Source organism: Mytilus californianus, unplaced genomic scaffold (assembly GCF_021869535.1).
Source record: "Mytilus californianus isolate M0D057914Y unplaced genomic scaffold, xbMytCali1.0.p SCAF_10, whole genome shotgun sequence".
Taxonomy (NCBI): Eukaryota; Metazoa; Mollusca; class Bivalvia; order Mytilida; family Mytilidae; genus Mytilus; species Mytilus californianus.
The window spans coordinates 74,997,723-75,069,811 of NW_026262582.1; the positions used below are offsets into that span (position 1 = coordinate 74,997,723).

The 72,089-nt window shown below is 32.8% G+C and overlaps 1 long non-coding RNA gene across 1 annotated transcript; it reads right to left on the reverse strand.

Moving 5' to 3' along the window:
• Window positions 1-3,366: 3,366 nt before the first annotated feature.
• LOC127718539 (uncharacterized) lies at window positions 3,367-53,515 on the reverse strand. Its single transcript, XR_007989888.1, has 2 exons — window positions 53,423-53,515; window positions 3,367-3,562 (listed from the first exon to the last, which is right to left on the reverse strand). It is a non-coding gene; the product is annotated as an uncharacterized LOC127718539 (long non-coding RNA).
• Between the last annotated feature and the right edge of the window lie 18,574 nt (window positions 53,516-72,089).

Genomic DNA, 72,089 nt, shown 5'->3' on the forward strand with positions numbered 1-72,089 from the left:
GTGCGTACCTTGCAAGGTCCTCATCCCCGTCAGACAGTTTTCACTTGACCTCGACCTCATTTCATGGATCAGTGAACAAGGTTAAGTTTTCGTGGTCAAGTCCATATCTCAGATACTATAAGCAATAGGTCTAGTATATTCGGTGTATGGAAGGACTGTAAGGTGTACATGTCCAACTGGCAGGTGTCATCTGACCTTGACCTCATTTTCATGGTTCAGTGGTTATAGTTAAGTTTTTGTGTTTTGGTCTGTTTTTCTTATACTGTATGCAATAGGTCTACTATATTTGGTGTATGGAATGATTGTAAGGTGTACATGTCTAGCTAGCAGGTGTCATCTGACCTTGACCTCATTTTCATGGTTCAGTGGTCAAAGTTAAGTTTTTGAGTTTTGGTCTTTCTTTCTAATACTGCATGCAATAGGTCAGCTATATTTGGTGTATGGAATGATTGTAAGGTGTACATGTCTAGCTGGCAGGTGTCATCTTACCTTGACCTCATTTTCATGGTTCAGTGGTCAAAGTTAAGTTTTTGAGTTTTGGTCTTTTTTTCTAATACTATATGCAATAGTTCAACTATATTTGGTGTATGGAAATATTTTATGATCTATATGTCAGTCACGCAGGTTTTATTTGACCTTGACCTCATTTTCAAGGTTCATTGCTCAGTGTTAAGTTTTTGTGTTTTCGTTTGTTTTTCTTAAACTATAAGCAATAGGTCAACTATATTTGTTGTATGGAAGAATTGTTAGCTGTACATGCCTGCCTAGCATGGTTCATCTGACCTTGACCTCATTTTCATGGTTCATTGGTCAATGTTTAGTTTACTTGGTTAATGTTAAGTTTATGTGACAGTTGTAATAAAGCTTTATATTTAGGACTATCAACATAATATCAATGATTAGTAAAGAAGGCGAGACATTTCAGCGTGTGCACTCTTGTTATTACATTGGTATTTAATCAGTGAAGTTTTTACAAAAAATTACCAGTCTCTTTATATATACTGTGATACTAAACAAAACAACTGAAGTGAAGTCGAGGATACAGATTTGTTTTTGTGAATGATATTGGACAGTATTATACATGTATGTTTGTGTCGTTGACTTTACAGTCAGAAAAATGTAATTATATGCATAATACTGTGTGTAATTGTCTCAATAGGTACTTATATAGTCAATTGCCATTTTCAATCTCACTGTTTTACTAAAAAAAGAAAGAAATAAAACGTTTAGGTATTATCACAAATGCTACAATGTAATGTAGGTCACCAAATTCTTATTTAAGATTTGTAAACTGGTTTTCTAATTTAAAAGAAAGATAAAATTAATGTAAAAATACATAAAGATGTTCAAAACATAATTAATTCTGTTAAAGTATTGTTTTGATAAATGACAATTTCAACTTGTCCATCTCCAAGTTAAGAGCAAATGAAATCTAATCGGGTGGAAAAAAATGGCCTACAGGATATCAGGTTAACAAATGGCCTACAGAATAAATTCAAATAATCAAGTTATAGAAAAGCCCAGATTAGTTTGAAATGGAACAGTCTGTTTTCTGTCTCTCATGAAGGAAAAAAACCCTAAAGGTATAAACCCAATGATTCCTAGCTCCATTGAATCTATGCACGTTAAATCAGCAATTTCCACTATTCATAGCCATATTGTCGTAAATTAAAATAAGTCTTTGGATGTCAAAACAATAATGCCTTAGCCTGGCTTGTGCTGGAAAATACGACATAATTGCCATTATTTGCATATAACATGTATAAGAGTGCACTGGAAGTTTGGCAGTACCAACAGATACTTCTGAAGTTCTGATTTGAAAAACGTGCTAATGATGCCCTTCTTTTTCAAATTTATATAAGTGTTTTGCAAATAAAAACATTTAACAAGGGATGAATAGTGATCTAAGATCCTAAAGCTTTAATTTCATACCAAATTTACCAAAATACTTGACATATTTTGAATGTTACTGCTAAATGTGTAGGAACTATTTTGGCTCAAGCATTAGAGTAGGGATACTGAGAGTCCAACTTGCTGGTAAAAGATCTCATGATAGAATGCATAACTTTTCTACTAATCAAGATTATACACCAAAATATCTATGGTAAAATCTGCATATAGTAGTAATGCATTAAGCTCTGGGCATTTTTAGATTTTTTTGTCAAACAACAGTGTAGTATCTACAAAAATGTTGTACAGTCCAACATGTACTGAATGATTTTTATGCCCCACCTACGATAGTAGAGGGGCATTATGTTTTTCGGTTTGTGTGTCCGTTCGTCTGTCCGTTTGTCCGTCTGCCCCACTTCAGGTTAAAGTTTTTTATGAAGTTGAAGTCCAATCAACTTAAAACTCAGTACACATGTTCCTTATGATATGATCTTTCTAATTATAATGCCAAATTAGAGTTTTGACCTCAATTTCACAATCCACTGAACATTGAAAATTATAATGCCAGTGGGGCATCCATGTAGTATGGACACATTCTTGCTAGTGCTGAATTTGGGAACACTACGAAAAGTACAAGATCATTAGATAAATTTTTATGACTTGTCAGTAATATTGACCAAAAGTATAGTCTTTTATTGCCTCATCAAATTGTTTACATAATAATAGGAATGTAATTTGTTGACTTTGTTTTCATTTTCATGCAATATTTTATTGATGCATTTCTTGTGATGTACAAAACCAATGATATTTAGCACAAAAATCTGCATGTGAATGACCATGTATTGTAAATATTACATTTTTATGTGTGAATGAGTGATAAAAGTGTGTATGAATACGCTTACAAGAACATATAATGCTTTTATGGTGTATAATCTTGTATTTATTTTCATGATATGAAATAATGAAGTCGATTTCTGATTTAACTTTCTGATTATTTTATATTCAAATTTTAATTTTAATAGGTAATACAAAAGCTACAAAAAAGACTTTCCAATGACATTTTTAAACACTGTATAATAACTTAAGCCAATCAGAGCATGAGTTGACTGGAAAATAAATACAAGTTTTGCACATTTATTTGATATAAACCAAGGATTTTTTTTCTAGTCCATAATTTTGTATTTATGTAGTAGTAAGTGCTGAAAGCAAGTAGTTTTATTGTATACTATTGTAGTCAATAACAGGATTTTATTGGCTAATTTTTATTCAACCAAATTTATTTTGGTATGTGTCTATGTCTATTGCCCCAGTGATGTTGCCTGGTCAAGCATGGCATCCATCTTTTTTATTCATTTTTAAGAAGTTATGATATAGTGTTTTAATGCAGTTGAGTATTAATTGTATTGAAATTTTATCTGATTGATGTGATAAGAAATTTCATATCTGCTTGAAAAGAGGACCTTTGTTCTATTACCCTTTGTTTTTTTTTATTCACATAATTACACAAGGTAGTTTTTCAAAAAAATTGTTTGGCCTTAGTTTAATTTCTACCCAATGTCATCCATTCGAAACTGACTTATACTTTTTTTTTGCAACATCCCAGTTCTTGTATCAAAATTCATTACCAGTTATTGGTTAATTATCTGCAATAATATTGGTCCAGAATATGAAACTTTAGGTGAATTTCAAAATATGCTCAGAAAAATTCACAAAAGGTCAGTCCAGCTTAACTATTCATGCTATCATGTTACTGTTAGGCTTCTGTCCATCACATTTAAATATTGGATAATGTGACATTAAATTGTAAGTATATGTTTTTATACGACCGCAAAAAATTTTGGTATCACGTCGTCATCAGCGTAATGCGAAGACATTTGGTTTCAGGACAGTAACTTTAGTAAATGTAAATAGAAATCTATGAAATTTAAACACAAGGTTTATAATCACAAAAGGAAGTTTGGGATTGATTTTGGGGGTTATAGTCCTAACAGTTTAGGAATTGGGGGCCAAAAAGGGGCCCAAATAAGCATTTTTCTAGTTTCAAGACAATAACTTGTGGAAGGGTGTATGGATCTCTCTAAAATTATACCACAAAGGGATGGTTAGGATTGGCTTTGGGGGTTTATGGCTCAAACCGTTTAGGAATTAGGGACAAAAAAGGGGGAAAACAATGGTTTCCTGGTTAATGGACAATTAAAAAAAATGTACAATGTTACGTTTGGATTACCTCCCTACACTGCTTTTAAATTATGTATAAAGAAATGTTGTATTGTTTTGAGGTGATTAGCTTTCAATTTATTTTTAGAAGTTACTATTTAAAAATGCTGATTAAGGAATATTAATTTTAGCCATGATTATGAATGTCATTTTCTATTTTAAGACTTTTATGATGTATTTTAATGGGTAATTATGGTTGCTAACTCCATTTTTAAAAAAATGGGGGGGGGGGGGGGGGTTAAAAATGAAATTGTGAGGGGTGGGACAATTTTTTCTCATTTCAGATTTCAGAAATTAAAAAGAAAATTTCTTCAAATATTTTTTTTTGGCAAAAAAAAAGGGGGGGTTTAATTTTTTTTTTTTTTTGGTGGGGGGGGGGGGGGGGGGGGTTCAATTCAATTCGCAACAGCATAGTGTATTGCACAAAAGCAAAAAAATTGAATATAAATTCAAATCATATAACCAATTCTAAGTTCTTTGACTACAGTTATTCTGTGTCAGAAACCTATTATGTGTCAAATATTTAATAACAATCCAAATTCAGATCTGTATCAAGTGTGAATATTGTGTCCATTTTTGCCCCAACTGTTCAGGGTTGGACCTCTGCGGTCGTATCCAGCTGTGCTCAGCGAAGCAATTTATTAGAATAATGCTGCAATGGGTTCAGTAAGAATAGGATAAATTATTTAAAGTTAAGGTATGCAATTTTTCTTATGTATTTCATTTATTACCACAGACATTTTGAAGATTTTTTTTTTACTCAGTAAATTTTGAAATTAAATTTTGCATTTTGTTGTGCAATTTGTCAAAACTTGATTGAAATGGACATATTTTAACATGTTTTTGATGTTTTGAAATACATATAAGAATAAAAAGAAACAAGTAACCTTTACAAAAAATCTTTTTTTGTTTTTCAAGCCCTTCTGAATCATTGGAATAGTTGCTTGTAAGAAATTTATAAACACTTATTAGCATGTGTCAAATAGCGTATTTTAACGGTGAAAAACGAATGTCTGGTATTATTTTTTCAAGTCAACTCAGTCAAACTTTGTGACATAGAATCACAGTTATCATGTTAAAAAAGTAAACATGTGACTACCATGTTATTGCATAAGTAAAAATGCTCCACACATTTGAAAATTCAGCTTGAATAATCACAGTATACAATATACTTGACTGCTAGTTTAGGATACTGCAGCATTTGTTCAATTGAGATCCTACCACAAATAATATCTCAAGCCAAAGAGCAAGCAAGGTTGTTTATGATTTTAAATGAACAAATGATTTCAAAATTTCTAACTTTAATTTGTGCTGGATTGTCTGTGATATATAGTAACAGCAGACAATTTGAAAAAAAAAATGTATGATAAGTTAAATTATCTGTCTGGCATTCTTTGTGAGCACTCAATCCTCCCCTAACCTGGGACACTGGTGTTACAGTACAACATGAGAAAAAGCCATAAAAATCAGTTGAAAATGGCTTAACTCATTAGATTGATACAAAGCTGAAAAGCATTTAAAAAAAACACAGACATGGCAGGGTATTTATACATCCCTAACAAAAAAAAAAGACACAACGTACAGATCTGAGAGTACTCGCAGTTACGGACAGCTAGTTCAAAGCCAGTAACAACTAATAAAAGAAATCTACCCAAAACTAATATGTTAACTTGTGTTCGACTTGGATTTTGTTATTACACATATTTTTAATGGAAACCAAACTTGAACGTAGATTTTGTTATTTTCATCTTCTCACATTGATCAACTCACTTCTGCAGACTCAAATTTAATGAATTTATTTAAGACAAAGAATAGCAGACTTGTAATGGACTCTTATCTAACCCTATGACACCACCAAATTCTTAAACCATAGGTTATGTAATTTTTTAACCCTACGTTAAGCAACCAACAATCAATCAATCTAACCCTAAAACTTGACGGACTGAGATTTTGAATTTGAAACAAGTTTTCATGACAAAAAAAAGATCAGACTGTCATCGGTATAAACATCACAAACAAGGAACAACACAAAATAAAAGCTGTCTTCTAAACAAAACTAAGAGATAATCTCTGGCGACCTGAAAGGGTAAGCGATTTAGGTAAGTTTTGAGTCAGACTTAGCTTATATATCTAGATAAAACACTGATAAAAAACTGGCCTTTATGGTATAGCCAAAGTAGCTGAAGGTGGCGTTTAGCACCAATAAATAATAATAAAACAGTATCATTGTTCGCCCTTTTTCTTTTAATTGACTGGATACTTTTGCCCCAGCGCATTCTGTTAAAGTTTAATATTACATTCATAACAGAACAAATAAACCATTGATCTAATGAAAACTACTATATTCATTGCGAGAAAAGCGAGTGTATGTATAATATGGATTTCGGAAAGAGAGGCAAAAACTACCAATCGGACATTGAAACTCATAAGTCGAAAATAAACTGACAACGCTGTGACAAAAAAAAAAGACAAACACCAAAAGACAAACAACAGTATACAAAACACATAAAACAAACAAGAGTGCACATGCTGAAATATCTCGCCTTCTTTACTAACCATTGATATTATGTTGATAGTCCTAAATATAAAGCTTTACTACAACTATCAACCTTACAATCATTCAATACACTAAATATAGTTGACCTATTGCTTGTAGTTTCTAAAAATCAGACTTAACCAAGAAAACTAAACATTGACCAATGAACCATGAAAATGAGGTCAAGGTCAGATGAACCATGCCAGGCAGACATGTACACCTTACAATCAACCTATGCAATAAATATAGTTGACCTATTGCTTATAGTATCTAAGAAACAAACTTAACCATGAAAACTTAACATCGACTAATGAACCAACAAAATGAGGTCAAGGTCAGATGATACCTGCCAGACAGACATATACAGCTAACAATCCTTCTATACAAAAAATATAGTTGACATATTACTTATAGTTTAAGAAAAACAGACCAAAACACAAAACCTTAACACTGAGCAATGGACCGTGAAAATGAGGTCAAGGTCAAATAAAGCCTGCGGGACTGACATGTGCATCGTGAAATATTTCCATACACCAAATATAGTTGACCTATTGCATATAGTAATAATAGAAAAAAATACCAAAACTCAAAAACTTAACTGACTACTGAACCATGAAAATGAGGTCAAGGTCAGATGAGATGACACCTGCCAGTTGGACATGTACACCTTACAATCCTTCTATACACCAACTATACTAGACCTATTGCTTAAAGTATCTGAGATATGGACTTGACCACGAAAACTTAACCTTGTTCACTGATCCATGAAATGAGGTCGAGGTCAAGTGAAAACTGTTTGACGGGCATGAGGATCTTGCAAGGTACGCACATACCAAATATAGTTATCCCGTTTCTCATAATAAGAGAGAAATTAACATTACAAAAAATCTTAACTTTTTTTTCAAGTAGTCACTGGACCATGAAAATGAGGCCAAGGACAATGGACATGAGACAGACGGAAACTTCGTAACATAAGGCATCTATATGCAAAGTATGAAGCATCCAGGTCTTCCACCTTCCAAAATATAAAGCTTTTAAGAAGTTAGTTAACGCCGCCGCCGGATCACTATCCCTATGTCGAGCTTTCTGCGACAAAAGTCGCAGGCTCGACAAAATCTAAAAATGGAAAGTCCCTTATCAAATGGCAAAATTAAAAGCTCGAACACACCTCGAATGAAAAACAACTGTCATATCCCTGACTTGGTACAAAACGGAGGATGGGATTGTGGTTACGACGATTGGAAAATATCCGTCGTCATCTGTGAAACAGATATTCCAGTGATGGCTACCGTAAAACTTACGAAGGGATGATTTTAACTTCACCAATTGGAACTCTTTGTTTGATAGCTTCCTTGTGAGAGCAATTGTCTATCAAGGAAACAAGCTCTGGGATATAGTATCAACTAGGAGATATATACTCAAAATGGAGGCGCTGCTTAAATGTTGCTACATAGAAATGGAAAGTTCACATTTGGGAAGCTGAAATCATCTCTTTTGTCGTTAAGTTTTGTTCTCAACCGACCATCATTGTCATTTTCTAGATGCGTTTTGTACAATAATTCAGTATACATTTACAGCATTCTGTCTCGTATCTAAGCAAAATAACAGTACTGTTACCATTCTGTTAACATAAGAAAAGCTAAACAATTCAAAATTAATGAAAGGCATTGAGTCATTATATAAGATAATTAGAATTACACTTCTTGATTGATTTGACCTTGCAAAAAGTAAACTTACCAAACTCCAAGGGAAATTTAAAACGGGAAGTCCTTTATAAAATGGCACAATCAAAAGCTCAAACACATCAAACGAACGGAAAACAACTGTCATATTCCTGACTTGGTACAGGCATTTCCTAATGTAGAAAATGGTGGATTAAACCATAATTAGAAGCAGCCTTTGATCTTTAAGACAGATAAAGTATTGTAAATTCATTTATTTTCATAGGTATCAATGTTGGTGGAATATGGAAAAGTTGCATTTTCGTGAATGTTTTGAAGTTTTGATATACAAACCTAGAGAAAGTTTGTTATTTGTTGAACATTTAAATTAGTGGTTTACATGTGAACACGAATACCACGAAAATAGGTACCCAACGAATACTGTAAACCAACTTATTTTCGCGGATACTTTATTTCGCGTTTAGCTCTTTTTAGTCCATTTCGCGACGATTTTATTTCGCGATTTTCAAATTTACTTGACTTAGTAAAATAAGGAAAGATCAAAGTTTTACATATTCGCGACGATTCATATTGGCTGATATGCATAAAACCACTTAAGATATCCAATCGTAGTACTAATTTATCGTAGGACATGTAGAAAAATCCGTCCGTTCGGAACAAATCTTAACTGATGTATTTTTATGCATATCAGCCCTGGTTTCTATGTTGTGAATCCATTGACTAAAATATCAATATACCCTGTCAAACATTTTCGGGTTGGTTGAATGTGCCAACCCTTTGAAGAATACAATAATGGCATATACAAGGGAAAATATGAACATCATGGGTATTATTTATGCCATTATTTGTATGAGCTAGCAATACAAGGAACGCCTATATTTTATCAAAACGTTCACTTCTCTGTATGAAAATGACTGTTTCTTCTGGAATGAGAAACTTATCATAGATACCTGGATCACAATTGTGTCTGATATAGTACATGGTAAGCATAAGCTTTATAATGAACCGTCATATTGTTATTTATTTTATTTATCTTTAGATATGAAGCGCTTAGAGTAATTGTTTATATAATGCGCTCTATAAATATTGTATTTATTATTATTATTATTGTAAAGATTTAGTTTACCTTGTGACATTACATATATGTTACATGGAAATCATAAGCTTTATAATGACTCAACATATTGTAAAGATTAAGCTTACCATGTGACATGTCTGAGATGTTACATGGTAATCATTAGCCTTATAATGAACCGTCATATTTTAAAGATTAAGCTTACCATGTGACATGTCAGACATGTTAAATGGTAATAATAAGCTTTATAATGAATCAACATATTCTAAAGATTAAGTTTACTATATGACATGTCAGACATGTAAGATGGTAAACATAGGCTGTATAATGAACCGTCATATTCTAAAGATTAAACTTAGCATGATGTGACGTGTCTGCCATGATACATGGGAAGCATCAGCATTATAATGAACCGTCACATTGTAAAGATTAAGCTTACACTACCAGGAATTTACCTAGCGTTTACATGTACATTTAATGCCACTACATATACAGTACTGATAAAGAATATAACAAATCAGTACATTTCTTACCCTTATCTTTTCAGTACATTTAATTATATGCATGTTTTCAAAATAATGAGAAAAAGTTGTTTTCAGTACTGAAAATGTCAATCATTTTTCAGTACTGAAAATTTCAGTCATTTTCCAGTACTGAAAATTTCAGTCATTTTTCTATACTGGAAATTTTAGTCATTTTAATGTACTAAAATTTCAGTCATTTTTAAGTACTGGAAATTTCAGTCGTTTTCCAGTACTGAAAATTTCAGTCGTTTTTCTATACTGGAAATTTTAGTCATTTTAATGTACTAAAATTTCAGTCATTTTTAAGTACTGTAAATTTCAGTCGTTTTTCAGTACTGAAAATTTCAGTCGTTTTTCAGTACTGAAAATTAGTCGTTTTTCAGTACTGTAAATTTCAGTCACTTTTAAGTACTGTAAATTTCAGTCATTTTCCAGTACTGAAAATTTCAGTCAATTTTCTATACTGGAAATTTTAGTCATTTTAATGTACTAAAATTTCAGTCATTTTTAAATACTGTAAATTTCAGTCGTTTTTCAGTACTGAAAATTTCAGTCGTTTTTCAGTACTGAAAATTAGTCGTTTTTCAGTACTGTAAATTTCAGTCATTTTTAAGTACTGTAAATTTCAGTCGTTTTTCAGTACTGAAAATTTCAGTCGTTTTTCAGTACTGAAAATTTCAGTCGTTTTTAAGTACTGAAAAGTATAGTCATATTCAAGACCTAATTGAAAAGTTCTCGGTTATGCTATCACAAATATCATTAGATGGTTTTGAATAAATACAAGTATTATTTTTTAAAACGCCGTTGTTGTAATTCTTCTTTCATTTCAACCCGTTTAGGCATTGGAGATTTTTTTGATGAACTATATGGCCACATTCCGTACGTGCCCGTTAAAAACTGGACTTTTATTTTTTGATTGTCGTTGTCGTCTGGTCATAAATGGTGTTATTCAATGTTTTGACGTAGAGCAGGACGTTTTTTTTCTTAGGATTAGTTCCACTAGTTATAAAGTAGACTATTATAGCTTTCCATGCGCTATCATTTTTCCATTGTTGATGTGTGTGAAAACGGGAAAGGAGCAATGTCAAGAAGACAGCAAAATTCACTTAAGCAAAAATACAAAACTAACATACAGTCTTCAATGTTTCGCAGTCCACACCATACAATAAGCGCTGAATGGCTCTGACAAAAATAAGAAAAAGGAATACTACCCAGCTGTACAGCACAATATTATAATATTGTTTAGTAATCTAAATATATAACTACACTTAGACATAACTATGACATGCGACTAAAAATGCAGAGGCGTGAAACCGATTTTGCTGACGTCTAACGTTAAGACAGTATGGTTATACCTAGTATCCTTGTTCTGTGATTGATAGTTGGCAATCATACCACATCTCCTTGTTGTCTCGCCTTGACGGAGTCAAAAAGCGAGACATAGGAATGCTGTTTCCGGCGTCTAGTTCATGGTAAACCACTAGTGGTAGGTCAATGATATTTGGTATGCAGTTGTATTAGCGTTGGCACATCTCATTACCATGGAGATTATATGGCCCCGCCCCCTCAGTCAAGGTCTATTGACTTTGAAACTTTTCATAGTTTACATGTATTAGTTTGTGATTAGGTCAATTTATGGGGAACCACTAGTGGTAGGTCAATGATATTTGGTATGCAGTTGTATAAGCATTGGCATATCTCATTTCCATGGAGATTATTTGGCTCCGCCCCCTTAGTCATGGTCTATAAACTTTGAAAATTTTGCTAAGTTTACATGCATTAGTTTGTGATTATGTCAGTTCAAGGGGAACCATTAGTGGTAGGCCAATGTTAATTGGTGTTCAGTTGTATAAGCATTAGCACATCTCATTTCCATGGAGAATGTTTGGCCCCGCCCCCTTAGTCATGGTCTATTTACTTTGAAACTTTTGCTTAGTTTACATGTATTAGTTTGTGATTAGATCAGTTTAAGATGAACTGCTAATGTAAAGTCAATGATATTTGGTATGCAAATTTATTGGCATTTGCAAGTATCGTTTCCATGGAGATTATATAGCCCCACCCCTAATCATGGTTCATTGACTTTGAAACTTTTACATAGTTTACAAGTTAATGTTTGTGTTTAGGTTTGTTTAAAGGGAACGACTAATAATAAGTCAATGGTATTTGGTATGCAGTTGTATTAGCATTGGCACATCTCATTCCATGGAGATTGTTTTGCCATGTACCTTCAGTCATGGTTCATCGACTTTGAATATTTGCATAACTTACATGTTAAAGTATTGCTATTTTAATTTCAACATTTGTATTATCAAAATTCATAACAAAAAGGCGAGACATATCTCTGTGATAACAGTTCATTTTTATAACACAATTAAAACTATAGATTATATAAATATATGCAGCCATCAATATTAAAACTGTTGCTGTATAAGCAACAATGCGGGGTCATAACTATTTTTGACTAGATACTTTTTTGGACCACTCAATTGTAATGAAGTCTGTAATGCAGTTCACATGATTCTCCTATAGATAGAACACTTTCCTCTGATACCATGACAATTTGTAAACAAATCAAAGTAATTTTAAAGAAAATGCACAACAATCTAGAGACATTCTTAAATGAAGATAACAGATAACCTTTGCAGTGAAATTCCATGACGTACTTTCTGCAGACATTACCCAAGTTTACACAAAAACCATACAGATGTAGTTATTGTTGTTAGTGATGTATAAATACCCTGCCACGTATGATCTGTGTTTTTGTTAGATGTTTTTCTGCTTTGTATCGATCTGATGAGTTAAAACTCTAGTTGTTCTTATGTTGTGCTGTAACACCACTGTCCCAGGTTAAAGGAGGGTTGAGCGCTCACAAACTGTTTAACTCCGCCACATTCTTTATGTGCCTGTTCCAAGTCAGGAGCCTGTAGTTCAGTGGTTGTCGTTGGTTGCTGTCTATCATATTTGTTTTGTTTAAATTTAGGCCGTTAGTTTTCTCAATTGAATTCTTTTATATTTTTCATGTCTTTTATAGCAGACTATACGGTATGGGTTTTTCTCATTGTTGAAGGCCTTTCGGTTGCCTTTAATTGCTTACATCAACTTGTGGATAGTTATTTCATTGGCAAGCTTTACCACATCATTACCACATCACATTATTTTTATATTCTAATACATCAATTTTGGAGTTACAACTTCTTACAAGGTGTTATAAAGAGCATGTGTCGCTCACATTGGTCTATGTGCACATTCAACAAAGGCCACTCCCAACATTGTTGAGAATAGAACTCACGACAAAAAGCTCTGTTTTGTTGATCTTGTAATGCTGATCATTTATTTTGTTTAGTTTCTCTCTTTCTTCTAGTTTTGGCTCAAAACACAAAAGAGGGTAAAAAAATAATCTTCATATAAGGGCAATCACTCCTATATAGAGTGATTTTACTAACTAACTATTTCAGCAAACTTTGACTTGTTAGTAGATCTAGACTTGGTGATCATTTTTGTGATTTAAAGTGTCTATTTATTTATCATGCAAGGCAAAACGCCAAAAACAATAGTGAAAATCGTCATTAAAGGGCAATAACCCCAACAGGGAGTCAGGGGACGCTTTCCTCCATATTATCCTAATTGTTGTTCGTGTCTTGCTGATCGTTTTTGCTTATTTAAGATTCTATCTATCTATTATAATTTATAAGATATAAGGCAAAAACGCAAAAAATTGGTAGAAATCGTCTTCAAAAGGCAATAACTCTAATAAGGAATCGACTGACGATTTCAACTATGCAAAATTTATTTGTAGAACTTGTCTTGCTGATCATATTTGCAGTAAACAGTTCTCTTTATCTATTATAATTTTCAAGATAGTAGGCAAAAATGAAAATAAAATGATAAAACTGGTCATTTAAGGGCAATAACTCATATAAGAAGTCGTCTGACAGTTTTGACGTATATAGAAAGTTGGTAGAGCTCAACATTCTGAACGTTTCTGGCCGTGCCAGAATTTCTCTATTTATTACTGATTTAAAAAAAATAGACAAAAATTGCATTTTACCTCTACATCCTATGTTCTATTTTTAGACATGTCGGCCATCTTTGTTAGCAGGCAGGATCATCGGACACATTTTTTTAATTATATACCCTAATGATGATTATGGCCAAGTTTGGTTAAATTTGGCCCAGTAGTTTCAGAGAAGATTTGTGTAAAAGTCGGACGCCAAGTGATGAGAAAAACTGACTTGGCTCTTTGGGCCATGTGAGCTAAAAATGCAATTATAAAGCTTTAGATTACTTTGCACCTGAGATAGCTGGCTATCAGTTAAAACACGAAACCAGCAATACCAATATTGGTATTCTTTATTCAAATTGCATGCAATTAGAACCTGAATGTTGAAATGTTTCTTTCTGTTCTTCATGTGGTTTTAATATTGCATGATAATTTTGACAGCAGTAGATCTTAATTGAAGACCTTACTAATTTTTTAGGGTAGTAAGGCAGAATCCAGTTAAAATACATAATTTGAATTAAAGGAAATGTTAGTTAAATGTCCGTGAAACAGGAATCCCTTCTATTTAAGTCTATTACTAATTTGGTTTTCGTCATCTTTAACGTCACTTCTTGTACTAAGTGTGTTTAATTACCAATGAGGGTTTTTTTGCCTTGAATTAAAAAACTTCAATCCCAAGCGATTGGTATGAGAGAATTATTCAACATTCACAGATACATTTTCTACCCATGAATTTCATGTGAAAGTAAGGTGAAAGGAGCTTGCACATGAAACATTTCAAGTGGAATTAGCATGAATCAAGCTTTCACATAAATTTGACAGTAACTGAACATATTTTAGATAATGTTGATGCTCATCTAGTACTATACCTTCTCTCTTTTATAATATATATAAATTTAAAATATAGATATGTCTTCTTTTTGGTAGTGAGCATGTGTTCATACTACCATTCTACATAATTCTTTCATGTTGTTCAAATTAATTGATCCTCAACAATACTAGTCAGTCCTGTAAACTCTGACCAAAATTCTCTAAATGCAATATATAAGATGCAACACGAAATGTCTCGCTTTACTATTCATGAATTATTTCATGTTAATAGTCCTATGGATAAAGTTTTAGTACAATGTGACACATAAACTCAACATGATTACCAATAATCCATGAAAATAATGTCAATCATTACATACACCTAACATAGTTTTGCTATTGTTTATATTATACAAGAAACAGAAAAAACCATGAAAATTTAATATTGACCAACGAACCATGAAAAAATGAGGTCAAGGTCAGATGAACCCTGCCAGATAGACATGTATGACTTAAAATCGTTTCATTCCCCAAATATAGTTGAACTTAACCTTTTGCTTAAAATATAAGAAAAACTTTAACATTGACCAATGAACTGGGCAAATGAGGTCAAGGTCTGATGAAACCTACCAGCCCGACATGTATGTACCTTACAATCACTGTTCCATACACCAAATATAGTTGACCTACTGCTAAAAGTATATGAGAAATGGACCTAATCATGTAACTTTTACCTTGATCATTGATCCAGGCAATGAGGTGTAGGTTATATAATTAGGTCATATTACTAATAAGTAATAAATTCATATAACAAAACAAGAAACTTATTTTCAAGCAATCACTGAACCATGAAAATGAGGTCAAAGCCAACAGACATATGACAAACCTTCGTAATATAAGGCATCTGTACACAAGACATGAAGCTTCCATGTCAATTACCATCTAAAATATCAAGCTCAATACAAATAGTTTACGCCACAAAATTTTTATCTTTATGTTTACATGTCGCAGGTTTAGAATGTCATGTACATTGATGACTCGCATGCTGGATGGTAGTGGTATTATTCTTGATAAATTTTGAAACTGAATGGAGAATTGTGTCTATGGGCCACAGATGCCCCTGCTTGTAAAAATGCATGAGTCAACTTCCACATACAGATGCAGGATTCACGAAGTTAAGACTGTTTTGTGAACGGAAAGACAGATTTAGCAATTTTTCCATTTATAAAGGGGCATAACTCAAGAACGATAAAAGTGACACCACCCAATTTCGAACTTTATCTGTGTTTTGTGGTAATTAGCATTGTGTATAAGTTTTATAACATTTTGTAGAGGCAAACTAAAGTTAGAGAACGGAAACCAATTTTGGGGACGGACAGACGGGACGGACAGACGGGACGGACGGACATGGGTAACACTTGATGCCCCCTCCGCTACGGCGGTGCATAAAACCAAATTACCTATGGGAAAGAGTCCTACTTGCAAAAGACAGAAATGAAAGATGTTAATACTTTTATGAAAGTTTTGTTAATTTACAATAATTTAATCTTCTAAAAATAATTTACTCAAATATTCAAGTGCCTGTACCAAGCTAGGAACCGTCGCATTGGTTGTCTCATGTCAAAACTTTGTATTTAATAGAAATAAATGGGGAATGTGTCCATGGAACACAGATGATGCCCCAGCTTGCATATAACTTTATAAAGGGACATAACTCAAGAACTTTATAGTGATGCTACCCAAGTTCGTACTTGATCTGAGCTAAACCGGGGGCATAAAAATTGTTATTTGGAAAATTCTGTGTTGATATATTTTTTATATATCTTATTCACAACTTTTATAGACTCTTGAAAATTTAAAGCATGCAACATGTATGGGGTAAGGATCGACTGCATATTGCACTTTGGGGTTTTGTTTGTCGATGGGCTGCTGCTTGATTCATAGCCGAATATATGGGGTTTGGGGGGGGGGGGGAGCAAGGGCCAAGCCCCACTTATGGAGCCACAAAAATGGTTTATGCATAGACTTTTTACATGTCCCACACCATGGAATGACCTCAAAATTTGTAAAAATTCTTGTTATTTCAATTTTCTATTTCATTTTAAACTAGATTTTCCATTTCAAGACCTTATCTGTAATGCTCATACAATGATTTTAATTTGAATTGTATAATATTATGAAAGAGCTTGTGGTTGAAAAAAATATACACTCATTACAAGTTAAGTCCAGGTTCTTTTGATCTCTTGAATACACTCTGTCTGTTACATTGTAGCATTGTATATCCTTGTAAGATGTTGAATCAATGATAAAATCCTGTAATGCATTAACCGCACCAAACTCTTGGAATACTTCATACATTTGCCGTAATCTAAAAATAAAAATCAGTGTATAATTTTTGTAAAATAATCATCAAATACTACCTTACCAATCAGGGTTCTCACACTTGAAAATATATATTCTACCCCAAAATAATGAAAACGTACAATCTGGTTTTCATTTGCACTGCTTCCCAAATGTACAACGCATGTACATGCATACAATACATAAATATTGTATGTGGCAGTTGAAAAAGGGGCTTAAAATTAAAAGTCAGACTTTTGTGAAAATTATGTTTCTTCATATCATTTTTCTTTTTACTGCTCGAAACATAACAATTTGTATGTAAATTTGAGGAGAGGTATGTTGTCTAGTTTTTAAGAAAAGTATAAAAAAAGAAAAAAACAAACAAATCAACTTAGATTTTTTAAAATCAATTTTTCACTTTTGCAAGCATGGTAAATGTTACATATATATATTTGTATTGTTTAGTGATTTTTTTATTATTTTGTAGTAGTCTGACTCTCATTGTTTGGATTACATACTTATGAATATCTTATATCATAGGACCGAAGACACCCCCCCCCCCCTAATGTTTGTTATGCTATTATATTTTCATGTATTTACTTTTAATATTTCTACATAGGATTTTGAAAATAAATACACGGCAATCTCCTTTTTTTTATGAATGAATTACAACGATTATAAATGACATCATCGAACAATCAGTTTTTACTGTGATATAACAACATAAGCCTTGTGAAAAAGGAAATATATGGAAAAGTGTATGAGTTCTAAAGTTGTCCATATCCCGACCTGGCTGGTACACCGGGGGGTCTCAACCTACAAATTTGTGTACAGACGTCCGGTTGAGGGTTGGAAAACACCTCCCATTCATATATTGATTTATGTGTAAATACCTTCCCATTCATTTATCATGTATATATTTAATAAGAAAATCAAAAATTTATATATTATTCCCAGCTATCATGAAATTTGATTTCAATGAGATGTTAACCAGATGGGATCTGTGATTCATATTATGAGATAAAAAGATCAAAACACAGTTTTTACAGACATCTTAACCAGTCTTTCCGCTTAACTTTTCAAAGCACAGGCCAGAGGGGCCAATACATTCTGAAATCTACAGGCCCAAATTTTGAACAGTTGAAAAATATTTAACATGAATACAGATTGTACACAAACTGCTTCTACCTGTTTAACTTTGATGTCTATATAAGTTGCACTACAAACCAGTAAAAGTCTGAAATGGCCTATATCTGTACTCGACTGTACTGATTTTTACTTGACCAGTCTGAGTTGGTCTGAATTTTACTCGACATTACTCGACCCCAGTCTTAACCATACTCGACTGTACTGATTTGTACTTGACCCTTATCTTTGCCATTGAAAATAGTCTGAACTATTACTTGACCAGTCTGAAACAGTCTAAACCCATTCTCGACCTGTACTCGACCTATTTTTTTCAGTCTTAACCATACTCGACCAAAGGTCTGAACAATACTCGACCAGTCTGAACCATACTTGACCAAATAACCTCTACTTTTTCTAAATTTTAACTGTTAAAATAAATTTCTTTTTTACTGACATGACAACAGCCACAATAAAATATAGATATAATATAAAAACAGATTTTTACATTCTTACATGATTCTCAGATTTTTTGAATAGAGATAGTTAAATCAAATTATATTATATAGTTAAATCAAATTATCTTATATAATAATTTAATTATATCAATTTTAAAGTTTTAGAGTTTTGTTAAAAAAAGATTTTCTTTTACCAAAAAAACAAAAACCAAACACCTATACTGAGGGTAATTAAACCTTATTAAGGTGCTTCTTGTTTGGCATGTGTTTTTTTTTTTTTAATTAATTTTCTTAAATTCCTTAATAAAAACTACATAGGTTTAATGGTTACATACAAAAAATGTACAATAATTATATAATTATCTTTTTAATGAGGTAACAACAGCCAACAAAATCACTGAAATTGTTTAACCTTATTTTAGAAATATATCTATTATTATAATTTGGGATATATTATATACAATATATATCAAAAAGTGATAAAAATTAAAGAAATTAATAAAATTGTTCTTCTGATTAGTGGTGAAGTATAAAGTAATACCTCCTGCTTGGGGCAAACTCATGAAAAAGATCACACCTGGTCAGAGAGTATTAAATTCCAAATAACATTCATTCAAAATTGCAACATCCTGTGAAACTTAAATCGCAAGGCCTTTTGAATTCACTAGATAAGTAATACACGAGTTTAAGAAAAATAAGGCTTTCTTTTTACCTGTAAAACACACATGTACTGAGGTAATTAAACCTTATTAAAGTGCTTCTTGTATGCCATGTCTTTAATTTAGACAAAAATTATTTAAATTTAATTGAAATAAATTTTTACTGTAACTTTGGAACACATTTCCTTTTTTAAAAGTTTATCACAGGATTACTATGGAAGTTCTATTATCATGATAATATTAAATTCTTGGTTTAATAAAACAAAGGTGTCATTTTTAAAATTTATTAAGTTGCTTTATATGCTATTTTATATATATTTTAATAAAAAAAATGTTCACTGCATTATTATTTTAACTCGACTGACACCATAAATCTATACGAGGTTTAAGTTAATGGTGAAAATTGTCCAGTAACCATAAAATATATCTGAAACATTCAAAAAATTTTGAATAACATTGAAAATATTAGTCACAATTCAGTTTTGAGATTATTTGATCAGCTTGTTTTATTTTTATTTTAAAGGTGATATATATATATGCAAGTGTTGATGAATATGGTGATGAAGTTATATTATGTTTATTGTGAAATTTTGGTTTCAATGCTATATTGAATACATTTTTAATTTCAAATTTTGTTCAAATTTCTAGCCAGGGGAAATAGCTGTTGTTAAAAACAGTTCCTAAATTGATGAAATACAATAGATAGATACAAAAAATAGGTCTAGGTTGGTTAAGACTTGGTCGAGTATGGTTCAGACTAGGTCGAGTATGGTTCAGACTAGGTCGAGCATGGTTCAGACGCATATAAAATGGTTAAGTACTGGTCGAGTAAGGGTCGAGTACAAGTTCAGACTGTTAAGTATGGTTCAGACTATAGTCGAGTATTATCAAGTAAATCTCAGACCAATTCAGACTGGTCGAGTAAAAATCAGTACAGTCGAGTACAGATATAGGCCATTTCAGACTTTTACTGGTTTGTAGTGTTGGCTCCAGGTAATCAAATAAGTTTATTTTCTTCATTTTTTGTTTGTTTACTTAATTAATGTCAATTTCTATTATCTGTTAAATGCCATTTTTATATTCTGTGCATACTATAGACCCCTAGCCATCTTCTGCAGCCATGGTAACAAGTGCTAGCTAAATTTTGTAAAATATATCATCTATTTTTAAAATAAACAATGATACGCCTGTTGCCTCTTCAAAGAATAAAGTTCAATAACCTCTCAACGTCATACCAGAAATTTATAAAAAAAAAACGGAGGTTATTTTAAGATATAAACCAGTCACCAAAGTTTCATGAAAACTGCTCAAAGCACTTTAAAAAGATATTGTTGGAAAACTGGAAAAATCACCCCCTTTATATGAATAAAATCCGTTAACTAGGAAACGTAGAAAATAATATTTGTAAAAATTGAAAGGGAGCTTACGTCAATAGATATAAACAATTCATATCTTTACATATTTGATACCATAGATACATACACTAAGACCATTCTCTTTGTGCTGAATTCCGAAGCCAGAACTTAACAAAGGTTATAATGTTTGCATTAAAATCTAATTGGAATCACACTCCCGACTAATTTCATTACAAAGATGACGTACAAGCGAATTAAATATTAAATTTTGATTAAATTTTGGAACGTTATCTAAGCGATTCATCACAACTAATCTACATTTGAATGTACTAACCCTTAGATCATCCTTGTGTTGTGTTTGCTCATGAAAAATAGAGTTTTAGTATTGAATATTGATAACTTAAACATAATAATATTACACCCTTGTCTCGTGTTTCACGTTTCGTATGTAACACAGAGGAATTGAATTTCATAATTTCAATAAATTATGAAATTAATTTAAGGTGGTACCTAACACTACAGGGAGATAACTCAAGTAAAAGGGAGTAAAATCAGCTAAACGTTTTAATTACGTTGTGTTGTTAAGGGAGTATAAGCTTCTCAATGATTTAAAGTTAGTGTTTGTCAAACTGCTTTATAACCAGTCTAATTTTTCTGATAAATTGGTTGGTTCAAATTTTTTGAAATTTTTATATTTTTGTCAAAGGGTCAAAGTAAATACTTTGTCAAAATTTTATGAAAATTAAACGAGCCAAATTAATTTTAGTGAAGGTGTTAGGTACCACCTTAAATGCATCAAATAAATAGTGGGAACAGTTCGTTTTCATCAATACTTATTGATTTTACTTGAGAAAAAAAAAATTTGATGTTGGGTTATAAATTGAAAATATAGTTACTTTCCACACGATTGTGTTTGCTATAACTTTTGTTTTTTTTTAAATTTTTGTGAACCCACAAATTCTTTTTGCACTTAGGTCCGAACCGGTTGATGAGTTTCCTCTACATTATCCAAAACTCTGAGATATATTCCGAGAAATTATACAAAAACAATTTTAAGATGAGTGAAAAATGTTCGGAAAAGCGGATTTAGGGACTTTTGCAGTTATCATTTCCTAATATAATTATGAACATTTTTTTGATATACTCACAGACGTAAATTCGCCATTTTTTTTTAACACAGAAAATAATAGTTTTTTGGGGGACAGAAAATAATTATACATACATATTATGCATTTCAAAAATATTCAATACATGAAATACATGATAATGAGTACAAAGTTACGGAAATACATATAAAGTAAATACTACATTTATATATAAAAGTAGAACTACATTTAGAATAAACTTAAAACTCCATTCAGATATAAAAGTAAAACTACATTTAGATATAAAAGTAAAACTGCATTTACATATAAAAGTATTACTACATGTAGATATAAAGTTAAAAGTGCGAGATCTATGTCCTATCAACCTGAGCAAAATTTTAATAGAAGGTAGTGACGATTTGTCTGATGATGCTAATTTAGGGATGTCTGAATCTGTGTTTCGATAAACTATATTGAATATTCAAACCGGTTTTTCTCGATAGATCAATAACTTACTTGTATTATCTTTGTTTTTTCCTTATACTAAAACATATTAGGTAAGACATACTTATTCTAGAGATGGCCCGAATCAGATGTTGATACTAAAAAAGATATTTTAGAGTGCATACAATCTAAAAGAGAGGCGAAGGATACCAAAAGGACATTCAAACTCATAAGTCGGAAATAAACTGACAACGCCATGTCTAAAAAAAAAACCCAAAAAAACCCCAAAAAATCCCAAACAAACAGACAAACAAAACTACACAAATTTACATAGAAAATCAAAGACTGAGCAACACGAACCCCACAAAAATCTGGGGGTGAGTCTAAGACTCTTTCATCTTGCAATAGTATTTAAAAATTTGACTTTTCTACACTTTATACAAGTATTCCTCATTTCAAAATTCAAAATGAAAGACCAATTAAAAGAGTGTTTCATAAAAAAAAAGACTGGCCCAGATACAAGTTTCCTGACTTGGGGAGGAATAAATCGTACTTTGTAAAAAAAAATTGACTTACATCTAGAAATTGTCAATGATGTTTGGTTGAAAACAAAAAATACGACAAAGGAGATGATTTCAGATTCCCAATTGTGAACTTTCCATTTCTGTCTAGCAACATTCCAGCAGCGCCTGTATACGGAGTTTGTATCTCACTGTTGGAAAGAAATTCTAGGGATAGAGATTTGCTGCTTACAAGGAAGATATCAAACCAAGAGTTTCAAGTGGTGAAGTTGAAAACATCCTATCGTAAATTTTACGGACGACATCACGAGTTGGTTAACCGTTATGAAGTATCCGTTTCAAAGATGACAACGGATATGTTTCAATTGTCGTAACTACAATCCCGCCCCTTCCCTTCGAATGTGACCTACAGAATAAGACTCATCACCGGGGTTGTACTAACATGAGCAACAAGACGGGTGCCACTTGTGGAACAGGATATGATTACCCTTCCGGAGCTCCTGAGATCACCCCAAGTTTTTGGTGGGATTTGTGTTGCTTAGTCTTTGGTTTTCTATGTTATGTTTTGTGTACTGTTGTTTGTTTGTTTATAGACATAGGAAGATGTGGTATGAGTGCCAATGAGACAACTCTCCATCCAAGTTACAATTTATAAAAGTAAACCATTATAGGTCAAGGTACGGCCTTCAACACGGAGCATTGGCTCACACCGAACAGCAAGCTATAAAGGGCCCCAAACAATTACTAGTGTAAAACCATTCAAACGGAAAAACCAACGGTCTAATCTATATAAAAACGAGAAACGAGAAACACGTATGAACTTCATAAACAGACGACAACTACTGTAATCAGATTCCTTACTTAGGACAGGTGCAAACATTTGCGGCGGGATTAAACGTTTTAACGGTACCAAACCTTCCCCCTTTTCTGAAACAATAGTATAACATCACACTATAAAATATCAATTGGAAGGCTTAACGCAATCAAAAAACGTAAATTAACACACAATGAACGAATAAATTTGACCTTTGACACCTGAATGCAAATGCACAGTTAATAAAAAATTACAAGGAATAAATAATTAAAGTCAAAAGTAAATAAACAGGTTTAAACAAAGTTAAAGTATGATATCACTGTGAAATGTCAAACAATTTTTAGAAAATCATCACTTTTGAAGAAACCTGCGTCATATTATACACAGGTAAATGAAATAATCCGGAGTCTAAAGTCAGTAATATGAAAATAGTCTAGTATACACTCTTTTATAGAACCTATTAACCTTTCGAGTTACACATTTTCAAAAGGGCTACATTTTCATCTCTTTTTTTTTTAATTTAATACGCGTGTTTACCTTTTCTTGAAAGCGTGACTTATTTCAAGCAATGCATAATCGTAGTAGATTATTAAAAAACTATTTATTATGAATAAATGGAAAAGTTATGTATGTAAAAAAAAAAAATACAACGACCCCAAAACGTTTAGATCTGACATTAGACACCATTATAAAGGATCATGACTTAAGACAGGCACATGAAGATGTGACGGTTGTTACGCTATATTTTTGAGATCTTAAACCTCTCATTTTATAGATTGAATTCGAAGTACATTGGCAGTTTAGAGACCTCAGTCAAATAGTCGATATTTGTAGAACCAAATATAGCACCACAACCAATGAGAAATGTCACTTCTCAGTCATCTATGATTTTCAAGTAACTAACACATCCTAAGAGGAGGCAACACTCATATTAAGATGGGAAATAGTCCATCTTAAGAGGTGAATAACTCATTCTAAGAGGTAATTAGACTTATCACCGAATTTGTACTTACACGAACAACACGACGGGTGCCACATGTGGAACAGGATCTGCTTACCCTTCCGGAGCACCTTATATCAACCCCAGTTTTTGGTTGGGTTCGTGTTGCCCAGTCTTTGTTGTGTTTTGTGTTTTGATCATTTTCTGTTTTTGCCATAGCGTTGTCAGTTCGTCTTCGACTTATGAGTTTGAATATCGCTTTGGTATCTTCAACCTCTTTTTTCAATCTCCGGCGCAGAGCTCATATCCGTTCCGTACTTACTTCGTATCATTACACTTAATATGTCATTGTATTGTAGTGTACTGGGTATACGGAAAGGAAACGATCGCTGTACGGAGATTGCTCTTTTTTATTCCGACTTTCTGAAATGAATAAAAAGAGATACGGGATATAGGTCAATGAGACAATACCTCGACATATTAAAAATCAAAAAGAGGCCAACAAACAGTCTGGCTATACATACATTATTATGTCTAACTCTAAATAGGCCGAGTTCAGAAGCTGTGAAAATGTTGAAGAAATTTAACAAAAGTATTCACAGGTCTGCAATCAATACCAAATTCCTTGAATGACAAACGCATTAAGATACAAACAATACCGTATCCAAGAAAGATCGCAGTTAATTTGAAAGCTTAATGGATATGATGTTCAGGGAAACATAAACTTTGATAATTCATTGAAATACCATTCGCATATTATTTTTCCCATTATATTGAAATTAGAATTAACAAACTTCAAAAGAATCAATTAAAACAACTAGCAATAATCAATTCACATCAGTATTTTAATCATGCAGAAAGAAACTGATAGAAATTTAATTTGACTAATCCGCATTTCATGCATGCTTACATTTTCCGAAGGAATAGACTGTTAATAATTATTCATTTTGCATATATATGAAAATTCAATTAAAATAGAAAAAAAAAATAATTTGGTCTACCGATGATAGTTTTCTCACTTGCAAACATACCACATCTCCTTATCTTTATATGGGTTGTTAAAGCGAATGATGATGTGGCTCTTAACTTATTTACTAGTGGTACAATATGTTAGACCTGTTAACGGTAAGTGATTGATATTTGGAATTCAAAAACTATCGTAATATAGATGAGGGTGGTAAAGGATTATTTTCGTGGAACGTGATTCTCGTTTGTTATTTCACGTTCAACGTGTATTCAACGTTCATTTGTGCACGACAAAGGCCTTGTTCAACGTGTTTTTATTACTTTATTTGACGTTCAGTCGTGCAAGACAAGTGCTTTGTTCAACGTGTTTTTATCACTTTATTTGACGTTCAGTCGTGGAAGACAAGTGCCCTTTTCAACGTGTTTTTACTTTTTTGTTTGACGTTCAGTCGTTTAAGATAGATGCTCGTTCAACGTGTTTTTCATTTTGGTTTGACGTTCAGTCGTGCAAGAGAAGTGCCTTGTTCAACGTGTTTTTATTACTTTATTTGACATTCAGTCGTGCAAGACAAGTGCTTTGTTCAACGTGTTTTTATTACTTTATTTGACGTTCAGTCGTGCAAGACAAGTGACTTGTTCAACGTGTTTTTATTACTTTATTTGACGTTCAGTCGTGCAAGACAAGTGCCTTGTTCTACGTGTTTTTATTACTTTATTTGACATTCAGTCGTGCAAGACAAGTGCCTTGTTCAACGTGTTTTTATTACTTTATTTGACGTTCAGTCGTGCAAGACAAGTGCCTTGTTCAACGTGTTTTTATTACTTTATTTGACGTTCAGTCGTGCAAGACAAGTGCCTTGTTCAACGTGTTTTTATTACTTTTTTTGACGTTCAGTCGTGCAAGACAAGTGCTTTGTTCAACGTGTATTTATTACTTTATTTGACATTCAGTCGTGCAAGACAAGTGCTTTGTTCAACGTGTTTTTATTACTTTATTGACGTTCAGTCGTGCAAGACAAGTGCCTTGTTCAACGTGTTTTTATTACTTTTTTTGACGTTCAGTCGTGCAAGACAAGTGCTTTGTTCAACGTGTATTAATTACTTTATTTGACATTCAGTCGTGCAAGACAAGTGCTTTGTTCAACGTGTTTTTATTACTTTATTAACGTTCAGTCGTGCAAGACAAGTGCCTTTTTCAACGTGTTTTTACTGTTTTGTTTGACGTTCAGTCGTGTAAGACAGGTGCTCGTTCAACGTGTTTTTCATTTTGGTTTGACGTTCAGTCGTGCAAGACAGGTGCCTCGTTTAACGTGTTTTTACTTTTTTTGTTTGACGCTCAGTCGTGCAAGACAGGTGCCTAGTTCAACGTGTTTTTACTTTTTGTTTGACGCTCAGTCGAGCAAGACAGGTGCCTCATTCAACGTGTTTTAACTTTTTTTTTTGTTTAATTGCAATTTGCTGTTATGAAATTTTAGAAATCATCTTTAAATTGAGGAATGTATTTCCGTCATGCATATTTCTGATTCCTTGTCTTAACCTTTTTTTTTGCTTTGTATGCTCTTCAATGCTTATATTAGGTTTTGGATTTTCAATTATTTTGGCCTCCATCATCACTAAAGAGATATTAATTAAGAAAGTACATCCGGGAATGTAGGATCGTATTAAAGAAGAAAAAGGAAACAAAATTGACTCAGTCCTCTTTTTATAGTTTTCGGTACAGACGCTATTTGGAGACTCAAGTGAGCTTAAGGTTAGTCTATTAAAAAAACAAGTGACACTGTCAAGTATACGCCATACCACGGCACATACCTTACATCTGACACTACTTTAAGTTTAAAAAGTTGACTAAAAGAACAATTGATTTTATCTATACTGATTAAGCTCGAATACCATACACCGTTCATATACAAAATCGAGTTTACTTGGCGGCCCTCTTTTTGTTAAAATATCTAAATTTTAGATCTGCCACTGCTTGTTACAATGAAAGAAGTACTATTTCATTTTCGAAGTAGTGCGTTTGTGTATAATGCTCAGGATAAAACAGTTAAATTTCAAGACTATACAGTCCTTGATTCGTGTACACTACGCACATACACGATTTCCCAGTACACCGCACACTATTCCCCATTACGCAATACACAATTTCTCATTGTAATATACACCCTACGCTTTACACATTTCCCGTTCCCTTTATAAGTCGTAAACGATAATTCATCATTCGAAATTTGAAAAAAAACGCATTTTACTTGCAGAGAAGGAGTACAATTACAAATTTCGATATTAAAAAAAAACTTCGAAAGGTGTAACACAATTCGTCATTTATTATCGCACAATATACCATTGCTAATTATACCATGCACCCTTCCCCACTGCACTATTCCTCATTATCCAAATGCACCATAAAGCATATTGAACGATCCTCTATTCCCCGTTAGAACATGCACGAAATTTTTGGAAAAGAGAGGCGAAAGATACCAGAGGGACATTCAAACTCATAAGTCGAAAATAAACTGACAACGCCATGCCTAAAAAAAAAAAAGAAAAAGAAAAGAAAAAGACTAACAGACAAACAATAGTAGACAAAACCCAATATAGAAAACTAAAAAACTAAAGACTGAAATTGGAAGTTTACACCATTCAAGGAGTGAGAAAAAAGTATGTTTAGTCATTTATGACAACACCAGCTTCTCAGTTTACAGGAGATATGTTTGAAATTTGGAAAATGTATGTGCAACGCAAGGGTAAATTTATTGTTAGACTTTCCGAAAGGCTTTTTATACTACCAATGTTAGCCTTCATTATACTGCAACATGTAATATGAACATCTAGATTGGTTGATGGCTAGACCCTACACTAACAAAGAGACGAAAAATACCAGGGTGACATCAATACTTCTTAGGTCGAGGGAAATTGACAAAGCCATGGCAAAAAACGAAAGACGACGAAAAGACTAACAAGTTCACAAAACACTACATAGAAAACGGTGCAAAACGACCCCGCCAAAACACTAGGGGTAATCTCAGGTGCTCCGGAAGGGTAAGCAGATACTACTCCACTAGTGACACCCATCCTGTTACTCCTACAAAATATGTTGCTGAGTTATATTAAGTGATTAGGGATCACGCAATATTGGATTGGTAGTTGACTTTTATCTAATTCTAAAACATCACCAAGTTCGTACACCATCGGTCATGGAAATTGTCTGACCCTTAACCATGAAAGAAAGTGAAATTTTGAAATTAAAACACATTTGTATAACAAAGGAAATACAAGACTGATAGCGGAGGAAACAACACAGATATTGAAAATAAGTAAAAAGCACATAGTACAACACTTAAAAATAAAGTGTGAACAACCCGAATCCCTTTTAAACAACACTAGAGGTGATCTAAGGTGCTCCTGAAGAGTAAGCAAATCTTGCTCTACTAGAGGCACCCCTCGTAATATTCATAGTAAGTACAAATTCGGTGATGCCACAATCGAGGAAAAGAGGTAAGGATTGTAGTTGATAATTGAAACATATGTGTGGGCATCTTTGACACAGATATCCCATAACGGTCAACCAACTGGTGATGGCGTCCGTAAAACTTTCGAAATGATGAGTTCAAATTTACTTTATGGAACGCTTGGTCCAATAGCGTCCTTGTACGCATCAACCCTTTATCAAGGAAACCATGATAGGAAACGCAAGCTCTAGAATATCGTGTCAACTGAGAGATATATACTTCATATGTAGGCGCTACTGGGATGTTGCTACATAGGAATAGAAAGCTCACTATTGGATAGCTGAAATCATCGCTTTGTCGTAAAGTTTTGTTCTCAAAGGACCCTCATTGTCGATGTCTAGATGTAATTCAAGATCTAAAGCAGATTTAACTGTATCTGTGGTATTTTTTTTATTTCAAGTTCGATGAAATGCAACTATCAAACAAAGTCACCAAACTTATTTTTATTTAGTGAGAAGACATTATCTATATTGCAGAACGAGAAGTTAAAGGATATTGCTAGATTCTTTTCATTGTCTCTGAAAAGCTCCTATGAAGTCTGCATTATATGAATAAAGGAACAAGTCGGGAAGAAAAGGAGCACAGTTGGTTCTCATGAAAAACACGTACTCCAAACGTAACAAATATGACGTCAATAGAAAAATATCTATTTATTTGAGGAAATGTTATATCATCCATTTTTTTTCAAAAATTATGAATAAAGTTAACTGTTGTGTTTTTCAGATGATTATAGATTATTTATGTCGACATTTTATTATTGGACATTAAATGGCAGATTCAGAGATATTAGGGTTCACTTATCTCTGTATATCATTTAACCAGGTTTAAACGATCAATTTCATTCTAAAGTACCTGTACCAAGACAGTAAACATAACAGTATCTAGGGAATATCTAACTATTTTGTTTTTAAACCATGTAACTTATGTATTTGAGATACAATGGATAAGTGATAGTTCGTTAAAAAGATACCATGAGGCCAGAGTGTAAATGACATCTTTTTAACGAACTGACGTTTATTCATTTTGTCTCGTACTGAGACTATTATTGTGACGACTTTTCCAAATTACAATTATTTTCTTAATTAGACACTATTATTAGTTAGTTCAAATAACGACTTAGTTCTCTACGCATTAGATCTCTACAGTCACATTGATGATTTTGATAGTAGGCATCAATAAATACAAATTCGTATGGACCTACAGTATTAGAAATATGATTAAGAAAATTATCCATTATTGAAAAAAAAATAGCATAGTCGAAGTAATTTCTCCACGAAACATAATGTTACCAATAAATAGTTCTAATCCAATTTTCGATTTCGATTTTTTATATTTTTCGAATTTGTCATAACATGCATTAAACAGACAAAATTGCAAAAAACATCAAAATAGCAATTTTGTAATTTTCTTATAAATTTCCTGAAATGGTCGATGATTATCAAATAAAAACAAATAATGATCTCTTCTCATTGCTAACATATAAACGATAACACTAAAAATAAGAAAAAAAAACCGAAACAGTGATTCGAACTACATATATGTCTACAAGTATTACTCTTAACGTTAATTCAACGTTGCGGCTACCAACTTATGCTATAAAACATTGTTTTTTATATATAAATAAAGGCGCAAGCCCTATGTTTATATTACAGCTTATCATATTGATATATATAAAATCGACATTTTTATATTATCCAATTGGTATCAGAGAGGTTTTGTCGATGTCATGAACAGTCGCACATAATTGATTTCAAGGAGGCAGTTCGAACCCCAGTCACGACAAATAATAATTTACAAAAGCCAAAGGTAGTTTTTTGTGAACTTAATCAGTAAATTAGCCCATTCAAACTTTCTATAAAATTGTCTTACAAAATATTACAGGATTAAGAAACAACGTTGCCCTTCATGGAGAAAGCAGACAGAGTTCAACACATTACGAAAAAGGATTGCCGAGTGCTTCATCTCTTGCAAATGATGGTAACCGTCACCAAGTTTATGAAATACCACACGTTCAACTATTTTGCAGCCACACAATGTGTGGTGAAGTGAACTACTGGTGGGCAGTTGATATTGGGCGAGTGTATAATGTCAATAGTGTAACCATCTTTAACAGACAAGACTGTTGTAGTAAGTCTATATATTAAGTGTCAATCTGTCTAAGAATCAGGCAGTGGTGAAAACATGACAACAAAAGCCCACTCAACTTTACATTAATTTAAGTTCAGAATGTATAATGGTGCATGAATATAACATTCGTTTCCTTTCCCTGTTCTGGTAATTCAAGATATAATTTGGTTGAAATACACCAGAAATTAACAATTAAGGGGAGATAACTCCGTAATTTGCTATCATTGTAACCAAAATTTATCTAAATATTTCTCGAATTACCAGACACACAGAAAAGAAAGACCTACCGTTTCTAACTCAGGATGAGGGTACCTTCAAAATAGGGTGGTTAGGTCGGTGGGTATTTTTCGACCATGTTTTGAATTTTTTCTAAATTGCCTGATTCTTACAAAGACTGGCACTTGATTATATTTTTGTGATCGACGTATGAACAACTTAAAACACCAAAACGTCGAGACACTATTTTCGAGATAGTGGCTGTTTAAAACGTTGAAGTTGGAAAATTAGTACCAAAAACATTTTTTAGGCATCGGCATAGTCTTACTATTTATGAAAGTCTCACCTCTATTAAAATTATTTAAAAAAACCCAGTAAATTACTAATCAATTCATAAAAGAGCCTCTATAAATAGAGACACAACGGACTATAACAATGCATACTTTAATCTATATAGACATTCCATTGCATTTAGCACAAATCCAAGAATTAATTTGGGTGGTACGAATAAAAAGAAATATATATTATACAATTATTACTAGTGTGATAGACACTTTGTCTTTGAAAGTATTTGGCATTATAATGACAAACTGTGTTTTGAAGGCTGATCTTTAGGTCAAGATGGTAAACTCGGACATTATTCCGACTGTGGGCGAGTTGATCGAGTTTACACATTATGGGCAGTTCTCTGTAACCACCAACCATTTTATTTAGGGGGGGAGGGGAGGGTTGGCACGCATGATCACCGATTTTCCCGAAACATAGCCTAACCAAATAATCAGATAAAAAATTCGGAAAATACCCCGACAAATGTTACTAGGCCACGGTTTCCATGGCAACCAAGTCAATGGGTTTTCCCGTACATTTTGGTGAGTTTAGCAGTGGAAAAAACCAACTACTTTGTAGTAATTCTGAAGCAAAACCGGATTTTATTTAATGGTATTTGTTAATATTTTTCAGAAATATGATACTTTAGAAACAAAACAGCAATGCCATATCTAAAACATATTTTGTCTAAGGGTCAGGGATCATTTGTGATTGTATTTGTGAATGCAAATTATATATATTTTGCATGGACAATATATACTTTTTTGCATCCGCCTTTATTTAAAAAATAGTTATAAATATACAGTATCAATGTTCTTACCAATAACTAACAACAAAATGTTTGGGATTCAGGGTGCTAGGATGGTTGCTATGGGAACCAAAATTTGTTTTTCCACAGAAATTTGACCATGTTATTAAAATAACCCCAAAACAGTTATATATATTTGATGAATAGGATGTAAAAAATATTGACCCTTTAATGAACTTCAATTTGACCCAAGATTAAAACTAATTGATGATATTGACCATTGAGTATGTTAATTGGATTTTGTAAGAAAAGTTAATAGAAAGAAGCATACAATACACGAGGAAAATGTTCAGTACGATTAAAGCCACTATTTTGTCTTAAGGTTAACAGTAAGAAGTCAATGTCAGGTCAAGAGTGCTTAGCAACCACCTTTATTTGATGCAAAAATACCTAGCAACCATACATATTTTTTTTCAGGACAATTTGAACTATCACATCACACATTGTATGTACCGGATTGTTGAATTACGCCGACTTGATTGTACACATGCATAATCCGGACATAATATCATAGAAATTGATCCAATATCCACCCATTTTGGTGCAAATCATATCTCTGGCCTTACATTGATACTGTACTATGTACGCAAGGTTTCGGGTTTTTTTCGGAATTGTGTTTATTCTAGGGAAACCTTCATCAGAGACCGCCCTTTTTTGTTTGTTTTTGTTTTTCATTTATTTATGTTTTATTACTGTTTTAATTCTATAATTTTTTATTACTGTTTTAATTTTTTAATTTTTTAAATAGTTTTTTAATATTTTTTTTATTATGATTTTTTAATTTGTTAATTTGAATTCGAATTTTGATTTTTTTTTCAAACTATTTCAACCTATTTCAATAAATGTTGATTCAAGTGTTTCAGTGTTGCTGTTTCTAAGTTTACGAATACTTTCGCCTTTAATAAAAGATTTAAAGTTTGAAATGGGGTGGTTTGAGTTTTTATGAAGATATTGGAATTTTTCGGTATTCTTTGTAAAGAATTTCAGGTCTAAAACACCAGTATTTTGAAGCGTTCACCTTTGAAGATTTCAAGGTCTAGAAATTTTATGGAATGATTATTGCATTCATAAGTGAACTTTAGCAGGTCGTGTTGTTTATTTGCATTTTCAAACAGGAAATCAATTTCAGACATTTTTGCTTTTACAATCAGTAGTCCGTCATCTCTCATTAATTTATGAAGAATATTTTTTTTCCGAAATTAGAGAGTTTTCAAGGATTGAGTTTATCTGATTGTAAATGGCAATGTCACATATTGCAGGGGAAGCTGTTGCTTCAATTGATGCTCCAATAATTTGTCGATATGCATTTCCATGAAAGGTAAATTCATTATTGGAAAGGATGAGTTTTGTTATTTCAAGCAGAAATTTATTGGTAGGTTTTGTTAGTTTTGTTATAGGATATTCAATGTCTTCATGTTTATCAAGCGCACCAAAATGGGTGGATATTGGATCAATTTCTATGAAATTAAACGCTTGATAAACATGACGATAAACAAGTTAAAAAATTAGAATACAAAAAAAAAATAGAATACAAAAAAAATTATTAAAAAACTCTTTAAAAAACAATTTAAAATTAAAACAGAAATAAAAAATAAATAAATAAAAAACAAAAACATAAAAATGGGAGGTCTCTGATAAAGGTTTCCCTGGAATAAACACAATACCGAAAACCCGATACATAGCACAGTATCATTGTAAGGCCAGAGATATGATTCGCACCAAAATGGGTGGATATTAGATCAATTTCTATGAAATAGTAAATTATCTGGCAAATTCAATTTCACGGTTGAAAACAAGATAATGGTAAATTACAAATCCAAAGGCTATTTTTAAGACAGGTATTTTGATTCTACAAGATTCTAAAAGAACGACCAATTTATTTCTGTGTTGGGGTTGTACAAGCGGATTTTGCGTAGACGAAAAAAATATTTTCAACCGTTATAATGCTGGATTACTTATTTCATTTGGCTTTTACGTGCAAAAAAAAAATTGCCATTTTGTACACACCTATTTCATGCATCTGAATTTGCAAACTATTCATTTTCATCATGTCTTGGGCAATAGAGACCAAATCATTCATTTCATTCAGCATCCCTAATCGCCATTACAAAAAAAAATGGTCATTCCCTAGTTAAAAGAACTACTCAGAATCTGCTCAATTGCTATCTTTTTTTGGAGAATTTTTTCCATGACCCCCTCCTTCTTAAAAAATAAATATATTATGTGTTCTGGAACTTTTTTTCTTGTAGGTTTTATCTTGGTGTTCACATTTTCTCCCTGTCTATTAAAGTTAAAAGGTAATTAAAAGTCTCAAAATTTAGTAAAAACTGTTATTTTCGGGCAATAACTGCTAAAGAAAGTTGATTCACAATTTCAGAATGTTAACCCATTGTTAAATCTTATCGTGTTGCTCATTTGAGCTGTTCACTGTTCCCCTTTTTCTATTCTAGTTCTCAAGAACATCAAAACAATCGCATAAATTGTTACAAATGATTATTGAAAGGTAATAACACCAATAAGAAGAACAGGGAATTTTCAATTTTAAACACACCTTGAAAAGTTGTTAATCAATTTATGCAGTTACAAATAATTTCGACTTAAAAAAAAACCCTTAAATCTTCTTCATAGATATAAGAAGATGTGGTATGAGTGCCAATGAGACAACTCTCCATCCAAGTCAAAATTTATAAAAGTAAACCATCATAGGTCACAGTACGGTCTTCAACACGGAGCCTTGGCTCACACCGAACCGTAAGCTATAAAGGGCCCCAAAAATTACTAGTGTAAAACCATTCAAACGGGAAAAACCAACGGTCTAATCTATATAAAAAACGAGAAACGAGAAACACTTATGAACCACATCAACAAACGACAACTACTGAACATCAGATTCCTTTCAGCATTTATGTACTTGCCAGCGAAATATGAAGCCAAATTACAGTGTTATACCTTCACCACAAATACTTCGAAACGACAGTTAAAACATCATTCAATTAAATCTAGAGGCAATTGAAGGAACTATCTGAAAATAATTATTTTGTAAATATTTGGTTTACTTTCAATTTATATATTTTTGTTTTACTTCAACTTATTAAATAAATTGTTTATTAAACTTACCATTCAAACATATCTTACGACTGTTTGTGTTTTTTTCTGTTAACTTATATATTTTTGAGGATTTGAACTCCTTATAATACAGCACATTTATTCATCAATCAATTTATATTAACTAATTGGAGAAACTTTTAACATCAAAGTCAATCTGCTATAACTGATTGGACATAACAAAGACTAATACATTTTCTGTTTTTAACAAAAAGGCTGATCCTCTTAAAGATACTTGCATTCTTACGGAAACTAAATTGTTTTACACATTTATGTAGTCAAAAGCTTTGACATAATGTATTATGGGAGACGGTCTTATGTTTAGTTGTTAAAACTTAGCAAAAGTACGCTAATTTTTCATGAATATTAACTGTTTAAGTTCTAACTGAATGCAGTTGGATTTTATAATCTTACAACAGAATATTATGGTTTTTCTTCAATATGTTTTTGTAAGACATTTTATGAACTGTAAAATTGTAGGTACCCTTTTTCTATTCAAATACAATAACCCTTAAAAGACGTAAAGCTATATTATAGGATTCAATATATATATAAACATTGCCATTTATTCGATGGATGTACTAATTTATTATTGACTGCTTAGTATAAGCGCCTGCGACAGATATCACATGAATGTTGTATTATTCAATCGTTGAATATAATCAGGACAGATATCAACAGTAGAGACAAATTTGGGAATACTTAATTATTATGGTAGTATTAATTGATATTTAATTAAAGATCTTTTGAGAGCAAGCTCACATACACCACACCCGCATCTAAATGGCAGAGGTTTATAATGAACTGATGGCATAGTTTTTTTCTGTTTATTTTTAAAATATGATTCTTTTCGGTTATGATTTGAGGCAGTAATATTGTGTCACATAAATAGTTTTTTAGTAACTTTGACATTGACCTTATCCCAATTGACTTAATAATTAAAAGGAATCTTTCTCTTACTAAATGTGAGCATATTTCCAAGTGAGGTTGGAAACTCATATGTACATGTAGTATTTGATTTAGCATCCGGAAACTACTTTTCAGTAGATTTTAGTCCATTTAAGTAGCTTTGACCGAGTCCTTTGATATGGTGACCTCATAATCAATAGGGATCTTCCTCTCATTATATGTGACTTTACATACAAGTAAGGTTTCAATCCTATGTTTAGTATTTGATTTAGCATTCAGAAATCACTTTTCTGCATACATATTAATCTATTGTTAGTAACTATGAACTGGATCTTGGTCGTATTGACCCCAAAGTCAATAGGAATCTTTCTCTTATTATATGTGACAATATATCCAAGTACGGTTGCAATCTCTTATGAATTATTTGATTTAGCATCCGGAAATTACTTTTCTGCACAAATTTATTCCAAGTTTTTGTAACTTTGACCCTGACCTTGAACGTAGAGACCTCACAATATATAGGGATTTCCCTCTTATTATATGCAACAACATAACAAAGTATGGTTGTAATTCGATGTGAAGTATTGGAGTAAGCCTCCGGAAACGAAAATGACTGACAGACTGGCTGACGGACTTACGGACTGACGAACTGACGGAGTGTCAAAATCTATATATTCCACGCAACTTCGTAGCGTGGGGTATAATTAATATTCGTTAGAAAATGTGATGTACAATGCACCAATGAACAGAATACGGAAGAAAAACGTGCTTTAAAAAAATGTTTTCTTGTTTTTGAGGCGGAAATTTTAAGAAATAAGATATACAGAAAGTCCCAACTACATGGTGTCGTTGATGATTAGTTCTCTTGTTTTAGCTAAAAGCTTAAACTTATTTTCCGTATGTCATGCTTAAAAGCATCCAGATTTTAAAGTCAGTATAGAATTAAACTACTATGTCCCATACAAAATTTGGCGTATCGGTCATAGTTATCGGCGTTTTCCTCACAATGACGTTATACCTCAATTAGCTTCCATAATGAATCGATTCTGATTATGTTGAATAATTTGAAATTCTTTAATTCTGCTCATTTTTGCTTGGTACAGTTTCTCTCCAACAGTTTAAAAAAATAAATTGACAAAAAGACAAAACACAAAGGATAAAATCATCATTTATATGGGGAAAAGTCTTTAAAAGTTGACTGACGATTTTAGTCATTTGACTTGCTTGTAGATCTTGTCTTGCTAATCATTTTTGTTGTATAAAATTTCTCTCGATTTATTATAGTTTCAAAATTAATTTTAATGAGAATAAAAAATAGGTAAGGAGTCAATAGACAATTTCGGCCATGTTGATTAATTTGTCTTGTTCGTCATTTTTGCTTTAAAATTTTTCACTCATCTATAATAGTTTGTAAGACAAATAACTTACATTTGTCAAAAAAAACTTTCTACCCATTTATTCAAGTTTCAAGATTTAGACCAAAAAAAAGCAAAACAAAAGGGTCCAAGGAGTCTGTATGGCTCACACGGCTTTTTTGCATAATATTGATACAATGAAATAAAAATATCATTTCAAGCAAAAACTCAAAATCAAATTAGTATTCAACAGTGGGTCTTTACAAATGCTAAAGATGTGTTCTTCATTTATTTCTGAATTGTTTGAAGTCAAAAATAATGTTACAAAAATTTAGATTATATATCATGCACTTATCCATGTTATCTTGTATAAAACCTTGTTGATATTATAATTGTCAGTCATATATTATGTATGTTTTATTTAGGCTATACCGATTGTTATAATTGCGTTTGTGTTAATAAATATTGTCGTCAATTGTCCAAATAAATTTCGGAAATATAGTTAAAAATCATCATTCAAGGACAATAACTAAGAAGTCAACCTATGATTTCAGCCATAATCTTGTCCTACTTTATCTACTATAGATTCCATCAAACCACACAAATGGGTGAAAATCCCCATTCAAGGACAAAACATCCTATCGGTAGTCGACTGACAAGTTCGACTATATTTAGCTTATTTTCGATTTTGTCCTGCTGATCATTTTTACAATTACATTATTCGCTATCTATTATAGTTTTCAAGGTAAGAGCCGAACATGTATTTACAAAAATACCGAACTCCAATATAGATTCAAACAGGGTGAGTCCATAAAACCTGACAAAATAAAACGCTCGACTATATCAACCAATGAAATGAATGGAAAACAACTGTCATATTCCTGACTTGATACAGGCATTTTCCGACGAAAACGTGTTTTAACCTGGTTGTATAGTTAGCTAAACCTCCCACTTGTATGAAAGTTGTTTATAGTTCCGTTATATTGAAAAAAATGTGTAAGCAACCAAAACAAACATAATTGGTTAACGTGAAAATAATTGGGATCAAGTAGCCAAAATTGTTTAAACATACATCATAGATATACAACAAAACTGACTCAAAAAGCCAAACACACATACAATTAAATCTAACAAAGACGCCAATAAAAAAAGTTTTTTTAGTTGGTAGAACAGTATAGAAAAAACATAATGACATATACACATTTTCCCGGAAAAGTACAAATTTGGTAAAATATAATCATAAGGGTATACAAAATGAAAATAACACATTTCCTGCGTCCGAATCGCCCCTCTCGGCCCACCCGTATCACGAACGCCCAAACCCAAAAACCCGACAGCTCGTTGCAAAAATACCGAGCCACGCGAAGAGTCATACTACCAAACGGAACATAATAGTACAAAGACAAATAAAGGGAAAACTGCAAAGGGATATAGTTACAGTACTGTTGTCAGGTCATTAAAGATTGCATTTTTTGGAATTAATATTGATTCACTCATAGGGTCTTTGCATCGGAAATAAACACATTTATTCTAAAACCAGTTGTTGGCATGATACGGGTTATGTTCTTCTCATATATTTTATGATGGTATGACACTAAACCCCTAACGGCAGGGATTGTGCTTGGTTTTCATACGATGAAGACATAATCTTTTGATCGATTTAATTGAGGCCTAGAGCTGGCATGTCAGTAACTGCTAGTAGTCCTTTGTTAATGTATGTATCATTGTCATTTTGCTTAGTTTCTTCTGTTACCGATTCTGACATCGGACTCGGACTTCTTTCAAACTGAGTTTTACTGTGCGTATTGCTGTGTGTTTGTTTCTTCTACATTGGCTAGATGTATAGCGGGAGGGTTGAGATCTCACAAAACGTGTTTAACCCCGCCGCATCTTTGCGCTTGTCCCAAGTTTTTTTTTATTTCAGTTCATTTATATGTTTCGGAGTTAAGTGTGACGTCCATTTTCACTGAACTAGTACACATTTTTGTTTAAAAACCAGCTGAAGCCCGCCTCCTGGTGTGGGATTTTCTCACTGTGTTGAAGACCCATTGGTGGCCTTGGGCTGTTTTCTGCTCTTTGGTCGGGTTGTTGTCTCTTTGACACATTCCCCATTTTCATTCTCAATTTTATTTTTAAAATAAATAAAATGATACGCAATGTCAGCACCTAGAATCTATAACTCAAGACCATCCTGTATTATTGGTGAAGTTGAAACTGAATATTTATCTATTAGGTCTTGGTACCTTCTGTTAACTGTTTTAGAAAAAGGACGATACGTATAGCCATATTGCAAAAATTGGTAAAAATGTTAATGAAGGGGAATAATTTCTATAAGTAGTCGTCTGATAGTTTTAATCAAATTAAACAGTAGGTAAATCATAACTTTCTGAAAATTTATGTCCAATCAGATGTTGTCTATGTTATTGGTATACAAGGTAAAAACACAACTTGTGTTTCACCCTTTGTTTTATTTTAGCCATGGCGTCGATAGGCAGGATTATCAAACCATTATTTCAAATAGATACCCTGAAGGTGATAACTATTGGTTACATTTGGTCCAGTAACCTCAGAGGAGAAGATTTTTGCAAAAGTTAACTGACAACGACGACGACGGACGACAAGTGATGCAAAGCTCTCTTGGCCCTCTGGCCAGGTGAGCTAAAATGGGAAATAAGTGTCAATTGACTATTTCTGCCATGTTGAGTAACTTTTCATATTGGTCATTTTAAATTTGTTAGTATCTCTCAAATCTAAAATAGAAAAAGAAAAATGACTACGAAATGTTCTAAAAACTGCCATTTTAGGTTGTCCAATTGTTCTGAAAATTTCAAGGTAGATCTTGTCCTACTGACCATATGCCGGTTCTGCTCTAACAGCTTCTGAGAAATAATCCAAGAACTATAGTTCTAATTCTAGTGTTATATTTTTACCTGTTCATAGGGTAGTAACAAAATGAGGACCGTTTGCAGATAATATGCTATGCATTATTACCGATAAGTTTAAGAACAGTTGATTATACTGTTTTAAAGTAAAATGTTCTAGACTGACAATATACAGAATGATGACAATGACGAACGCCCAATGATTGTATAAGATCTCAAAGCTCTTAAGCGCCTAGTGAGTTAAAAGGAAAGATCTTTGAATCATGACCAGATTAGAAAGATTTGTGATACATTTTGTTCCCAGGAAACCAAAAAGTGAGGGTTGCTAGACATTTTCCACTATATAAAAATGGATACTAAAGACTTTAGTGACGATATTGACCCCTGACCCCCTTGTTTTAAAGCTATATTTCTATATATATGTCTGGGAGAAGAACAATCTAAGAATTTAAAGTTTTATGAACATTAAAAAAAAAAAAGAAATATCCATGATGTTTTATGTCAGAACAGGAGTGCTGACAACTGGGCTGATGATTAACTGAACTACATATTTAATTTAGTAAAATTATGTCAGTGAATTATTTCCGTCAAGAAACACAAGTTATGTTCTTAAAAGAAATTCTGATTGAATTAGAGAACCCCATGTTAAGTATCAACATTTTGGAATTTTGTCAACAGAAACAAAAACATTGATGGTTGCTAGGCATTTTCCAACTGTAAAGAAATGGTTACTAAAGAATTCGGTGACGATATTGATCCCTAACTTTCAATTAGGATCTATATGATAGTTCATATATTCCTGAACCCATATGTATGGTTGCTTGGTACTTTCATATCAAATAAGGGTCGTTGCTAAGCATTTTGACATGACCTTGACCTCCGTCATTTTACCTTGTTACCAAATAATAGCAATAATCGTTCTGAACATTTTTTATATTAAATGTATGCGTCTATTTGGTCAAAAGTCAAAGATCAAGGTCATCGATAACCTTTGTCCTTTTGACCAAACTAAAGGTCATTGAATGCGCAACATATTTAACTTGTAGTTTATCCCCGATCTGTCGAGGTTTATGAAATATTGAAATAATTAGTAAATTTATTTAAAAAAAAAACAAATGGCACTTTTCTCTGAAACTGACATTATCAAGATGCTTGATTTCTTGATTGACAACATATTTGTTACGTTTGGAGGACGTGTTTTTCAACAGAATGTCGGAATTCCAATGGGAACCAATTGTGCCCCTCTTCTTGCCGACTTGTTTCTTTATTATTATGAGGCTGACTTCATACAGGAGCTTCTTAGGAAGAGAGATAAGAAGTTAGCAATATCTTTTAACTCTACGTTCCGCTATATAGATGATGTTCTCTCACTAAATAATACAAAATTTGGTGACTATGTTGAACGAATCTATCCCATCGAACTAGAGATAAAGGATACTACAGATACAGTTAAGTCTGCCTCATATCTTGACTTACATCTAGAAATTGACAATGAGGGTCGGTTGAAAACAAAACTTTACGACAAAAGAGATGATTTCAGCTTCCCAATTGTGAACTTTCTATTTCTATGTAGCAACATTCCAGCAGCGCCTGCATACGGAGTATATATCTCCCAATTGATACGATAATCCCGGGCTTGTGTTTCCTATCATGATTTCCTTGATAGAGGATTGCTGCTCACAAGGAAGCTATTAAACCAAGAGTTCCAAATGGTGAAGTTGAAGTCATCCCTTCGTAAATTTTACGGATGCCATCACGAGTTGGTTGACCGTTATGGAATAACCGTTTCACAGATGATATCGGATATGTTCCTTATGTCGTAACTACAATACCCTTCCCTTTTCACGAATGTGACTTACCGAATTAGACTATTTACCGGATTTGTAATAACATAAGCAACTCGACGGGTGCCACATGTGGAGCAGGATCTGCTTACCCTTCCGGAGCACCTGAGATCACCCCCAGTTTTTGGTGGGGTTCGTGTTGCTTAGTCTTTAGTTTTCTATATTGTGTCATCTGTACTATTATTTGTCTGTTTGTCTTTTTATTTTTGGCCATGACGTTGTCAGTTTGTTTTCGATCTATGAGTTTGACTGTCCCTCTGGTATCTTTCGTCCCTCTTTTAGGTTCCCATAGCAACCACTAGAAACCTGAACCCTAAGTATTTTGTTGTAAATTATTCATAGGCGACAGTGATTATTTTATAATGATAACCTCAATATAATTGGGTGCTGTTGCAGACGTGTGTAATTACTTCATGCAAAATGCATATAATTTGTGTTCTTGAATACAATTAAATCTTTCTTATATTATCCGTGTCGCCACCTTCCCCCCTTTTGAATAGAATGATTTTTTTCTTTTATCTTACCAATTAGACATGTTAAATTTCAATGAACAAATATTACAATATTCATCAAAATTGAAATGTGTGCATGAAAACTGCTTTAAGTTGGTCATTTGTCTACAGCAAAATCTGCAATTTTGAGCCAAAATCCAAGGAATCATTTACCATCGCAATTCTTCTGTTATGTTTATCAATAGCCATTAACTAACAAAATTTCAAGATTCGGAGATTATGCGTGCCGCGAATTGGTTGGTGCTTACAGAGAATTGATAAGAATAAAAGCTTTCCTTGGAGTTCAATATTTTTGTTGTTTTACTTTTTAAACTAATAAATTATTGATTACTATAATATGTCATTACAGGCGATCGTTTATCCGATGTATACATTTATGTATACGATCCAACCATAGCCACATGGTCATCTTTTGATCAAGAAGATGGACAACTCTGTTTCTATTATCAAGGAATAGTTCCTGGTGTATTCAGTGAGGCGTGTAACAGAAATCTGCAAGGAAGATATGTCAAGATCTACAAAGATTACAAATTTAATAGTGAAGGTGATTGCTTAACTTTGTGTGAAGTAGAAGTTTACACTGACGACAACGCAAATAAAGGTATTTATTTGATATAGAATTTATGAATGACAGAAAACTGTTTTAGTTCCTCTATGTTAATATAAATTTGCCTATATTTGCTTTTCTGTAGCTGGTAATTTATTTATTATTTGAAATAAGAAAACATTTGTTGTAATATCTAGTTTCAATAATAAATAATGTAGAACAATGAAATGTAAAACCAGAAAAAGACATATAACACCATGGTAAAAGGAATGATTCCTGAAAAGGGTACTAAGAAAACTATCGATTGGATAATGCCAACCATACTTAAAATAGGAAATGTATATTCATGAACACACAATTGTAAATCATAGGATACTGTAATTTACTGATGTTCAAATCTCATATATCAATTAAGAAGATACACAAAAAGAACAAAAAAAACCCATAGGAAATCGCATGAACTCCAAAAGGAGCGTGAAATGGTGCATGTATCACCCGCCATGCGAATCCACACTCAGTTAAAATTTCAGATGCGGGAATAGAACTCAATCGGTAAATCTACTGATTAAACGATGTTTTTAGTATCTAAAGCTCTTATAACGCGAGAATATATAGCTGGTGAGTTGAAACACACAAACACATCGTATCGGTCAACCAATGCGTGATGTTTACCGTGAAACTTACGAAGTGTCGATGCCAGTCACTCTCCGTCAAAACTATGTTAGAGCAGATTTTGTGTCACGAGCACACCTTTGTAAATGAAATGTTCATAGTGTAAATATGCACGAGAGCAAAGTCTGAATTGAGATATGTAAACACCATATGATGGTTACTGCTTAGAAATAGCAGTTTTTGTACAAGGAGAATACCCCCTGCTAATGATGTCCATATAGTGTAAACATTCACGAGCATAACGTACGAATTGAGATATGTAAACACCAAACGATGAATACTGCTGGGAAATGGGATATTGACAATTGAAAAGTACGTTTGTCATAGATTCTAGTTTGAAGTCGTTCATCTGTGTCAATGTCAAAGAAAATATAGGAAACAAACCTTCTGACTTCTGTAGTATCACCAAGCTCAATGTATTGAATACCCCCTCCCCCTTTTTAACCCCCAGCCACCAAAGAAAAGAATTACATGAAATCTGTTATGAACAAAGACAATGTCAAAAGATCATTTTTTCGTAAAAGAGAGGAGGCGGAAGATACCAAAAGGACATGGCCGTTGCAAAAATACGAAACACGACAATTAAAAAAAGGTCTACAAAATATAACATAGAACCACTAAAAACCGGGAGTGATCTCAAGTCCTCCGTAAGGATTAGCAGATTCCATCTCATGTGACACTTGTCGTATTACTCCTATAAAAAAAGTTGATAATTTATATCAAGTGATAAGGTATCACACAATATCGGATTGGCGATTGACTCTTAACTTACGCTAATACATCACCAAATTCGTAAACCATCGGTCATGTAAATTTCCCATCTCCGAAACTGAAATTTGAAATTGAAACACTTTTCCATGACAAGGGATAGACAAGACTGTAACCGGTATAAACAACACAGACATTGACAAATTATAAAGCACAAAGAATAAAACTTAAAACTAAAGCAAGAGCAACACGAACCCCTGTTAAACAAAAAAAAGGGTAATCTCAGGTGTTCCGGAAGGGTAAGCAGATCCTGCTGCACATATGGCACACGTCGTGTTGCTCATGTAAGTACAAATTTGATGATAAGTCTCATTTGTACTCATTGGGTGATAAGTCTCATTCGTACATTCTTATAGTATCTGCTGTACTTCCGACACATTTTGATACATACAGGTTATTAAAGGAGACGCTTATCAGTGTGGCAAAAAAATGGCTTAATGCCCAAAGTAAATGTTTCAAACTGTGAACAACCAAATCGATATCAATCACATCCCCGGCAAAAAAAAACCAAAACAAAACAAAACAAAACAAAACTTTTTGATAATAACAGTATTAAAATTATCCGAAATATATTTTCCTTATACATAAAGTTACCATATAAACTTAGTTTTAGTTTCAATTTTATTTAATTGTTTCATGTAGAATTATACGAACAAATTATTTTTTTATTTGTAATAAAACTGAATAAAAATGTTTGAGGAAGTTATGATAACTCAGTCAATGTTGCAGTATTTGGGAGCTGCAAACATGTTACAGTCATTACTGGCCGATCTGTTTTGTACTCATATGCAGCAGAATTCATACAAAACCTTTAGGACAAAAAAAAAACATCTAGCAGACAAACATCTTATATATTGATGATGTCCTGTCATTTAATAACCAACCTTTCAGTTAGTGGTTGCAGCTCATATATCCCATTGGACTTGAGATTAAGGATACCACCGAGACAAGAAGGTCTTCTCCATATCTTGATCTTTCCTTCGATATTCACAAAGATGAACGACTTCAAACTAGAATCTAAGACAAACGTAATGATTTCAACTTTCAAATCGTCAACTTCTCATTTCTCAGCAGTAACATAAATCTACTCCATCGTATGACGTTTACATATTGGTTCGTTACGCTCGTGCATGTTTACACTATACGGACTTCATAACAAGGGGTGTTCTCCTTGTACGAAAACTGCCATTTCTCAGCAGTAACCATCGTATGGTGTTAACATATCTCAATTCATACGTTGCGCTCGTGCCTATTCAAACTATGTACACTTCATTAACAAGGGTGTGCTCGTGACACAAAACCTGTTCTATCAGAGCTAAAAGGCAGAACGACTGAAATCAACATTTCATATGTTCTTCGGTCACCATCACGAATTGGTTGACCAATACGACATGTCTGTGTCTCAACTTACTAGCGACATGTTTTAACAGTCTTAGATCTTTAGATACCAGAAAAATCGTGTAATCTGTAATTGTATCGATTGTGTCCTTTCCCCTAGTGTAACATTTTGACTGAGTGCGGGTGATACAGGCATATCTGAAGACGATTACCTTGTAGACGCACCCGTTGTCGCTCCTTTTAAAAGTTCATAGGGTTCCCCTCGGTTTTGTTTGATACATTGACCGTCTATAATCTTAATCGATTTATGAGATTTGAACATCGGTAAACTATTGTTTTCTTAATTAAAATCTGAGACGGCACTACAAACATTTGGATATCTAATCAGTTAAGGAAAAATCTACTTTATAAAAGGCGGCCAATGGTCAGTAACTTTTTAAACTTTTGAAAATTATTAATGATAGCTTCATACTTTCCAATTCTCTTAATAAGGTTCGAATAAAATTGAGGTTCGTGGTAGTGTAACATATATATTTAGATCTGATTGGTGCTACTTGTATAACTGCTTACCCTTCTTTAACTTTCCAATTTAACCTTGGTTTTTTGTTGGATTTGTGTTCTGTGTGTTGTTTTGTGGATAGTTGTATGTCTTTTCGTCGTTTATCTTTTTGTCATGGTGTTGTCTGTTTTTTGTTACTTCTGGTTTTCTTATTGCATTCCTTGGAATCTTCTTCCCCTATAGGTATATACAAAAAAAAAGAAGATGTGGTATGAATGCCAATGAGAAAACTCTCCACAATAGACCAAATGACACAGAAATGAACAACCATAGGTCACACATGATGTCGAGTACTATGAAAGATTTTGAGCGTTGATTCTGTACAGGCAAGATGAATCAGCAATGATAAACTTTTTCATCTTTTGAACTATATAGAACTGATTGTGTTAAAGGAGGCAATGCCTCTACAGCTAGATTATTTAACAAAATGTTTTCCTTGGTTTAACTACCTCGGGATTGTTCCACTAATACTGGACTGTTAGTCCACTCATTTTACTTAAAATAGATAGTTTATTCTCATAAAACCATGCTAGTACAAAGGTTACAGAGAAGTTAGAAATATGCATACAATATATAAGATATGATAACATAAAAACATAATAAAATAAAATATATTAGAAATAGATAAGCATATATAAATATGGAAATAAACAAGTCTAATTTGAAAACAACGTTCAAACCTATGATTGCGTCTGATAAAAACCGCAATTTTTATACGTGTGCATGCAAAACAAATTTCTTGTTAGAGGAGTCTAAATACAGCACAAATTACATTTTCCAAACGACCAAAAAAGTGAAAAAGTATATTTTAACAAAACGCATTTGACTAACAGGTCGAACAACAAATGTTCCTGAACCCTGCTGACTGCCATTGGTGATTGCCAAATAAATGTATCACCGATGAAGTAAATGGATCTTAATTATAAATTTAATACTAAACAGAAAACAATAAACTTGCGGAAAAGATGGTATACCGCAAACAAAAGGTGCAAAGGTTTTTGTACACCATATCCGGATTTCGACAATTAATGTCTCTTCAGTGATGTTAGGAATCTAAACGGTATTTGAAAAGCCATACAATTTACCTCAATTGAGGATAGACTCTTGAATTTGGAGGAGTCAAAATAGGATGAACGGGTCATATAAACCCGAAGGCAAATATAATACAAGCCCAAACGAAAAAATATAAACAAGTCTAAATCGAAAACAACGTTCAAACCTATGATTGCGTTGGATAAAAACCGCAATTTTTATACGTGTGCATGCAAAACAAATTTCTTGTTAGAGGGGTCTAAATACAGCATAAAAAAACATTTTCCATAGACCAAAAAAGTGAAAAAGTATATTTTAACAAAACGCATTTGACTAACAGGTCGAACAACAAATGTTCTTAAACCCCGCTGACTGCCAGTGGCGATTGCCACATAAACGGATCACCGATGTAATAAATGGATCTTAATTATAAATTTAATACTAAATTGAAAACAATAAACTTGCGGAAAAGATAGTATACCGCAAACAAAAGGTGCAAAGGTTTTGTACACCATATCCGGATTTCGACAATTAATGTCTCTTCAGTGATGTTAGGAATCTAAACGGTATTTGGAAAGCCATACAATTTACCTCAATTTAGAATAGACTCTTGAATTTTAAGGAGTCAAAATAGGATGAACGGATCATATAAACCCGAAGGCAAATATGAAAATATACACATAAAATATGCAAATATGAAAATATATACACATTAAATTACTTTAAATATTATTACAGGATTATATTGTAGACAGATGACCAGAGAACCCATCTAAAGCTTAAGAATGTTCTCTTTTGACATTAGCAATTATAATTACTTTAAGTATTATTACAGGATTATATTGTAGACAGTTGACAAGAAAACCTATCTTAAGCCTAATCATGAATTTAAAACACACATCACGTATTAAATGTGCAATCATCTGCAGACAGACTGAAGGGTGCCTTGGACTCGGATTAGCAACTGAAAATACATGTTCCCTTTTCAAAGCAAGCCAACAGGTGGACATAGTTAACATTGATGTCGAGTACTATGAAAGATGTTGAGCTTTGTTTCTTTATAGGCAAGATGATTCAGCAATAATAAACTTTTTTCAACTTTTGAACTGTATAAAACTGATTGTGTGAAAGGAGGCAATGCCTCTGCAGCTAGATTATTCAACAAAAATGCACTTTGATATCCACAAATATTCCCCTGCAATGCTAGAAAGTGACAAACCTGCTCCAAATTATCTCCTAAAAATACTGTTTGATCATCAGTGAATGGAAGAGCTTTTTCTCATTTCTTTTCCAATGACATTACTTCGAAAACCCAAATATCTTGTAACATAAACTAAACCGAAATGTAGTATTCAATATGTAGAGGAAATTGGGGTGAGCTTTTCAAACGAACACAAGGACGTCTATAGCCCTTCTCCAAACCTAAACAATCAAAAGTTTGATTAAGTAACATTAAGAACACACAAACACACTATTGAATTATAAAACTCCAACCACTTATAACCGTCAAGAAGCAATCAGGACAATCATATAAACATTTTGAAGATTCCCGTAAAGTAGTTGATTCTCTTACTCATAATATTTGCCCTAAAAATCTGAACAAAATCTAATTGCAATGATGTTGTGGAAATTTGATGAACACATATGTTAGAATGTCCAATTGTTTCATCCCCTCGATCATTTTACCTACGCCATCACGAGTTGGTTGACCGTTATGGAATATCAGTTTCACAAATGACGATGAATATGTTCCAATTGTCGTAACTACAATAACGGCCTTTTTCCTCAAATGTGACCTATCGAATAAGACTTATCACAGGGTTTGTTTTTACATGAGCAACAAGACGGGTGTCACACGTCCTACAAGATATGGAGACCATGTCCTTTCAAACAATTTCCAACGCAGAAAAATTTAAAGAAGTAATGTAGTGTTGTTTCAAAACCGAATTTAAAATGTCGGGATTATAGTAGACACACACTTTTTCCTTTAAAATTATACAAAAGGATAGTTATGAAACATAAAAAATAAAAGCTACAGACATTTTATTTATGACCACGACGTGTATACATGTACCAACGAAATAAGCAACTATACTATATAGCTATTTGTTAAGTGTAAATCAATGTTACGATAACGCACAATATTTTAATAAATAAATCATTTTGAAACCAACCAAAACACATTTGTGCAAAAAAGTTATCATAACAGAATCGATTTGATAGATAAAAACTTGCTACATAACGTAAGTTATTTCATAAGATTTTAAATATTTTGGCCCCAAATTTTCAAAATAAGGTTTTTAGCAAGATCATTTCAGAATTCAAACAAATTTGTCGAAAAAATTTCATGTAAATGTTTGAATATTACATGGTTGCTGTTAAGAAACAAAGTATTGAAATAATACACTTAATTGTAGAGCTGGGATCATATTGTCGAACGTTTAACGGACGATGTATGACTTTGGTTTATACATTTACAGATATTCTATGTCTTATATAACCAAAGATATGCACCATTTGTTGTTTCAATAATTCCGTTGTAATTCCGCCGTTTTACATCCCGTTTTAATTCAAATGCGGATTTTCAATCTGTAGCTACTATGAAGTGTTTTGTCGACTGTAGTTTTTTTTATCAGGATCGAAGATGCTACTACACGACATTGCAACGTTTGTATGCATTTATATGTAGCAACAGTACGGAGTATATATTTCCCAGTTGATTCGATATTCCAGGGCTTGTATTTCCTATCCTGATTTCTTTGATAGAACGCTTCTAAACCAAGAGTTCCAAGTAACGAAGTTGAAATCATCCCTTCGTAAATTTTACCGACGCCATCACGATTTGGTTGACGGTTATGTATTTTCTATTTCACAGATGACGACGGATATGTCCCAATTGTCGTAACTACAATCCCGTCCCCTTTTCCCGAATTTAACCTACCGAATAAGACTAATACCGGGTTTGTACTAACATGAGCAGCACGACGGGTCCCACGTGTAAAATATACGTTGGTCATACTTTCTTATAAAACAAAGCAGGACCAATTCTTTCAATTTCCTTCTCAAATGACTTTCTCGTAGATTCTCTTTTCCTCATCTCAAGTGTTTCAGATCTGATCAGACTTAGTTTTTACTTTAAAATTGGACGTAAGATAACTCGATAAGTACAAGTTTACATGTGGACTATACATAAATTGTATCCTATTTGTACAACAGAGATAGAAGATACAAAGTGGACATGTAAATCCCAAAAATTGAAGAAAAATCTTACTTCACCATGACAAAATAAACAAATAAAAATGAACAACAAAACATCTCATAGAAAACTAAAGATTGAGCAACACGAACCTTACAAAAAAACGGGGTTAAACCATCTTAAAAGAGGGTTGTTGCTAGCAAGTAAGCTATTCGTTCAAGAGTTCCAAGTGGTGACATTGAAATCATCCCTTCAAATTCAAAAAATTTACTGACGCCATCACGAGTTGATTGACCGTTAAGTTATATCTATTTCGCAGATGACAAATATTAATCGTCGTAAACACAATCCTGTCGTCTTTTTCCCCGAATGTGACATACCGAATTAGATTTATCACCGGTTTTGTACTTAAATGAGCAACATGACAGTCGCCACATGTGACACATGTTGAGCAGGATCTGCCTACCCTACCGGATCACCTAAGGTTTAAGGTTAGGTTTGTGTGGAACGCCACAGCTGTCGTATGTGGTATCTGATATTAAGTTATGTCGTTTAATTATTACTTGATGACATTTGTTTTTCCACTAACTATGGTTTTGACATTACTTAATGATGTTTTGATATTACTAAGAATGGTTTTGTCATGACTTATTATGGTTTTGTCATTACTCATTATGGTTTTGTCATTAATTAATATGGTTTTGTCATAGCTCGATGTGGTTTCACCATTATGCAATGTGGTTGTGTCATTATGCAATGTGGTTGTGTCATTATGCAATGTGGTTGTGTCATTAGGCAATGTGGTTTTAACATTACTTGATGTGTATGTGGGTTAACGTAATGTAGTTGTTTCATTACATGATGTGGTTTTGTTATTTGACTCTAATATTACACGATGATGTTTTAAAATTTGATGTGTTCGTTCCAGTTTTAGATGTGATTCTGTCATTCTTTGATGTGGTTATCACATTACTTGATGAGGTAAAACCACTGGAACATTTTGGAAAAAAAGTTCTATTTTTAAACCGATTTCAATGTGACCTTTGTTCAGTGTGCTTCGGATGAGTATCGCTATCAATTTTCAGTTAAAATTAAAGTTCGACTTGTTGTTCAGAGTTATTTGGTATGAAAAAGGGGAAATGCGGACAAAACTAAGAAAAAAAGTATTAAAAAGAAATAACAATATTTCGAACATAAGGGGGATATCCCTAACCACATTGTCCGACCGTTTTTTTTCATAGCTTTCAAATGGAAGCAGTATCATAATACTTTCGTGAAGTATTCTATTTCTACTTAGATTTCTATAATGTGTTTTGAAAACTGTAACATTGTTGACTTTGTTTTCTTTTTCATGCAATGTTTTATAGATGCATTTCTTGTGATGTACAAAACCAATGATATTTAGCACAAAAATCTGCATATCAATGACCATGTATTGTAAATATTACATTTGTATGTGTAAATGAGTGATAAAAGTGTGTATGAATATGATTACAAGAACATATAATGCTTTTATGGTGTATAATCTTGTATTTATTTTCATGATATGAAATAATGAAGTCGATATCTGATTTAACTTTCTGATTATTTTATATTAAAATTTTTATTTTAATGGGAAATACAAAAGCTACAAAAAAGACTTTCCAATGACATTTTTAAACACAGTATAATAACTTAAGCAAACCAGAGCATGAGTTTACAGGGAAATAAATACAAGTTTTGCACATTTTTTTGATATACACAAAGGATTGTTTTTCTAGTCCATAATGTTGAATTTATGTAAAAGTAAGTGCTGAAAGCAAGTAGTTTTATTGTATATTATTGTAGTCAATAACAGGATTTTATAAGCTAATTTTTATTCAACCAAATTTATTTTGGTATGTGTCTATTGCCCCAGTGATGTTGGCTGGTCAAGCATGGCATCCATCATTTTTATTAATTTTTCAGAAGTCATGATAAAATGTTTAAATTAATGCAGTTGAGTATAAATTGTATTGAAATTTTATTTAATTGATGTGATAAGAAATTTCATATCTGCTTGAAAAGAGGACCTTGTTAGTTCTATTACACTTTGTTTTTATTCACATAATTACACAAGGTAGGTTTTAAAAAAAAAAAAATTTTTGGCATTAGTTTTATATCTACCCAATTTCATCCATTCAAAACTGACTTATACTTTTTTTTTGCAACATCCCAGTTCTTGTAATAATTCAAAATTCATTACCAGTTATTGGTTAATTATCTGCAATAATATTGGTCCAGAATATGAAACTTTAGGTGAATTTCAAAATATGCTCAGAAAAAAAAAACAAATTCACAAAAGGTCAGTCCAGCTTAACTATTCATGATATCATGTTACTGTTAGGCTTCTGTCCATCACATTTAAATATTGGATAATGTGACATTGTAGTGTAAGTATATGTTTTTAGAATAATGCTTTTCAAAGGGGTTACAATCTGCTCTGTCACCCTCTCAAATATATGTTATTTAATTTATTATACTGAATGTTCTGTTATTACTGTCTATTAAATTTCAAATTTAAAGTAATAAACTATGTCATCTTATACATAACAATCATCTGTATTTATTAAAGCGCACACTTGAGCAAGCGTCTCCGTGAAGAGTAATAGAGTATTTGCCATGGGATAGAGTAATTGTATCCCTCGTATTAACCAATCAAAATCTGGCATTTTGACATGAAGTATAATAAATTCTATTTATAAAACTAACCATGTAACATGTCAACATATTCACATGGTAATCATATGCTTTATAATGAACCGCCATATTCTAAAGATAAAGCTTACCACGTGACATGTCAGACATGTTACATGATGATCATATGCTTTATATTGAACAAACAAATTCTAAAGATTAAGCTGACCATGTGACGTGTCTGACAGGTTACATGGTAAGCATAAGCTTTAGAATATACTGTCATATTCTAAAGATTAAGCTTAGCTCAACCTCTCACTTGTATGACAGTCGCATAAAATTCCATTATATTGACAACAATGTGTGAACAAAACAAACAGACATAATAAGTAAAAATGTCAAAGAATAGGGGTACAGTAGTCAACATTGTGTTATAATCTTAAACACTATAATAAAAAAACAAATATGTCAACAAAGAAAAACAAAATGGCATATGGCCAATACATAAGCAAAAATGAAAGACAATAATACAAAAAATGACGATAGCACAATAACACAATGGCGGGATGTATAAGTACCGAACCACGACAAGAGGATATTACCAAAAATGGACTAAACAGTAAAGTAAATAATTTACAAAGACAAATCAAAGAACACTATAACACGTAATTAAGATGATAAACAAAGTCAGTATCTAGAATCTATACTTCATCGTGTATTATTTGTGAAGTTGATACGGAATATTTATCAACAAGGTCTTGGTATCTTCCGATGAACTTTTTTAGAAAAATGACGAGACGTTCTTTGACATAACCATGGTTCATCAACTTTCTGCTCAAACACGTTTTATAAAGTCTGAGTACAGCTGCAAGCTCTTGAATACCGAATGAGTTAGGAAATGTAAATCCCATATGCAGGTGAAGATGGTATATTGCTACTAAAGTGATGGAAATTGATTATTTCAAAATCAAAATCGTCTCGTTTGTCATGAATTCTGGTACTGAGATGACCGCTTATGTCAAATTCGAGGTACAAGTCTAAAAATGAGGACGAGGAAGCCGTGTCTGTTGTTTCTTTAATTTCTAGTTCTGGAGGATATATTAATTGAACACAATCAGAAAAGTTTGGATTGCTTATGGAAAGAACATCATCAATATATCTGAATTTGAAATTAAATGAGCTGGCTTCTTTGATCTTCTTGTTTTTGACAAGTGTCTGAAGGAACTCCGACTCATATGAAAATAAGAAGAGGCCGACAAGGAGAGGCGCGCACAGATCGTTTCCATTCGATGCCAAAAATTTGTTGAAAAAGTCTACCTCCAAAACAACAAATATGTTGTCAATTAGAAACTCCAGCATACTGATCACTCGGTCCTCTGTGTAGCATGTTTGACCTTTTTGTTCACTATTAACAAAATATGCCGTATGATATTCCAAAGTAATAAATTTATAGCGTATGCTACCATTTTTATATCAAAAAGCATTGTGGATTATTTCTTTTAGACGATTTTTCAATTTCACATGGGGAATGAAGGTATACAGGGTCGAAAAATCAAAAGTTTTGATAGAATTATTTTCAGAGAAAGATCGAGATTTTAAATTATCCAGAATTTTTTAGAGGTTTTTAGAATCCACATATGGTTAATACCACTACGCGAGTAAACAGTTTCACAGAAATTCTGAAGACCCTCTTTCATTGCGGACAGAATTTTTGTCAATCTAACTGACATTTCCTTTGTAGAACATGCAGATGAGACGTCAATGTACCGTTGTTTGTACGGAATTTTGTGAGACTTAGGTATCCAATACAAACAAGGTTAGCCCTCAGATTTGCTGTTCAATGTCATGTTCATTGAAGCCATGAAGGACTTATGATTCGCCAAAATCTCATCCTTGTCAAATGATATGTTTTTGTATGTTTTACCTGAGTGCTCATTTATAACAAACCTTTCTAAAATTTTCCGTTTATAAATTTCGAAATTATAAAGACACTTAGGTTTCAACTCCCTCAGGCAAAGTTGACCTAAGATGAATTTGGTTATTTTTTTAGGTATTTTTTTTTAATAAAAGCTCTTCAACTGTTTCGGTGCTTATACATCCTCGGATTTCAAATGTTTGGCTTTGAGCGTTTCTGACGAAGGTAAATCCAGAAAAAACGCTTCGGACGCATGAAATTATTAAACGTTGTTTTCAATTTTTTATTCCTAATTCTTTTACAAGACACTCGTAGTAGTACGATTTACGTACAAAGACAACATTATTTGAAGCTTTGTCTGCAGGAACAACAACATATTTATCGTGAAGAGATGATAGACATTTCACAGCGTTTTTGTCTCTGGAAAAGGACTCTGGTCGATCATCCACACAGTTTTTCAACTTATGAATTCGACTTTTTATCAGATACCTGATTGTTTTGACTCCTTCTGACAAAGTGTCCATTTCAACTTCTTCTCGTTTTGCCCATGATCTGGCGTAGTCCTCAATCAAATCCATAATTATTTTGAAGTTATGGTTCCAATTGATGTGTTGGGGTTCTCTGAACTTTGGACCATGAGATATCACCTTTCGGAGATGTTCATGTTGAATTATGTTTAGATCCTCAGTAATAACATGGCCAGAGGGGTTGAAATATATAAGGCGAGTGGGAACAGTCACATGACAGAGGTTTTTTTTTTAGATATTCTTCTAAATTCATGTCCTGCAATGCTTTTTTATAGAATCAACATTTTCTAATGATTAAGCTTACCACGTCAAACATGTTTTACATGGTATTTATAAAGCTTTGTAATGAACCGACTTATTCATAAGATTAAGCTCAAGCCGAAAATTAACCAACATATCGATAACTATTGACTAATGTTCACAAACCACCTCTTGATTCTCTGGTCTTGATTATCGTGTGTGTCATTATTGTTGTTTTTCTGGGATAATACCTTCAATTGGGAGGTTTATCTAGCTATAAAAACAAGTTTAACCCACCATTTTCTTTGAAAATTGCTTGTTCTAAGTCAGGAATATAACAGTTGTTTTTCTCTTGTTCCGTTGATTTATAGCGTTTGATTTTGTCAGTTTTTATGTACTTCCCCTTTTTGAATTTGCCTTGGAGTTCGGTATTTTTGTTATACTTTTTTATCGGATGCAAGTGCTACAAACCAGTCTAAGTTTAAATGTGCAATATTTGTTCCCGCGGCCGGCTGCACTGATTTTTCCTTCGACTCGGTCCTCTGTGTAGCATGTTTGACCTTTTTGTTCACTATTAACAAAATATGCCGTATGATATTCCAAAGTAATAAATTTATAGCGTAAAAGAGAAAGGATTGTAGTTACAACAAATGGAGCACATCTGTCGTCATCTGTGAAAAAGATATTCCATAACGGTCAACCAACTCGTGATGCGTCCGTAAAACTTTCAAAGGAATGATTTCAACTTCATCGATATCACTTGTAACTTTTGGTTCAATAGATTCCTTGAGAGCAGCAACCCTTTATCAAGGAAATCACGGTAGGAAATGCAACTTATGGAATATCGTATCAACTGGGAGACTACAAACTGGTGCTGCTGGAATGTTGCTATACCAAAACTGCAAATTCACAATTTGGAAGCTGAAAATATCTCTATTGTCGTGAAATTGTGTTCTTAACGGACCCTCACTGTCAATGTCTAGATGTTAGTCAAGATATGAGGCAGACTTAACTGTATCTGTTATATCTTTTATTTCAATTGCAATAGGATATATGCGTTCAACATAGTCACCAAACTTTGAAATATTAAAACAGTTTAAAAAAAATACTGAACCCCAAGGCAAATTCAAAACGGGGAAGTCCATAAAAACTGACAAAGCCAAACATTATCAATCAACGGAACAAGTGAAAAACAACTGCCATGTTCTTGACTTGGTACTGGCGTTTTATTGAGTGAGAGGACACCATCTACTAGTATATAGTAGATCGTGTGCTAGCTTTTATTTCATTCCTCCCAAGAAGCTCACGTAAAGTCAGCCTCATATGATGAAAGAAACAAGAAGGCAAGACAAGGAGCACAATTGGTTCCCAAAGGAATGCCGATAGTTTGTTGAAAAACACGTCCACAAAACGTAACAAATATCTTGATTTCAGTTTCAGAGAATTTTTTGTTTGAATCAGAGTGTTTTTACAGTACAATTTATCCCTCTCTAAGACCAGATACCTCAATCTACGTTGGTGATACTTTTTTAAGAAACAAAACAGGACCAACTCTTTCAATTTGTATTTCAGTTTGGAATGGCGGATACTTGTGCAAAGGGTAGAAAAGTCAAATGAAGATCTCTCTACAAAATATTGACCGAGTCCATATAAGTGGTCTGTAAGAACTACAACAAAACAATGTGAAACATATACCATCAACACAAAATTCCTGGAATAACAAATCTTTCCAAATTTACCATGACCAGAGAAATAACAGAAAAGTATAAAAAAAAATAAAATTCCGGGATTAAACATATAAACACGTGAAAATGATTTTGCATTAACAAACAGTATAAAATTTCAATGACAAACTGTATCTAGTTAGAAAGTTCACCGAACGTAATTCGAGTGGAATTGGCTCAGGGGTGATTTTGGCTTAACATTTACCTTTTTCATATTTTATTGTATTACCATTCGCATCTATTCGTTGTATCAAAATATTAATGTATTTGAAAGTTACCAAAGAAAAAACTAATCAGTGAAAACAAATTGATATAATCAAGTCCCTATTGACCCCTTAATAGCATTAGTCTGTAAAATATTATCCTCAAGGAAACCGGAAGTAACGTTGATTTGTTTTTTTACAATTATTGCTTAACATTCATCATTTTCGTAATTCATTGTATTACCATTTGTATCTATTCGTTGTATCAAAATAGTAATGAAATTGAAAGTTTAAAATTTAAAAACCAATCAGTAAAAACAAATTGAGCTACTAAAGTCCCCATTGACCCATTTATAACATGTATTAGTCTGTAAAATATAATCCTCAAGGAAACCGAAAATAACCATGTTTTTGTTAACAATTATGACTTAAAATTTATCATTTTCATAATTCATTGCATTACCATTCGTATCTATTCGTTGTATCAAAATAATAATGAAATTGAAAGTTAACAAAGAAAAAACTAATCAGTAAAAACAAATTGAGATAATCAAGTCCCTATTGATCCCTATATAACATGATTAGTCTGTAAATCTAATCCTGAAGAAAACCGGAAAAACGATTTTTTTTTAAATTTCAGTTGTATGTTCTTTTTCATGCTGAAGTTGTCGACTGTAAAATCAATGCACGTTGAAATAAAAAGGAGACACATTATTCTAATTTCAAATCAGTACAGATAGTCTGCAAAAGTGATGACGAATATGTGGTTGTTCACACTTGTGTTGGCAATTCAATCTGTTGGGCCTACTCACGGTAAGTTCTGATATTTTATTTCACAAACCAACAAAAAAAACATATCTTGTTATTGCAATACCACAGCAATGACGTATACACATGTTCACTCATTTTACTCATAAAACTCTATTATGTATGAGAGTATGGATGGGGGTTAACAGAACAGAGAATGATCGGCAAAAAATATATAGAATAGAGAAAAATGGACCAAAAAATCAAGATTAGAAAATAATGAGATGCTAAAACATAAAGAATAGAGAATAACGGCAAAATTATAAAGAATAGAAAATGCCATAAACAATTAAAAAGTACAGAAATGGAGGACACCCAATCCAGACCCTCATATATTATAATGATGTTTGGTAGTTAGAAATGTTAATTTTACTGATGGTCAATGAAATTATATCATGTTTATAAAATTATAATTCATACAGAATAATAACATGTTTGTTTATGATAACGACGTAATTAGCAAGAATATGAAGCGAGCCCGCAAGGGCGAACTACTATGGAAGCTGATTTATTCAGTTTAAAAAGATAAATTGCCATTACTCTTTTTATCGGCAATTTGTTTTATTCATACTAATGTGTTTGGTAGAGAATATGATATAAACCCAAATAGTTTGCAAGACTATTTTTAACAAACACAAACCGTAAACGTTGTAATAGTTGTTCGGTTGTATGAATGAAGTCTCGTGCATGCTAATTTTACATTGACAAGGACAGACATGAACACGTGACAGTGCTACACTGATACATGACTTCATTGCTGTATATTTTCGAGTACCAGTTCCTGTCTTTGATTTGAAAAAAAAATGAAGGCAGTAAGTATTGCACAATTTGCATTTAAATATGAAATAAGAAGATGTGGTATAATTGCCGATGAGAAAATTCTCACTTATTTAAATGTTTTATGACAATATTGATATTAATAATTGTTTCAATGCACAGCAAATAGTATACTGGTATTTATGGGTTTTTCAGTTTTGTTATTTACTAGTAGTAATATCTGTGAAAAGTAAAATAACAAAAATACCGAACTCCAAGGAAAATTCAAAACAGAAAGTATTTTGTAAAATGGCAAAATCAAAGCTCAAACACATCAAACGAATGGAAAACAGCTGTCATATTCCTGACTTTGTATAGGTATTTCTTAATGTAGAAAATGGTGGATTAAACCTCTGACAGTCGCATGTGAACAAGGTTTAGGTATTGATAGGAGAAACGATGGGAAAATTCAGAATTTCTAAGAGAAACACAAGAACGAAAAAGAGAGAACAAATCCATAAACCTATTTTTGGGTACCTGAATTCTCGCTAAAACATGGGGTACCTCAAGACTAAGAAAAGGTGATCTGTTCCCGCACTTTGCTGTGATAATCCCGGTACTCATTGTGCGACGTAGTAAACGAAGAAAAGATGAATGAAGAAGTTTAAATTTTATTCTCTGCAGATAGATTTTAGATTAGTAAGCGAAACATGTATGAATATGTGAACTTAGAAAAATAAGATGCTGGAAACGTAGAAAAAGACAAAATGAACTTTCTTAAAACAAAGTTGTTTTTTTTTCCATTTAGATAGGCAGGATTATTTTATTCAATTAGATTTTACATAATATTCATTTTCTGAAACGTATTTATATGTTCTTGAAAAGAGGAGATATGATAAGAGCCATTATTTTTCCAAGGGCCGAAAATAGCACAAATAGTCATCTTATTCAAGCCTTATAAAACCATGTAGAGAGGCGAAAGATACCAAAGGGACATTCAAACTTATAAGTCGAAAATAGACTGACAACACCATGGCTAAAAACAGAAAAAGACCAACACGAACAATAGTACACAATGCACAACATAAAAAACTAAAGACTGAGCAACACGAACCCCATCAAAAATTGGCGGTGATCTTAGGTATTCCGGAAGGTTTAGCAGATTCTGCTTCTCATGTGGCACCCGTTGTGGTGCTCATGTTAGTACAAACCCGGTAATAAGTCTAATTCGGTAGATCATATTCGGGGAAAAGGGGACGGGATTGTAGTTACGACATTTGTAACATATCCACTATCATCTACGAAACGGATATTCCATAACGGTCAACCAACTCGTGGTGGCGTCTGTTTAATTTATGAAGGGATGATTTCAATTTCACCACTTGGAACTCTTGGTTTAATGATATTATGTATTGGTAAATGAGGAGATTATAATATTTTGGACACTCTAGTGATATACTAAAATCAACAGAGAAAACAAACATGTCATATCGCTGCTATGATCTCCTTTGAAGATAAGTAAGACACAAGTTTGAGTTTTGTAAAAAGCTGTGAACAGCTTCGCTCTATCCTAATTTAAGGTAATATGTGTGCATGTGATTATTGATTTAGTATTGGAAATGTGGTATTTTTGGATTTTGATTGATATGAAATGGTTGTCTTAGACTTGGAATATCAGTTGTTGTATATATATTAAGATGAATTTTTCTTAAATTTTAAACTGGCTGTTCAGTGTTTAGTTGTCAAACTGTTTTGTGGAGTGTGGTTTTTCTAGTTTTAACTAACAATTATGACGTGATATTCGTTTCATCTACGATTTACCATAAAGCTTGCAATGCGAAGCAATTACATATTATTGTAAACAGCAATAAATATTTAGTTTCAGTGAAAATGATGTTGTTCTACTTTAAGAGTGTGCGTTATACACCCATGCTTTTAATTTTTTGTTTATTTTACTTGTTAAAAATTCAAACATTTACAAATAGACACACCTCTTGAGGTGTGCCTACATTGGCAGAAGTTATCAAATACAGATAATGCATTTTTGTAAGCATTGTATAGGAACATTGTTTAGCAAAACAAATCGTGCATATTGCAGATTAACAAAGCAAATAAACACGTATTAATAATTGATGAGTCAATATTGAATTTCAGTGTGCAGTATATGCATAATAATACGAACATGAATCAATGACAGTTGATCGGAACTGAAATACACATAGTTAATTTTCCGTCATTTGATGTCTTATCCTGAGACGAGAAAAGTGTGTAATTCTGTATCTCATTTAAGCCCATAGCTGTTGCTGTATCTCAGCCGCATCATAAAGCAACCAACCATCTATTTGTGATAAGAAATTATTTCAAGAAGGAATGTATATCGACTGAAATTAATAGCTCCGCACCGTGAGTGATGCGAAGCAATCATTGAAATGAATATATCATCTGTTAAATCATGTAAGTAAACTTCGAGTCGGATCCGGACTATCCGAAATGACATTGAATAAAATCATTTAAGGGGTACACGTTACACAAGACATATACTTATATGTAGTTGTCAACATTTAGTTTCAACAATAGATTACTGATAGATGTCTTTACAAAATGTTAAGTTCAAAATTATAGATTCTAGTTATGAAATTTTAAAGACATTTATCAATAGCAATTGAAGATCTTCCCTCAACACGACAATTTTTAAAATATAAACCAACTAAATTTTGTCATAAGACAGGCACCTGATCATGGGACGGGGAAAAACTAGATTTTTTTTAACCCTCAAGTCTCTTCCATGTACAATGATGTATCATGACAAGATTAATGAAAAATACTATATTAAAGAATAAAATAAGAGATTAAAACACACACACAAGCATTAGCAAAACAATATTTAATGCCGATTTAAGGAATACATTGAATTGATTAAAAGGTTCAACGTACTTCTTCTGTATAGCTCGGCTTTGTCCTGAATGAACATGGCATACAATTGTAATATCTTCTTAATCCGTTGAATTACCATTTGTATTTAATCGTTTCATATAGATAATGAAATTAAAAGTTCAAAAACGTACAAAATAATCAGTAAAATAATTTTCAACAACGTATGGTTTTATCCATGAATCATAATCCTTTAGAAAATGAAATTAAAAAACAAAAAACAAAATGTTTCGGAAGTCTCAGGTGCATGCCTTTAATCATGCTAAATGATTCGGATGTTATAACATATTAAAAAATATACACGTTCATTCTAAAAGGAAAATGAACGTGTATATATGCATTCTTGTTTCTTTAATTAGTATTTTTATTGGTAACACAATATGTTGGTCTTTTTAACGCTAAGTTCTGGAGGTGTGATTCACAAACTATAAGAAAGAAGACGTAGTTTTTGTCATTAAGATGTTGTAGAAATCACTTATATCCCACGTCATCGTTTATTCATTTGGTGCATTTTATGTAACAGAATGATGCTTGTTTGGTTGAAGTGTTGATTTCAATTATGTTCAATAAATGTTTCATACAGTATACAAATGTATAAGAAAATGGAGATGTGGGATGCTTGCCAATGAGACGACTATCTAAAGTTCAAATGAAGTGGATGTAAGCAACTTTAGGCAACCATACGGCCTTCAGCAATAACAAAAACTCCCACGTATTGCGGCTTTCAAAGGTCTTCACATGGAAAATATGAAATAATCCAATTGAGAAAACTAACGGCCTAATTTAAAGGTGTTGGAACTGCGACACCATATGGTTGCAATGACAAAATTGATAGTATAGGTATTCTATCTAGTCCTTCCTGTAGCTCGGTGAATGTAAAGAACATTTTCAACTCTACTCCTCGACGTAGACGCAGTTAAGGTAATCGTCATTATACATCACCTACTCTCCATGATGTCTCTATTAATGACATGCGCCATTTATACAAAAACCGTTAGGTATTCATCACATTCGCACGAAGCTTCATTCATTACCCCTTTCAAAACTTCATTCTCTGTACAACTTATGTTTGGAAACCACTGTTACAAAACCTAATTCAAACCAATATAAACTTACAGCTATCATTTTCGAATATTGCAAGTCACAGACTTTTCAAACCAGTTCGCATTGGAAAAGATGAAAAAGTGAAAAGATCCTTTCTTAAATTTTCCTTTGCCAACAAAGGTCTTGATGCCATCAACTTGGGCAATGTCCTTCATCATAAATTAGTTCACTCGAAAATACCTCCCTTTTTAAAGATCAGTCTGTACCTATTATTTCTGATACCTATACCAAACCAATTGCAACTAAAATTTTCAATTACAAACACGTGTAGCAGGATCTCAATATTGACGACTTCAAGTCTAAACCTCCTGATTGCACCTGTGCTAGTGCTCCATTCATATATAATCCGACTGGCCACTTTATTACTGGTGACCTAAACATTGTCAATAACACTTCTCTGCGAAATGTGTTATCCAAAGGCCCGAAATATCGTGAGCCTAAATCCATCAATTGGAAACACAACTTTAAAATACTGATGAATTCAATCGAGAATTATGCCAGGCAATTGGCTGAACGCGAGAAAAAAGACGAAGACACTCTTTCCGAATTGATTAACGCTGTAAGTCGTTAATACAAATCAAAATTGAGAAACTGAATGGGTGTATTAATACCCATACTACATCAATCTTTAAAGACCCAAATGTTGCTAAAAACTTGTGCTACCTCAATGACAAATATTTTGTTGTCCCCGCAGATAAAGCCCCAAACAACATCGTTTTTGTGTGTAAATCACATTACATAAACTGCTTGATAAATGAATTAGGTATTGACAATTCACTTTGAAACTCATCATATACCCCCACGACACTTACTAAAGAGGAAATCCTGGATAATCATAGGTCTGTTCTATGTTCCTTTGGAATTTTAACCAACGACGAAGAACTAGATCTTCTATCACTGTATTGGAAACATAAACTACATAAGTGTCCTTACAAAAAAGGTATATTGCTGGGTCTTTCAAGTGCTCCACGAAATCTCTTTCTAAATTATAAACATCAGTTTTATTAGCAATCAAAGCCGGGCTTCAAACTTATTGTGAAACTACCTATTCTAGAGGTTGTGTGAATTAGATGTGGATACTAAAAAATTACGAAGATCTTTTAGGGTACATACAATCTAAGACTCTTTCATCTTGCAATAGCATTAACACATTTGACTTTTCTACACTTTACACAAGTATTCCCCATTCCAAACTAAAAGACAAATTGAAAGAGTTGGTCCTGCTTTGTTTCATAAAAAAGAATGGCCAGCGTAGATACAAGTATCTAGTCTTAGGGAGGGATAAATCCTACTTTGTAAAAAATCACTCTGATCCTAACAAAATATTCTCTAAATTTGACATTATCAAAAGGGTTGATTTCTTGATTGACAACACATTTGTTACGTTTGGGTGACGTGTTTTTCAACTAACAATCGCCATTCCCATGGGAACCAACTGTGCCCCTCTTCTTGCCGACTTGTTACTTTATTCATAAGAGGCTGAACTCATACAGGAACTTCTTAGGAAGAAAAATAAATAAGTTAGCAGTATCCTTTAACTTTACTTTCCCCTAAATAAATGATGTTCTCTAACTAAATAATTCAAAATTTGGTGACTATGTTGAATGCATCTATCCCATCGAACTTGAGATAAAGGATACAAAAAATACAGTTAAGTCTGTCTCATATCTTGACTAACATTTAGAAATTGACAATGAGGGTCGGTTGAAAACAAAACTTTACGACAAAAAAGATGATTTCAGCTTCCCAATTGTGAACTTTCCATTTTTATGTAGCAACATTCCAGCAGCGCCTGCATACGGAGTATATATCTTCCAGTTGATACGATACTCCAGGGCTTGTATTTCCTATCATAATGTTTCTTGATAGAGGGTTGCTGCTTCCAAGGAAGCTATTAAACAAAGAGTTCCAAGTGGTGAAGTTGAAATCATCCCTTCGTAAATTTTACGGACGCCATCACGAGTTGGTTGACCGTTACGGAATATCCGTTTTACAGATGATGGCAGATATGTCCCTAATGTCGTTACTACAATCCCGTCCCCTTTTCCCGAATGTGACTTACCGAATTAGACTTATAACCGGGTTTGTACTAACATGAGAACCACGATGGGTGCCACATGTCGAGCAGGAGCTGCTTACCCTTCTGGAGCAGGATCTGCTTACCCTTCCGGAGCACCTGAGATCACCCCCAGTTTTCGGTGGGGTTCGTGTTGCTCAGTTTTAAGTTTTTTATGTTGTGTTTTGTGTACTATTGTTTGTCTGTTGGTTTTTTTTTTCTTTTTTAGCCATGGCGTTGTCAGCTTATTTTCGACTTATAAGCTTGAATGTCCCTTTGATATCTTTCGAGGCGCCTCTCTTTTACATAGTTTTACAAGGCTTGAATAAGGTGACTATTTGTGCTTTTTTCGACTCGTGGAAAAATAATGGCTCTTATCATACCTCTTCGTTTGAAGGACATATAAATACGTTTATATTTTCGATATCCACGTTTTTGAAAATGAATATTACATAAAATCTCATTGAATAAATTAATCCTGCCTATCTAAATAAAAAAAAAATATTTTAAGAAAGTTCATTTTGTCTTTTTCTACGTTTGAAGTACAAACGATTCCAGCATGTTATTTTTTTAAGTTCACATACTCATACATGTTTCGCTTATTAATTGAAAATCTATCTACAGAGAATAAAATTTAAACTTCTTCATTCATCTTTTCTTCGTTTACTACGACGCACAATGCGTACCGGGATTATAAAAACAAAGTGCGGGAACAGATTACTTTTTCTTATTCTTGAGGTACCCCATGTTTTTGTTAGCGAGAATTCAGTTACCCAAAAATAAGTTTATGGATTTGTTCTCTTTTTTGTTTTTGTGTTTCTCTTAGTAAACATTCTGAATTTTCTCATCGTTTCTCCTATCAATACCCAAACCTTGTTCACATGCGACTGTCAGAGGTTTAATCCACCATTTTCTACATTGGGAAATACCTATACAAAGTCAGGAATATGAAAGCTGTTTTCCATTCGTTTGATATGTTCGAACTTTTGATTTTGCCATTTTGTAAAGGACTTTCCGGTTTGAATTTTCCTTGGAGTTCGGTATTTTTGTTATTTAACTGTGGATTGAAATATGATATCATTGTCATTTAAAACTATCAATATACAAATTAAATTTATGATGATTGCCAAAGAAATAAAACTTTACGCTGAAGATCAGGTGATGTGGATTTTCAAAATGTAAACATATAAAGTCACCGTACGGCCTTTAACTATACGTAAAACATATAATGTATGGTAAGGTAAAAAGGTTCTCGATATGGAAAAATGAAACGACACTTCGAATGAGAAAACACAAAGTCCTGATATATATAAAAACAATTGAGGAAAAAGAATTATGACAACCAAATATTTACAATTACAAACTACTGACTTGGGACAGGCACATACATAATATGACAGTGGTAACCCTGTTTTCGAGCGCTCAGCCCTCCTTTTAAGTTTTGTTTCATTTTTTTGGTGGATTCATGTTGCTCAAACAATAGTTTTCTAAGTTGTTATTATGATGACTATTGTATGTCTTTTGGTCGTTTTCCGTTTATTGTCATGGCGTTGTCAGTATATCGGATATGTTCCAAATGTCGTAACTACAATCCCGTCCGCTTTTTCCGAATGTGACCTACCGAATTAGGTTTAATACAGTGTTTGTACTAACATGTGCCACATGTGGAGCAGGATCTGCTTACCCTTCTGGATCACCTGAGATCATCCCCAATTTTTGATGGGGTTCGTGTTGCTCAGTCTTTGGGTTTCTATGTTGTTTTGTGTACTGTTGTTTGTCTGTTGGTCTTTTTTATTTTGGCTATGACGTTGTCAGTTTGTAATCGATTTATGAGTTTGAATGTCCATTTGGTATCCTCCGCCTCTCTTATTACATGAAAAACAACAAGAACACACTCTAAAAGCCAGTGTTTAAGGATTTGATTTTTCAGATCAGCAGGAAATACAAAATAATAACAACTACAAAAACAAAAAAGAATTATTAAATCACTTGCAATTACGGAAAGCTACCTAAAAGCCAATTATCAGCTCTTGAGTATTTGTTTCATTTTTTGGTTTTTTAAAGATTTTGGCCTCGAGTAGTCCTGAAGAGACATGCATTATTAAAATGTCCTTCTAATGCAGTAGAAAGGGTACCGTTTATGATTTACCACTTAAATAAATAAATAAATCATTTTACCAAGACTAAGTGTTTAATCAGTACACATCCAATAGATGTAATATACATTTTAATTTTCAATGCTATACTTCTTCGGACATGCATTCAATTTGGCATTCCAACTTATTGTGTAGAGTGCCACTGGGTCTTCTTTATAGACAAAACTCGTCTGATGTAACAAATAACAATACATTCCTAGCATATTTAGTGATTTTTTTGTGACTAGTTTAGTTTTTTTTTATTTTAAAAAATGTTCTCAAAACTAACAAAAAACAATATTGTTTCCATCTACATGTATGCAACTTGTCTCCTATATTTTATACCATGATATTAAACGCAAATCTGTTGTAAGTGACCGTGTCTGAGAATATCCAAGCATACTGTCTCGTTTGTACTATAAGATGTATGTTTGAAAATGGTAGAAATAAGAGAACATTTACAACATATTGTGTAAATTCTTTGAAACACACGGAAACTTTTTTTTTTAAAACTCTTTTGAATACATACATATATCACTTTGATGATTTCAATCAATCTAACTGTTTGAACTTTTTTCGAATTATTATTCACGTGCAATTTATATTTCTCTTACATTTTATTACAACATTTTTCAGGATTAAGAGATAACGTTGCTCTTGATAAAGAAAGTAGACAGAGCACAACATATCATGATAATAATAGAAACTTAACCGGGCTGGCAACTCTCGCTAATGATGGTAACAGATACCAACGTTATGAAAACACAGGCCAAAAAGTATTTTGCAGCCATACATTGATAGATCAAGATAACTATTGGTGGGCAGTCGATCTTGGAGAGACGTATTATATCAACAGTGTTACAATATATAACAGAAATGACACGAAACGTAAATTTGATATATATAACTGATAAAAGATACTTAGAAATAATGATCACTCTAAATATTGCTAATTCAGGTCGCGTAGGACAGTTTCAATGCAACTTTCATTTTTATTTATTGATAAACGCACATCACTTCATTTGAATTTCGGTGGATATTTGTCTCATTGGCAATCATACCACAACACCACAATTAAAAATACACACTGTTAAATAACTATATTTTCTTTTAGCTTGATAACATTACAATGTATCACTAACTTCCTACTGGAAAATTATGAGAACTCTTCGGATATCATGGACGCTCTCTTTACGAAACCTTAGATCAGAAGCAACGGATGTTTACCGATCTTGAAAAGTAATAACTTTGTTAAGAAGATGCAAATTCAAGTAAATTACTAAAAACAGAGGAAATTGCATGAAATCCAAAAGGAGCAAACCAGGTGCTAGGAAAAGTTAAGCGCCTCTTGCTATATCTGCTCATATTGGGATCACTTAATTGAGTTTGATAGGATATGCATCCGTAATATCAAATGATTTACTTAATATGAAAAGGTTGAGAACAATGCAATAGCAATTTGAAATGCATTTTGAAATTATAAAGAAACTAAGGTTTCAACTCCCTCAGGTAAAGTTGACCATAGATAAATTTGGCTATTTGTTTTAGGTAAATTTGTCATATAGCTCTTCAACTGTTGGGTACTTATATATCCATCGGATTTCAAATGCTTGGCATTGAGCGTTTCTGATGAAGGTAAATCCAGAAAAGCGCTTCGCATAAAATAATTAAATGTGTTGTTTTCAATTTTTTACCCAAGCTGGACAATTCTACAATTTCCTACTGGTGTCTGAAAGGATGTTTTAGGACTTCAAAAGGAGCGATACCGGATTGGTCGACAGGATAAGTGTCTCCTGCTACATATGCACCACCCGCAATACAAATTCCCGCTCAGTCAAAATTTCACAATCAAGAATAAGACATAATCGGTTAAATTACTAATAAGACGATTATAATGTATCAAAAGTTCGCGAAAACATGTCGTTAGTGAGTTGAACCACCAACACTTTTTGTCGGTCAACCAATTCCTGATGTTGATCGTAAACCTTGTGTAGTGTCGATTTCAGTCTTTCTTCCTCATACACCTTATCGCTATTTGTCCGCTTTACTGGACATCACGAGGGTTCCCGTAAAATGTTGACGCCATAATAGAAAACATCTGACGCCACAATGGAAAAGTGATTGTTGTATGACGTCAATAGTTCAAGAGGCGCATATTTTCGGGTCAAGCGGTGCAGATTTCAAAAGAGGCGATAAAGTGTATTAATTTGTTGGAACAGGTTTTGTCCGTAAACTACCGTAACTTTTAAACTTGAATATGCACATGCCATTGATGGAGCATAGGGTATTTTATTGCTGAGAAACGGAAAGTTGACAATTAGATAGTTGAAATCACCACGTTTGTTTTAGATTCTAGTTTGAAATAGTACATCTCTGTTACAATTGATTATAAGGATCAATATAGGAGACAAATCTTTTTATTACTGTTGTAGCCTAAATCTCTAATTCCCTGTCATATATAATTGACAGTATAAAATATCGAGTTGACAACTCATTGGTATCGTAGAATATCAACCTCGAGCATTAATATGAAATTTTGTTTTATATAATATGTACTACTTTCCAGTATGTTGTTCTTTACTGGGCCTGATTTGGTGGTGTTACATCTCAATCATTTTGCAAAGAATTCCGCAAAATCCGGGACTAGGGTCCGTCTTTAACCTGCAGTGAGAAGAGAGTTTTATTTTTCTCCTTGTTGAAGGCCTCAATGAAATTTCGAGACGAAGACAGCAATACAAGTACTGTTCTGTGTATGTACTAATTGTGTGTCATGGATGGATACCCCATATCCTTTATTTTTCTACTGTTACAAAAATGGGCACAGATCAGGAAGTGAACTGATTGTGTCCAGCAATTGATATTGTACGATGTATATACGCAATGATCAGATAATCTATTTTTTTTTGTACTTGTGGCCTCAGATATATTTACATATGACGAAAGTAACTCATAACAGTTTCTCACATATTGTGATGTCTCTGATACCATAATTACGAAGCGACTGACGCATCGTATCTGTCTGTCAAACTTTGATGATGCCCGTTAACTATATATAGAGACGATTTCCGTCATTATTCCTCATAAGTCTGTTCCAACAGTTTTTACGTAAGGAAAACACCTCTGTTAATAAAGTCTATATAGCTTGAAAATGCATGAGAGAATAGGAAATAGAAGCAAAATACAAAGGTAATGCGTTAACATATACGAGGCACTAAACAATAAGCCAAACGATGATTTTTTTGTAGCTTACTGTCACGTAATTTGGTTCGTTGACATACAATTGTGACTTCTTCATTTTGTCTTTGAGGATAGTGTTCTAAGTAATCACACCACATTTCAAGGGACAATTTAAAGAAAAAAAAATAATGTTACCGGAAGTAACAATGGAAACATCAATATAAGAATAAACACAAAATGACATCTATAGGTGGCCTTTTGTTATTTAACGTATCAATCGTTCTCCTGGTTCATAATGTTTGATTTGGTCAGTTTTTGTGGACTTCACCTTTGTAAATGTACTTTGGAGTTCGTTATTTTTGTTTTGCATTATTTAAGGTCAAGTTACAGTAAATGGGTATTGATGGCCTTCGGCTGTTGCCTGCTCTATGATTGGGTTGTTGTCTCTTTGACACATTCCCCATTTCCATTCTCAATTTCATGTCACAGATTTTGCTAAAATGTTTCAAACAACTTTGGCTTGTTGAACTTTACCTAAAAATCGAAAAAAAAAAATAATGTATTTATGTCTTTTCTCATTGAAATATTTCTGATTGAATTCTTTCAAAATAGGTGAACATTTGTATAGAAAGCACATAAAATTGCAGAAAAGCATCTTAAATTTTTCTTAAAAACATCAAATGTCTTATTTCTGGTTCATAGAATTTTT